We start from the raw sequence: 54,324 nt of genomic DNA, 5'->3' as shown, positions 1-54,324 counted from the left end.
ACAGCATGTTTTTGCTAGATGAAGGACACAAAGTTCGGCCTGTTGAATATTAAACCCAGCCCCTGTACAGGGCCAAGTTCTGCAGGGGGGTTACAACAGGGACACGCTTGGCCCATTCTGTTTATTCTGTGTCCTTGCCAATTTCATATGATGGGCTTGGTGCTCGGCGGGTGTAAGTCAGCGTCGCACCACTGAAGCTGAGGGAGCTGGGTTGATTCCCACTGGCTGAGGATCTGACCCGGAATTCTTTGTGGCGGGGGCTGGGGCTGGGGCTGGGGGAGCCGGTGAAAGGGGAGACCAGGCTCCTGCCCCGGGGTAAGTGGTTGCTAGTGCAAGCGAGGGCAGAGTCCGCCATGGACGCTCTTTGGAATTCCTGTGCCCAGTGGGCGCGGCTGAGGGAACGAGGCCAGGAATCCCCCACTCCCGTGACCTGGGAAAGCAAACAACTCAGGCCCAGGGCTTGGCAGATTGGTGCAAAGTCGCAGGCCTCACTCTAACCCCACTGCAGCCGAGGGGCAGAGTGCAGAGGTGAGGGGGCGCCTGGGGGGTGTCCGCATTCAGCCAGGTTCCCAGTAATCTCGAGAGCGGCGAAGGGCTGCTGGCAAGCGCTGGGAAGGAGGGTGGGGATATTCTCCTGGGTCCCCTGCACAACGCTCGCCAGCCGAGCTCCTCCTGCCCGGGGAAAGGCATGGGCAGGAGCAGGGCTCATTAGCACCACGTGGTTCTCTGGAAAGGGCTGCAAAGCCCAAGTGCTTCCCCATCGCTCCGGCCCTCGACTGCGCCTCAGGCAGGGAGCTAACCGAACCCGGGACTTTCCAAAGCGAAGGTGACACTGGGGCCTTCGCTCACCCAGCACCTGGCCAAGAGCAGTGGCTAGGTACGGCCCCCCCTCGGGCCGCAGCGCAGACCCCCAGCCATGTCCAGCCAAACCACCCTGTGCCTCGGCAAGGATCAAGCTCCGCCAGGGAAAAGGGGCTGAGCTCACCCACTTGTGCTGTGTGTCTTGCACGCTGCTTTGCCGTGTGCGTGCCCCAGAGGTGCAGCATGACCGATCCGTTTGCCGTTTCAGGGGCCATGCAGGGCTCGTTCGAGGTGAGTGTTTCACCAGAAGCTCCCTTGGTGGCGTACGGGGGGTCCGTCTGGATAAACTGCAGCACCACGTGCCAGGATACTGGTGCCAGGGGCAACCTGGAGACCTCGCTCACCAAAACCGATAGTAAAATGGACCTGGATGGGTGGCCTTTCGCCTCAAAATATCACGGAGTGGGTGTCGGCCCCTCAGTGCTACTTCAGCTGCAATGGACATGTGAAGGTGGCGTCTGCAAACATCTCCACTTACCGTAAGTGCCGCTGGCTCCCAGCTGCAGGGGGTCTGGGGCGGCTTTTGTGCCACTGAGACTTTCTGGGTGCAGTGTAGTGCTAGAGAAAGGGAAAACCCGTTGGCAGAAAATAAGGTACAAAGCCGTGATCTGGCCCTAGGGCAGGGGACTGGCTGTCTCGGGGGGCAGAGAATGGGACATGGGCCTTTCCCCTCTTGGGACACTGGCTCCAATCCATTAAGCCAGGCAGCACCAGCGTGTAGTTACCCTCTGGCAGCCGTTGGGCGGAATGAGTTGGTGGGTCTTAGTCCGGCTCCTTTCAGGGCAGGAATCTACATCCCAGCCCCCTGCCCCACTTAGAGCTCCTGCTGGCCGGTCAGCGAGACTGGGCTTGGCTCTTGCCGCCAGCAGGGTTCCCTCTGGGTCAGGGCCCTGCTTGTGGGGGAGCTGCCTTGCGGCTTAGCCGGCCTGGGGTGCAGGAATGCACCTTCCAGGATCTTCCCCCAGGCGATGGCTTTCAGCAGCACCCGGGTCTACAGGATCCAATTAACCAACCTTCGGGTCCTTCCCCCTCTGGCTCCAGGGGCACCGGAGCGGGTGGTGCTGGAGCGGCTCCCAGAGATGGAGCTGGGCCGGGCCTATAACCTGACGTGCCGGGTTCTGAACGTGGTGCCCGTCAGGCACCTCACCGTGATCCTCCGCCAGGGGGGACGGACCCTGCACACAGAGACTTTCCAGAACCACACCAGAACCGGACCTGACAATGTCACGGTGACTAAGGAGATCACCCCTCAGCGACTGGACCACGGGCAGGAGGTCACCTGCCACGCAGCCCTGGACCTGACACCGCACGAGCCGCACTTCGAAAACAGCTCCTCTGCGGTGGAGCTCAAGGTTTATGGTGAGTTCCCGCATGCACCGTGTGCCGTACACACCACTCCGTGCACCAGAGACAGTACTGTTCTGTGCACCAGAGACACCACTCCGTGCACTGGAGACACCGCTCTATCCTCCGTGCACCGGAGACACGCTTTGTGTGCCAGATACACCGCTCCAGGTGCTGGCAGTGCAGGGGACACATGGGCTTTGTCTGACTGCCCAGCTCCATGCACCCCCTGCCGACATTCACACCTCCACAAAGGGGCATCAAATGCTCCCTAGCCAGGATGGAGTCTGTGCTGTCCTGGCCCCGTTGATGCCGGTCCCAGGTTGGGGGCTGAGATCTGTTCTCCCAGGTGGCCGAGATTTCTGGGGCTACCCCTTTGGGAGCTCCCCTAACGCCGACTGATGCAGCTCCTGCTCTTTACACAACTAGAGCGTGAGGTCCCACTCACCCTGCTTGCGAGTTCCACCCAGCCCCGTCAGGCCCAGCTTACACAGCACCCTGCCGCTGGGGCTGGCTTCTGACACACCAAACACAGTGAGCCCCCGTGGAGGGTATCACAGCTATTTAAAGGGATGCCACCCATCTCCCATGCCCTACATCGAGGGGGACGTGTAGTCACATTGCCAAAGCGCTGGGAGTGGTGGCTAAGGGCTGAGAGTACTGTCTGAGCCCAGGGTGGGCACCCCACCCACCCATCAGAGGGAGGGTCCCTAGGGGGTGGGTTGGTCTCACCCCCCCGCAGCACGGAGTTCCCCACAACACCCAGTCGCTCGTGCGGCGTCAGGCTCCTGCTTCCCCTTGGGGTGATGGTTTCTTCCCCTTTTTCAACCTTCCCCTCCCGTGCCTCGTCCCCTTCGGGGCCTGGCCTGGCCGGAGCAGAGGAGGCAGAGCATGCTCAGGGCTGCTACGGGGCTTTGGTGACAGCAGGGTGTGGAACGGGCCGGAAGTTCAGAGATGGGTCCATTAGATGGGCGGGGTACAGGGATGGAAGAGGAAGTGTGTGTGCACAGGTTTGGGGCTGGATAGGAAGATAGAGGGGTGCAGTCTGGGCAGGGAATGGACAGACAGCTGGAGGGGGACAGTGAGGGGATAGGGAAGACGAGATGCGGCTAGAGGACTAGGCGGGGGGACAGCACAGGGCTAGATAAATAGGTTGGGTAGTAGAGCCGAAGCAACCTGCATCTCAGCTCCTGTTCTTCGCTGCGTCTCTGGATTTCTTCGCTGGGTCCCAAGTGGCTCCTTTGCTGATGTTTCCCTGATGCCCCGCAATGGTTTTTCTTCGCCCGCTGCAAGCTCTTCCAGAGAAGCCCCAGCTCCAAACCTCCCACTATATAGAGGTGAGCACCAAGGCGACCGCCCTCTGTGAAGTGACCAAGGTCTTCCCTGCCGCTGGAGAGGCCCGGTTTACCATGTCCTTTGGGGGGACAGAGCCTGAACTTCACCGTCACCACATCAGGCGACACAGCCACAGCCCCCGGGCGAGGTTTCAGTCCTTGTCCACAGGCGAGCACCAGCTGACCTGCACCGTGTCCGTGGGCCCATGTCCAGATCCCACAGGGCAGAGCATTCTCGTTTACAGTGAGTGTCTGGGGGTCTCCCGGCCACGCCCAGAGCGGGGCCTGCCCAGATTTCGGGGGCTCGGCGGGCGATGTCTGCACTGTGGGCCAGGCCGGCTCAGAGGCCGGGCAGATCTCTGTGGGTTCACCTCCCATGGAGGCTGGTTTAGTTCACGTCAGTTCCTCCCCCTAGACTTTCCACGTGAGTTTTCAGGTTGAAACTCGCCCCAAGCCCAGAGCGAAACTCAGCCCCCTGGCCCGATTTCCGACGGGCCCCCCCCGCCCCAGATCCCCTCCCTGCTCCCGCCCCCAGTCCTAGCCTGGCCTAGGAGTCGTCCCCCGACAGACCCTCAGAGGGGCTCTGACCTGGCTCCCCTTCCACACGGATGCTCCACTGAGCCGGGGAGGCTCTCATCAAACCATTCAGGTCATCGCGTCCAAGCAGCTGCGTAGTGCAGGCCAGGGAATTCCTCCCAGCGACTCCAGAGAGTCAGAGCTGCGCTGGGCTGGAAGGGAGTGGGCAAGGCCACCGAGCCCTCCCCCCCCGCCCCTTCCCCCACCATGTGGAGACTGGGGTCAGTCTGCCCCTGGCCTGGCCTGCCCTGCTAGGGAGAGGCAGGTTCGTACCCTGACGCACGGCATGAGGAGCAGGCGTTTCCAGAGAACGGAGCCCTCACCGGCCAGAGCTGGAGGGGAGAGGTGGAGGGAGCCATGGGGATTTAGGTACCAGTCCATGTGTGGAGCAACCTTCAGGAGGATTTGGGCCCAGTCCTCAAAGGTACTTAGGTGCCTAACTCCCATGGGATCTGGGCCTAACTCCGTTCGGGATCTGGGTATTAACTTGAATGGGCCAGGTGTGTCCAGTGCCCCAGCTGGCTTCGACCCTCTCACCCGTCCGATCTCGAGGGAAGCGTCCTGCCGGGGGCGCCAGCGGGCAGCCCCTCGGAGGGGGGATCAGCAGCCAAGGCCAAACTGCAGCTCTGTCCTGGTCCCTTGCAGGTCTCCCTGAGCCCATCCTAGAGGTAACTGAGTCCCAGACCGTCGTTAACAGCAACGTGACCGTTATATGCCATTCCCCGAAAGCCCATCCCCTGGATGTCATGCTCCAGCTCAGAGACGCCAAGCGAGTCCTGGTCCCCAGCACCCACGTCCCGCACCCAGTGCACTTCTCACTGACGGCTGGCGAGGAAGACGACGGGAGGGAGTTCACGTGTGAAGCAAGGCCTGTCTCAGACATCCCCGTCGTGAAACACACGTCTGCTAGGCTCACTGTCCTCTGTGAGTACAGGGGCTGTCTTAGGTGCTGCTCCAGCCCCTTCACCACGGCCCACGCTCTGCGCTCACCCCCCTGCAGTCAGGAAGCAATGCCCCCTTTTCATAGATGGCAGCTGAGCCCCACAGAGCCTCAGCGCCTCAGCCAAGGACTCAAACCCAGGGCTCCTGGCCCATCCTCCCACTCCGCCCCTACAAGCTTTTCTTCAGAGACACTCGGCTGCTCTCTTTGTGCCTGCGACCTGGGGCAGCCATTTGTATGCGGCCAGAGAAATGCTCTGGGTTCAGTCAGTTCTTAGCATTAGGGTATAAGGGCCCCGTCGCGCTGGGTGCTACCCAGACCCCAGCCAAGACTAGGGCCCCGTCGCACCAGGCACCGCCCAGACCCCGACCGAGACCAGGGCCCATTGTGCCAGGTGCTGCACAGACACAGTCCCTGCCTCAGGGAACGTTCCAGGCTAATGAGACAAGCCAGCCGCAGGAAGAATCCCTAGCCCCATTTTACAGATGGGGAACCTGAGGCCTTCTTGTGACTACTGGGCTTTGGCCCAGGCCCAGGGTCACACCGGACGGCCATGGCAGAGCTCAGACCCCTGAGCTCCCAAATCCAGGCTGTTGCCTTTCACGCGGGGCCCCTGTGCTGCCCCAGAGCAAGGCCTGCTGGAGCCAGGCAGAGCAGTGGGGAGAGCCCAGCGAGGAGGCTCCTGTGGCAGGGGAGAGACACCATCCTTGGCAGCAGCCCTGGGGGCAGTCAGGAGATGGGACTACACGGCACTGGGCAGCGTAACCAACTGCCCCCTCTCACTTCCAGACGGGCCCAGGATGAATGACTCCAGCTGCCCCAGGAAGTGGACCTGGAAGGAGGGGACAGAGCAAACCTTCTCCTGCCTAGCATGGGGGAACCCAGCACCAGCCGTGGTGTGCAGGAAGGACGGGGTATCCGTCAGCATCGGGGTGCAGCAGCAGGTCAGGAGAGAGGACGCCGGGACCTACCACTGTGAAGCATCCAACTTGCACGGCTCTGCCAGCCGGGATGTGACCATCCACGTGGAGTGTAAGTGGCCTTTGGTGGATCCTCCAGCAGGCGACCTGGAGGTGGGCTTGCAAAAGCCCCAAAGGGATTTAGGAACACAAGTGAATGGGTCTCTTAGGTAAAATCCCATTGGCTTTCCATGGGATTTAGGAGCCCAAATGCCCCCCAAAGCCATGGGGGCTCAGTATGGGTGTCACGGAGTCCCCGGGTGATGCTCTGGAACTTCTCCCTATGAAGCCAGGCAGGACTCTGGGGGAGTCTCCTTTCTGGGAGCAGCCTGTCTGCAGGACACACAGCTCCCCCGGCTTCCCCCTTCCTGGGTCTGACCTCGGAGCATCCAGCATCCTCTGCCCCTCCAGGCGCTTCCCACAGCGAGTCTGCCCAGGCGGGGTCTGGGCGGGGCCAGAGGGTCCTGCCCCCCCAACTCCGCAGTCAGACGGGACTCTCAGCCAGCCAGTAAAACAGAAGGTTTATTAGACGACAGGAACATGGTCTAAGACAGAGCTTGTAGGTACAGCGAACAGGACCCCTCAGCTGGGTCCATTTTGGGGGGCAGTGAGCCAGACAACCACGTCTGCACTTCACTCCATGTCCCCAGCCAGCCCCCAACTCACTCCACCTCCAGCCCCTCCTCCTCTGGATTTTGTCCCTTTCCCGGGCCAGGAGGGCACCTGATTCCTTTGTTCTCCAACCCTTTAGCTCTCACCTTGTAGGGGGGAAGGGCCCAGGCCATCAGTGGCCAGGAAACAGGGTGTCGGCCATTCTCTGTGTCCAGACCTCTGCACACACCTGCCCTCCAGGGCTCTGCCATGATCATACACCCTTATCCCACCCCCTAGATACTTAAGAACTGCCTAGGGGAAACTGAGGCACCTCTACTATTCAGAGGAAACATTAAGAACAGTCCCGCTTCGTCACAATGGGGTTCCGGGCTGCCATTCTCCAGCCTGGCATCCTGCTGGAGGTCAGACTGGCAGGCCCAGTGATCCCATCTGGCAGTTCCATCCGTGTGTCTTGTGCTCTGCAGGCTCGGCCAGGGCACAGCCCCCCACCCCCAGGCTCAGGGGGTGCGTCCTAGCATCACTCCCACCCCGAAGCAAGTGGGGATGGGCCCAGCATCCCGCAGCCTGGCAGTTTTCAGGTTCATCTCTGTCCCAACTCGTCCTCCTACTAATTATGTGTAATATGATGGAACACTGACCGAGACCAGGGCCCCGTCATGTCGGACGCTGCCCAGACCCTAATTGAGATCAGGGCCCCATCGCACCAGGCGCTGCCCAGACCCCGCCCGAGATCAGGGCCCCGTCGTGCCGGGCGCTGCCCAGACCCCGCCCGAGATCAGGGCCCCGTCGCGCCGGGTGCTGCCCAGACCCCAACCGAGATCTGGGCCCCGTCGCGCCGGGTGCTGCCCAGACCCCAACCGAGATCTGGGCCCCGTCGCGCCGGGTGCTGCCCAGACCCCAACCGAGATCTGGGCCCCATTGTGCCGGGCGCTGCCCAGACCCCGACCGAGATCAGGGCCCCCTTGTGCCAGGCTCTGGCCAGACCCCGACCAAGATCAGGGCCCTGTCGTGCCAGGCGCTGCCCAGACCCCAACTGAGATCAGGGCCCCCTTGTGCCAGGCGCTGCCCAGACCCCGACCAAGATCAGGGCCCCGTCCCGCCGTGCGCTGCCCAGACCCCGACCAAGATCAAGGCCCCATCATGCCGGGCGCTGCCCAGACCCCGACCGAGATCAGGGCCCCCTTGTGCCAGGCTCTGGCCAGACCCCGATCAAGATCAGGGCCCTGTCGTGCCAGGCGCTGCCCAGACCCCAACTGAGATCAGGGCCCCCTTGTGCCAGGCGCTGCCCAGACCCCGACCAAGATCAGGGCCCCGTCACGCTGGGCGCTGCCCAGACCCCGACCAAGATCAAAGCCCCATCATGCCGGGCACTGCCCAGACCCCGACCGAGATCAGGGCCCCATCGCGCCGGGCGCTGCCCAGACCCCAACCGAGATCAGGGCCCCCTTGTGCCAGGTGCTGCCCAGACACAGCGTGAGAGACAATCCCTGCCCCAGAGAGCTCACCATGTAAATAGACAAAGAGTGGAAGGGGAAACCGAGGCACTGAGTGCATGAGTGACTTGCCCAAGGCCAGTGGCTGAGGGGAGTAGAACCCAGGTGTCCTGAGTCCCACCCCACTGCCTGCTGCCCTACCCACTAGGCTGAACCAGCTCTTTAGTCCTCCTCAGCCTTGCTCCTTCTTTAACAGATCTCAACGTCGTGCTGTTGGTACTAGTGCTGCTAGCCGTGACTGCTGCTGTGACTGGACTAGGCGTGGGACCTGCCTGTACTACCGCTCCACGAAAATCCGCAAGTACCGGCTCAAGCAGGAGCAGGCCAAGCTGGGCAAGCTGGCCGAGCAGATGAGCCTGAATGGGGCCACACAGAACACACTGTGAACGGGAGGACAGCGTCTAGGCCGGGACTGCAGGACCCAGAGCCCTGGGCTCCTCACAGCTGCTTTACTCCTTCGCCCAAGGGGAGGCCCCCATTAGCCCTTGGGGTGCTGGGCAATGCCAAGGGACTGGGGTGCATGGCCTCTGCTCTGGCAGCACGGGGCCCTCCCTTGCACACACCCGCTGCTCTCGGAGAGCAATGATCAGAGGGAGGGAGGCGTCCGGAGCAGGACAGACACCCCCAGGATGTCCTGGCCTGGAATCTCCCATGTCCTTGGCTGGAGGGACGTCTGGCTGGAGCTGAGATCTGCCCCGCTGGGGAAGCAGGTGGCTGGAAGACCCCGGTCCCAGCGGGAAACGCCTGTAACAATGAAGTCGGAACAGTTGTGCGGGGCGGGGAACAGCGTTAACAGCCGCCTCTAACCACTTCTCCCAGCAATGGGGAAGGCGCCTCCGAGCCGCACACAAGCTCTGCCCCAGCTGTGGAGGCAACCACCCAGGTCATGATGCGGAGGGACCCATGGGATCACTGTGCAAACGGTTCGACACTAACGAGACAGGCTTTGGGATCGCCGGGTCTGTGCAACTGAGACGGGCCATGGGGTCCGTTACTCGGATCAGCTGAATCGCAAGACCCTCTGTCCTCGCGTATCCCTGGCAATGGAGTGGACTCAGGGACACCAGGTCTCCCTCTCCTGTGGGGGCTGAGCTGGGCACGGCATGGCAGGGACCCCAGTACAGGGGCAGGGAGGTCAATGACGTTAATAACTGTGGAAGCGAAAGCCCCAGTCAGTGTGAAGAGAGCGTAAGGGAAAGACTCTGGCAGGGGGAGAAGGGACCTGTTTGTATGTTCCAGGCAACCTCTGGTAAATTCCCCTGCGGGACTTTTCCCACCACACGGCTTGTTTGCTGTTGTCAAGGGGCTGGGGAGCAGCTGGCCCCGGAGCCGGCAGAGTTAAAGGGCCAGTGGCATTTGCAGAGTGTCTCGGGGCCGGGATTGCCAACAGAGCCCGGCGCGTTTGGGCGGCACGAAGGAGCTCTCGGGCCAACCCGGCTGTTCTCGGGGTACCTCGCTGGGGGCTGGCTCTGGGGACTCGAGCCCGGAGAGTGGGTGTTGAGCCCCTGGGACAGTCCAGCCTTTCAGCATGTCACCCCTGAGCTGAGCCCAGCAGGTCAGGCCCCGGGCAGAGAACAGAAGCGACCAGCTGTAGCTCATGAAAGCATATGCTCAAATAAATTTGTTAGTCTCTAAGGTGCCACAAGCACTCCTTTTCTTTTTTATGAATACAGATTAACAGGGCTGCTACTCTGAAATCAGCCTTGGAGGCTCTGCCATGCAGGGAATTGATCAGGGGCCCTGTGCTGGGGTGATCCGAGGACTGGGGGGTCCAGGCCCCATGCTGCTGAGGAAGGTGGAAAAGCCCCCAGGGTTCCCGCCACACTGACCTGGGGGAAAATTCCCGCTCTAGCCCCACTCTGACAGCTTTGAACTGTGAGTCAGACTCACCCGCCCAGCAGCTGGATGAAGGAGCAGCTCAGAGCACTGGCCCAGCCCCGCCGGCGCCCCGCCAGGTAAAGCCCATTTTGCACTGGGGTCAGTAACAGCACAAGGTGCAAGGCAGAGACCCAGCCCAGTGACGCCCTGGAGCAGGCCCCGGGCACCTGGCAGCTGCCGCACTACAAATGAGAAGCAGCACAGAGGCCTGGGGTGACAGGAGCTTTGCTGACTGGGGAGATTGCCCACATGGATTGAGCCAGGAGCTAAAATCACAGAGAACCGAGTGCGGGCCGGCTAACGAGAACGAGGCTGTAAAGCACCAACGGGGCTGGTCCTGCTAGTGCAAATAAAAGGTGTAAATATTGTCAGTGTGACCCGCCAGTATCCCCGATACTGTCACGGCTAACCTGGTGGCTGAACTTTGTGACTTTGTCCTGACCCATAACTATTTCACATTTGGTGACAATGTATACCTTCAAATCAGCGGCACTGCGATGGGTACCCGCATGGCCCCACAGTATGCCAACATTTTTATGGCTGACTTAGAACAACGCTTCCTCAGCTCTCGTCCCCTAATGCCCCTACTCTACTTGCGCTACATTGATGACATCTTCATCATCTGGACCCATGGAAAAGAAGCTCTTGAGGAATTCCACCATGATTTCAACAATTTCCATCCCACCATCAACCTCAGCCTGGACCAGTCCACACAAGAGATCCACTTCCTGGACACTACGGTGCTAATAAGCGATGGTCACATAAACACTACCCTATATCGGAAACCTACTGACCGCTATTCCTACCTACATGCCTCTAGCTTTCATCCAGATCATACCACACGATCCATTGTCTACAGCCAAGCTCTACAATATAACCGCATTTGCTCCAACCCCTCAGATAGAGACAAACACCTACAAGATCTCTATCATGCATTCCTACAACTACAATACCCACCTGCTGAAGTGAAGAAACAGATTGACAGAGCCAGAGAGTACCCAGAAGTCACCTACTCCAGGACAGGCCCAACAAAGAAAACAACAGAACGCCACCAGCCATCACCTTCAGCCCCCAACTAAAACCTCTCCAACGCATCATCAAGGATCTACAACCTATCCTGAAGGACGAGCCATCGCTCTCTCAGATCTTGGGAGACAGGCCGGTCCTTGCTTACAGACAGCCCCCCAATCTGAAGCAAATACTCACCAGCAACCACACACCACACAACAGAACCACTAACCCAGGAACCTATCCTTGCAACAAAGCCCGTTGCCAACTCTGTCCACATATCTATTCAGGGGATACCATCATAGGGCCTAATCACATCAGCCACACTATCAGAGGCTCGTTCACCTGCGCATCTACCAATGTGATATATGCCATCATGTGCCAGCAATGCCCCTCTGCCATGTACATTGGCCAAACTGGACAGTCTCTACGTAAAAGAATGAATGGACATAAATCAGACGTCAGGAATTATAACATTCAAAAACCAGTTGGAGAACACTTCAATCTCTCCGGTCACTCGATCACAGACCTAAGAGTGGCTATACTTCAACAAAAAAGCTTCAAAAACAGACTCCAACGAGAGACTGCTGAATTGGAATTAATTTGCAAACTGGATACAATTAACTTAGGCTTGAACAGAGACTGGGAATGGATGAGTCATTACACAAAGTAAAACTATTTCCCCATGGTATTTCTCCCTCCCACCCCACCCCCCACTGTTCCTCTGATATTCTTGTTAACTGCTGGAATTAGCCTACCTTGCTTGTCACCATGAAAGGTTTTCCTCCTTTCCCCCCCCTGCTGCTGGTGATGGCTTATCTTAAGTGATCACTCTCCTTACAGTGTGTATGATAAACCCATTGTTTCATGTTCTCTGTGTGTGTGTATATAAATCTCTCCTCTGTTTTTTCCACCAAATGCATCCGATGAAGTGAGCTGTAGCTCACGAAAGCTTATGCTCTAATAAATTTGTTAGTCTCTAAGGTGCCACCGGTACTCCTTTTCTTTTTGCGAATACAGACTAACACGGCTGCTACTCTGAAACCAGTGCAGTTACTGGGGCAGGTGGCCGGAGCTGATCAGAACAGTACTCCTGGCAACCGTGCAAGAGTGATCCTTAATTGTTCACATTACACAGAGCCCTCAGCCAAGACCAGGGCCCCGTCGTGCCAGGCGGTGCCCAGACCCCGACCGACACCAGGACCCCGTCACGCCGGGCGCTGCCCAGACCCCACCCATGATCAGGGCCTCGTCGTGCCGGGCGCTGCCCAGACCCTGGCTGATATTGAGGCTCTATCATGCCCAGTTCCTCACTGACTCCAACCAGGACCAGGGTCATATTGTGCTGGGCGCTGCAGAGACACACAGTGCGGGACAGTCCCTGCTTCACAGGACTCACAAGCTAACTGAGGAAGGGGCAGGAGGGGAAACTGAGGCACGGAGAGGCCCAAGGTCACGGGCAGAGCCCGGCATAGACCCCTCCTCTCCTGGCTCAGTCGGCTTTGCACCACCACACCACAAAGTCCGCACCAGCAGCCCCCCCCAGTGATGTCATGGGGAGCTGCACCCCCGTGCCTGAGAGATTGCAAAACTTAATAGCCCCCTTGTTTCAGAGCAGCCGCCATGTGAGTCTGTATCCACAGAAAGAACAGGAGTACTTGTGGCACCTTAGAGACTAACAAATTTATTTGAGCATAAGCTTTCGTGAGCTACAGCTCACTTCATCGGTTGCCCCTTGTGCTGATGCCCTGTCCGGAGCCCATTAGACAGAACGCACGGTGCCCATAGCTCACGGTACTGCTGCCCACAGCCCCACTCCATCCCTCCCGCGTTACCCGCGCTGCCCCTTCCTCCGGGGGGGGGGGGTTTGGCACCTGCCCTGGGAGTCTGGCGAGACCCCAGCATGACTAGTGCAGAAAGCAGTCGCTGCCCAGCAGGGGACAGGAGGGCTCACAACAGGCAGAGGGCTGCATCTGGCTACTGCAGCAGGAGTGGATTCACACCAGTGTGTTTCACTCCCTTCCTTGCACCATTGGGCAGCATCACCATGCTGCTTGCAAATAGCAGCCACATCCCAGCTCAGAGGTAGATGCATCTCAGTGGTGTGTGAAGTCACTCCACCCAGGAAGGGTTGTCTAGCAGAGTGACCTAGTGGTTAGAGCACTAGCCTGGGCCTCAGGACAGGTTCAGTTCCTGTCTCTGCCATAGCTTCCTGGGTGGTCTGGGCCAAGTCTCTGTGTGCTTCAGTCTCCGCATGGGCAGTAGCAGGATAACAGCCCTGCCCTGGCTCCCAGGGGTGCTCTGCAGAGAGGGAGGGGGAGCTGCCTGGATCCCAGGGCAATGGGGGCCAGAGCAGGGCGGGAGCTCCGAGCCCAAACTGAGCATCCAGGGGCATTGCCATGAAGGTGCTAAAAGTCAAGGCATTCAGTGGCTCGGGTGAGATCCAGAGCCACACGGAGCGTTTGCCGGCACACTCTCTCCCAGGCTAGCAGGGAGAGGGTCCCAGCACATGTGTGTGCACACACACATGCACACACAGACATGTGCACACACATGTGCAGCCATTGTGGGGGCGGAAGCAGCAGCTGGGGAAGAAATGAAAGTGAAAGGCGTGTTGCCTGCCTGCTCCACCAGCCGGAGCCCTGGGGGTGGACGAGCCAGGAAAGTGGGGGGGGTCTGGGCCATGAGACACCACTTGCCAGCACAGCCAGCCCTGAGCCTAGCAGAGCTAGGACATGCCTAGGACATCCGAGCCCTGGGGGGGGGGGGCAAAGGGGAGGGGAATGGGCTCTGGGCAGGGACAATTAGGAGCCAGGCCCCCCAGGGGGGAGCAGAAGGTTTAACCCCCACAGCTGAGCAGTTAAACCAGCCATCATCGCACCAGGAAAACATCGGGCGAGGGGTTTGCAGGAAAGCATGTGGCGCGCTGAGCGTGGGCGCCTGGCGCCCGTGCAGCCAAGCCGTGGGGATGGGTTTATGCCCTGGCGTGTACAGAAAACTGGGCTCAGACCCAGCCGCTCCCCCTCGCAGCCGGGTGCTGAGCAGTTACGTGGGGAGAGGCCCCTCCCGAGCCAGGCAGCCAGCGGCCGGGAGAAGGCAAGGCTGGCCCATTAGAGCCACTGGCTGACACCAAACGGCCCCAGCTGGCCCAGGCAGAGGGAGGGTGTGACGGGTTGGATCCCCCTTCTGGGATGTCACCTCACGTACTGGGGTTTCACTGAGCCCCTCCTGCTCCACCAGCCTTGGTTCCCTCTCCCTGCTTTGTGAACGAGGCTCTCTGGCCCCTTGCAGCACACACACAGGTAGGGCCATACCCTGCTGCAGACATAGACCGAAGTCCGCTCTGGGTGAGAGGATTCCCCCAGCACTCACGTTGTCAAGGCTGAATCCCCACTCTGTCACACTGAGTGCAGGAAGTGGCGCCCGCAAGGTTACAGCTTCTCTCCGACCTTGGCTTTGTAAGTGCTGCCACCAACCAAATGCAAAAAAAAAATCCCTTTGACCCCAGGAAGGAGCACTTGGGAATTCCTCCCTGTGGGGTACCCTCAAGCCCTTTCACCCCTGCCCCTCCGGTGAAGAGCTGAGAAAGAAAACAAAGGAAATCAGCTGTGGCTACCAACTAATCAAACAACATGCACAAACCTCGCAGGACACCAGAACCCCCAGTCCTGTTCTTAAAAAAAGTTAAATTTTATTAAAAACAAAAAGAAAGAAAATCCATCTGGAACTTAAGCTTTTGCTAGATTTTAAAGAGCAATTCCAAAAATCAAGCACCCAAACTAGCTCTCTTGGGGGTTCAGCTTAAAGGTTACAAGCAAACAAAAGCATCTGGGGTTAGCACAGAGAAGTCCACAAGCCAAAATAAGAAATAAACCTTATAGCGTCTAACTAAGCATTCCCTGTCCCAATTATTTCTTTTAGGTATGGAAAATACTTTTTCATACCTGGTTCAAACCTTACACAGCTTATAAGCTTCTGCTTATAGCATCGCTGCTCCGTGTCCCTGCAGCCCAGAGAACAACAGACAAAGGGAAGTTTTTTTCCCAATTTAAAAAGTTCTACCTTTCCATTGGCTGTTTTGGTCAGGGGCTCACTCCCTTTTCTTTTACCTGGGGGCTTGTTAACCCTTGACTGCTAAATCAAGCAGAGAACAGACTAAGCGGGATTTTCCAGCTAACTGGCTGGCTAGTATCCATAAGGGAGCTCACCCACCCTTCATTTATCACACACATGCACACCCCTTTTGGGAGACAAACCCAAAATAATACTGTCTTGTGCTGTATAGAAAAATTGGCACAACGCAAGTGTAACACCCACAGACCCCAGCCGTCAGGGTTGAACCTGGGACCTCTGGCGCTTAGTGCATGAGCTTCTACTGCATGAGCTAAAAGCCAGGTGCCTGTTAAGGAAATTCATAATCTTTCTCTCTAAGTGGTCTCGGTGCCACTAGCTGGGCCAGAACCCCACCCCCAGGAGGTGTGTGGGTTACACCATCTCATGAAAATCCATCCTCTTCCTCAATGTGACGAGAGATGTGCATGCCTTCTTGCCCCGCCAGATAGAAATTACATCAACTGGGTTTAACAATAAACAAAACAAATGTATTAACTACAAGAGGCAGATTTTAAGTGGTTCAAGGGATAGCAAACAGAACAAAGCAAATCACCAAGCAAGTGAAACAAAACACGCAAACTGAGCTTAACACACTCAATAGGTAGGGTACAAATTAGCAAATTCTCACCCTGAGTGATAAACAGGCTGGCAGAGTCTTAAGGCACAAGCTGCCTTGGCTTTCCCAGGTTTTCATACACAGGCTAAAGATCTTAGCCTGGGGCCAGCACTTCTCACAGTTCAGTCCTTGTTCCTCAGGTGTTTTCCCCAGGTGTGTTGTTGTCAGGAGAGTGAGGCCCTCACATGTTGTCATTGTCCCTCTTTTATATCTTCCCCCTACTTGCTTGAAAGCTCTTTTGCCATGATCTGGGTTAAACAGTCCCCCCTGTCTAGAGCTGTCTAGGAGAGGTTTCTATTGCACACAGTTCCTGGGTTAACCCTTGTGCTTGGTGCATTTCCTCACTCAGCCACCAGCATCCTTTGGCCTCATCCAATGTAGCACATTGGAAATACAGAGACATGGTCAATATTCCCAGCTCCACCTACAAAAATGCTCCATGCACACCCTGTGGATAAACACAGTCAGTAAATCGTAACCTTTCCCATGACATCTTACCAGACCCATCTTGCATAAAGTATCTCTTAGTTATGCCTTATTCATATCATAACCATATTTTGATGAAGAATACGGGGTGTAATGTCACAGACGGTTACAACTCTGCAGAGCCAGGAGCCAGCGTGCTCTGAGAACCAGCCTTTTACAAAGCCAATTGGAGCAAAGGCTGGTGGCCGAGAACCTGGGGGCCCAGCTGGCCATGAAGGCCGGAGCCCCCCACAGCAGGGGGCAGGCTGGGAGCTGCTCCAAGGCCATGGGTAACTTGTCTTAGAAATGCATCCGATGAAGTGAGCTGTAGCTCACGAAAGCTTATGCTCTAATAAATTTGTTAGTCTCTAAGGTGCCACAAGGCCTCCTTTTTTTTGTCTTAGAAAAGGGCTTTTATCCGCGCTAGAGGGGTACAGCTTGCAGGGTGGCGGGAGGGTTAGTCTCTGTCACTGGCCTGTATGGCTCCACCTTGCTGGTTCGGCTCTGGCTCTGGCTCAGCTAGTAACTGAGTTGGTTCTACCCTGGGCAGGGCTCTGGGGCACACATTGGGGGAGCTGGGGGGAGCTGGTAACAGGGGGCTGGTTTCACGCATTGGGGGGGATGATCCAGAGGGGTGACAGTCTGAGTGTCTGGTCAGTCAGAACTCGGGGGGGGGAAATGGAGTTGGGGAGACTCGATCTGGGGAGCTTCATGCTGTCGCATGGCCGCATAGTGCCAACCACTGGTGTGTTCCCCCTGCCCCCAGGCGTTTGCCCTGGCTGGGGCCTCAGCGCAACCGGTTGGTGGAAGCCCCCAGGGCACTCCCAAGGGCACTGCCCCATGATGTCTGCTGCAGCCAGAGGTGCCAGTGCTGCGTGGGCAGACGTCCCGGTGCGGGCTTTCACCGAGCCGGTGGCAGGGCAGCTGGGGCGGCTGCAAGGGATGGTGAGGTAGCACCACACCCAGGGCAGTCAGCTGACTGAGGGCTCCCTGAGATGTCCCTTATCTCACCCAGCAGACAGCTACACACACGCTTCCCCCGCGGTGGCTGCACCCTCATTCCTCCATTCCAGCCAGCACCACCATCGCTGGGGGTAAGGCTCCTGGGTTCTCTCCCCGGCTCTGGGAGTGGAGTGGGGTCTAGTGGTTAGAGCTGGGGGGTGGCGGCTGGGCTGATCTCTAACTAAGGGGATCAGGAGGGAACTGTCCCCACAGGGTTCCCATCACTTCCTCCTGCGGTCGGTCTCGCAGCTGGGGCTCGAGCAGCTGAGGCTGGGCTCTGTTGCAGACCAGACACTGGGCTAGATGGGCCCTGGGCTGAGCTGCCCTGGCAGTGCCTGTGCACCATCTCCGTATTGCCAGTTACAGCGACTCAGTCCCCACTGCACCTCCCCTCCTCAGAGCCCAGGGCCTAGGCGGGTGCCCCGGCAAGACTCCCCTTGACTTCAGTGGGCTTGGACCAAGCCCCACGGTGCCAATGGAAAACCCAAACCCAGCTCCCCCAGCTCCTGCTCTCTCTGTCCCTCTCTCCTCAGCTATGAGATCCCAGTGGCTCCAGCATCCCTCTCCCGGGGGCTCCCTGACGTGGCTGCTGTTTCTCCTGGTGCTGCCAGGTAAGTGCCCCCCACCTGCACCCCCCAGCTCAAGTTGTGTGTCCCCAGGGAAATGCTAGTGGGACCGGGCTGGGCTGGGAGCTCCCCATGGACAGAGCTGGTGACATTGATTTGTTTTACTCATTGTAAATGAAGGTGCCTTCTTATAGAATCACTAGGAGAGGAGTGGGGACTAGTGGATAGAACAGACAGAGGGGCTAGGAGCCAGGACTCCTGGGTTCTCTCCCTGGCTCTGGGAAGGGAGTGCCGTTTGATGTTCTGCTTTCTCGGTTCCACTGGCTGTATCCCCCTGAGGTGTAGCCACAGTGTGACAGACCCGCTTACCATTTCAGGGGCCGCACAGGGCTCGTTCGAGGTGAGTGTTTCGCCGGCAGCTCCTGTGGTGGAGTACGGAGGGTCCATCTGGATAAATTGCAGCACCACATGCCAGGATCCTGGTGCCAGAGGCAGCCTGGAGACCTCGCTCACCAAAACCGATAGTAAAAGTGGACCCGGGTGGGTGGCCTTTCGCCTCAAAAATATCACGGAGTGGGTGTCGGCCCCTCAGTGCCAGTTCACCTGCGGTGGACATGTGAAGGTGGCGTCTGCAAACATCTCCACTTACCGTAAGTGCCGCTGGCTCCCAGCTGCAGTGGGTCTGGGGCGGTTTTTGTGCCACTGAGACTCTCTGGGTGCAGTGTTGTGCTAGAGAAAGGGAAAACCCGTTGGCAGAAAATAAGGTACAAAGCTGTGATCTGGCCCTAGGGCAGGGGACTGGCTGTCTCGGGGGGCAGAGAATGGGACATGGGCCTTTCCCCTCTGGGGACACTGGCTCCGATTAATTAAGCCAGGCAGCACCAACGTGTAGTTACCCTCTGGCAGCCGTTGGGCAGAATGAGTTGGTGGGTCTTAGTCCGGCTCCTTTCAGGGCAGGAATCCACATCCCAGCCCCCTGCCCCACTTAGAGCTCCGGCTGGCCGGTCAGCGAGGCTGGGCTTGGTTTTCACCTTGTCAATATCCAGGAGTGGGCATCGGCCCCTCTATGCTACTTCACTTGCAAAGGGCAGCCGTGAATGTGTCAGTTTTTCGTAAGTGACTCACAGAACGAGGCTGCTGGCTGGGATCTGGGGGCAGCTTTCACGGGGTGCATCCCCTGCTCTGTAGGGAGTCCTGGGGTCTCTTATGGGAGAGGCCACCCTCTGACCCCCAGCGGTAGGTGAATCGCCCCTGCCAGGCCCTCCCCAGCTTGGGTCCAATGTGGCGACTGGTGCCCAGGGAAAGGTGCCGGTGACACAGGGCTCCAGCCACCTCCGAAAGAGGCAGGCGATGCCCGGAGGGGTGTGGTGGGAGTGGTCAGTCCCCCCCGGGGGCGTGGGCGGGAGGTTCTGCAAAGGCCTAGGGAACAAGCGGACCCAGGGACAAGCAGCGTTTGGCAGACGGATTTCGGCTGCCTCTTCCCTCGCAGCAGGGCAGGCACTGGCTGCACCCTCCGGGCCTGGGCTGCACCTCGTCATGCGACGGTCCCAGCTGCATGTGTCCGGGCGGTGCCGCTGTAGCGCCGTCAAAGGGGGCCCAGCGGATGGCAGCCCCGCAGGGGAGCTGGGCAGCTCCTGTCTGAAGGAGGGAGATAAGAGCTGCCTGAAGGGGAGAGCCCGGGGACAGTTTGAAATGCAGCCCAGCCAGAAGCAGCTACCGAAATAGGGAGGAGCCACAGCCCTAAGCCAGGGGGCGAGGGGGCTGGGAGCTGGGCTCTTGTCCCCCTGGGGACAGGGCAGGGACGGTCCCCGTGTTGGATTCCTGCCCTCAGGCTGCCCGTGACTCCATGTCTGTTGTTCCAGGGGCGCCGGAGCGGGTGGTGCTGGAGCAGCTCCCAGAGTTGGAACTGGGCCAGGCCTATAACTTATCGTGCCGGGTTCTGAGTGTGGCGCCCATCAGGCACCTCACCGTGACCCTCTGCCAGGGGGGACGGACCCTGCACACGGAGACCTTCCAGAGCCACACCAGAACCGGACCCGATGATGTCACGGTGACCCAGGAGATCACCCCTCGGCGATGGGACCACGGGCAGCAGGCCACCTGCCACGCAGCCCTGGACCTGAGACCATGTGGGCCACTCTTGCAAAGCAGCTCCTCCGCGGTGGAGCTCCAGGAGGCTGGTGAGTTCAAGCTCACGCCGGGCCAGGGGGACCAACCCGGTGCTGGCAGCTCAAGTCGCACATTTAACGGGATGTGGGTCAATTGCTCCTCTCCCCCCAACCTCATAACACTGAACTGAGGGAGGGAGCCAGGCAGGGAATCCCGTTCTAAAGCCAGGGACAGGCTGGTCTCATCTGGCACAGCCCCGGGTGGCCCCCGGGAGAAGGCTACGTAACCCATACTAGTGCCCTGCAGCAGTGTCCCCATCCAGTGGGTGCAGCACATACAGAAGTTTACAGGTCTGCTGCAGCTGGTTGCACAAAGCCAGGTGTTGTCACAGGAAATGTGGGAAAAATTCAGGGTTAGTTTGGTTTTATTTTCATCAAAATGTACATTTAAAAACAACGCAAATGGAAAAAGTTCCATCTCCAAGCGCGGGTTTTGGTTGAATGTGCCCGAGGCCCAGCCGCCTCTCTGCACTGTCTAACACTTGGCTTGTGGAAACACCAAACAGCCCCCCTTGTGCCGGGAGAAACCCCCTGCATGAAAGGAGGAAGGGTCAGGTTTTTAAAAGCATTTGGGCACCTAAAGATCCAGACAGGTGCCTAGTGGGATTTTGAAAATTGCCAGAACAGGTAGGCTCCTAACTCCCATTGGTTCTCTGGGAAGGTTGGGCATTGTGCACCTACTAGGTGCCTATCTGCATCTGTAGTTATGGAAATATCTTTACAATCCAGCCCTAAATCCATTGGATTGAGGCAGGCTGTTTGCTCAGAGTTGGATTGGCTGCTAGATGGGGACAAGCTCCACGTTGCCTTCACATGGCCCAGGATCTTCCCTAGCAGTCCAGTGGAAGTGAGACTCCTCCTGAATTCCTGGGGTGGGACCCCGGATGGTCTCGGCCCCGACTCGAGGGCCACAGTGAAAACACCGAGACCATATTTTAATTTTGTTTCTTTTACCAACATCGTTTACCGACCCCACTGGGGAAATTCAGGGGTGTTTTGTGGAGAGGGAATTTAACCCTTTTCTGTCTCCTTTTCCAGAGAGTCCCACGGCTAAAATCATCGCAATTGCTGCTATCGCCACCGTACTGGCCATGCTGCTGGGAATTCTGGCCTGGGGCCTGGCTTGGCGGGGCAGGACCCGGAGAAAGGCAGAGCCGGCACCCGGGGAAGCAGCGCCAAGCCGGACGGATTTCGAGATGGCCCAGGCCAGCGCAGAAGATGCCCCAGCCGAGGGAAGCAGCTTGAATTCTGCTGAGGACGCTTCCCCATAGAGCAGATGGCAGAGCTCAGCCAGGCAGTGGGCACTGTGTGGTGCCAAGCGACGTCGCTCACATGGGAGATGCACAGAGACTATGGGACGGGGGTCCATGTGCTGCGCAGGGCAGGTCGCGGTGCTTCTAATTAATGTTGCCAGGTGCTCTCCGGTTTCCCATGTGCCTACCTTTGCCAGACTTCAACCTTTCAGGCTGAAATGTCTCGGGCCGGGTCTGCTCCAGGCTGGGCTTTGTGTTGAAAGTCTCTGTAGAAATGTTTGAGAGGGAGACTAGGCAGAAATACATTGCTTGGGCTGTGCTAAAAAACCTTCTTGCAGCTATTCAATGGAGACGCGCTTGCCCTCGGGACGGACCTTGTGCTGTGGCTGTGAAAAACTACTCACGTCTGGCCTGGTTTGGAGCTGCTGCGCACACGCTCAGCAGGGTGCTGGGGGCTCATGCGGCTCCTGTCACAGCCCCAGAGGGCAGACCATGGGCGTTGGGGATCTAACGCCTGGTGAGGAGCTGCAGTGGCTCTGGGCAGTGGTATTGATTCAGGTGAATTTCCCATGACAGGGGAGTGGCTCCAGCTGGTTGAGCACGGGCGGCTGCTCTGGCAGAGGATGGCACCTGGCATGGCGCGTGGTGAGGAATGTCCTAGGGCACCGAGTCAGCATGTCACCCGCTCACCCGTTGTGGGGGAGAAAGGCTGGCGGACGCCTGGAACGGGCACTGGGGAGAGCTGGCATCACGGCGGCCCTGGAGCACCTGCCCTTCTGCCGGGACAGCTATGAGTAGAGGGCAGCATCCACCGGGGGACACTGGAGGGAACTCGGCTCGTTCCATGCCAGGGCCATAGCCAAGGCTCACATGGGGGCAGCATGGCCTAGTGGGTGCGGCGCTGGGCTGGGACTCGAGAGCCACGTCTTAGTCCTGGCTTGGCCCAGGCCTGCTGGGGGACCTCAGGCAAGACACGTCCCTGCCCACCCGTGAGCTGTTTAGCCTGGGAGCTCTTTGCGGCAGGGGCTGTCTCGTCTCACTCTGTGTCTGTAGAGGACCCTGGCACAGAGCAGGGCTGGCAGCGTATGCTCCCGTGTCAGGTGCTTTCCCGTGCCCCTTGGCTGTCTTCCCAGCTGATCCATTCAGTGAACTTCTTCCCTTGCCCCTCACTGTCCATAAGTCTGGGAAGAAACAGCCCAGCGCAGGCAGTTAAAGCAGAGCCCAGCCCTTCCCGTGGCTGATTAGAGGCTCAGGGCTGAAGCCAACTGCTCAGAGAGGGGGCACATTGTGGCTGAGCCTCTGGGGGGGGACGAGCGATGCAGCCATGTTGTCTGCAAACAACAAGAAGATGGAAACTCCAGGAACCTTCGCCGGGCTTGCCTGAGGGACAGCGCTCCTGGTCTCAGCCAGATGGGGTCTGGGGACCAAGGCACACGCCCAGTGGTGCCATGGACACTTCCCAGCTTAGGCTGCTCAGGGCCCGACTCCCAAGGGCCCAGCGCTGCGGCTGGCCAGAAACAAGAATTCCATTTCACGAAAACTGTCACAGTTTCCAAATTGTGCTTCCGACTGCACTGGCACGGCAAGGAGCCTGCACAAAAGCTGCATGAACCAACACGAGAGAGAATCAGACAGAGAATTGTGTAGGGGGTGGACAGACAGATAGAGGGGTGCATAGGGGGATAGGCAGACAGACAGGTGTGTAAGAGGAAGGACGGATAGACAGGTGTGTAGGTAGATGGATGGACAGTTGTGCAGAGGGACACACAGAGGGGGGCATAGGGGGATGGACAGACAGTCCAGTGCATAGGGGGATGGGTGGACAGAGGGGAGTATAGGGGGACAGACAGACAGGTGCATGGGGGACGGAGGGACAGAGTGGGGCATAGGGGGATGGATAGACAGAGAGTTCTTTGAGGGGGTCAATAAACATGTGGACAAGGGGGATCCAGTGGACATAGTGTACTTAGATTTCCAGAAAGCCTTTGACAAGGTCCCTCGCCAAAGGCTCTTAGGTAAATTAAGTTGTCATGGGATAAGAGAGAAGATCCTGTCATGATTTGAAAACTGGTTAAAAGACAGGGAACAAAGGGTAGAAATAAATGTTAAATTTTCAGAATGGAGAGGGGTTACTAGTGGTGTTCCCCCAAGCATCAGTCCGAGGACCAATCCTATTCAACCTATTCATAAATGATCTGGAGAAAGGCGTAAACAGTGAGGTGGCAAAGTTTGCAGATGATACTAAACTGCTCAAGATAGTTAAGACCAAAGCAGACTGTGAAGAACTTCAAAAAGATCTCACCAAACTAAGTGACTGAGCAACAAGATGGCAAATTAAATTTCATGTGGATAAATGTAAAGTAATGTACATTGGAAAAAATAACCCCAACTATGCATACAATATGATGGGGGCTAATTTAGCTACAACTAATCAGGAGAAGGATCTTGGAGTCATCGTGGATAGTTCTCTGAAGATGTCCACGCAGTGTGCAGCAGCAGTCAAAGAAACAAACAGGATGTTAGGAATCATTAAAAAAGGGATAGAGAATAAGACGGAGAATATCCTATTGCCCTTATATAAATCCATGGTACACCCACATCTTGAATACTGCATACAGATGTGGTCCCCTCATCTCAAAAAAGATATATTGGCATTAGAAAAGGGCAACTAAAATGATTCAGGGGTTGGAACGGGTCCCATATGAGGAGAGATTAAAGAGGCTAGGACTTTTCAGTTTGGATAAATCCCTCTATGTATGTATGATAGAGATCTATAAAATCATGAGTGGGGTGGAGAAAGTGAATAAGGAAAAAAAGTTATTTACTTGTTCCCATAATATAAGAACCAGGGGTCACCAAATGGAATTAATGGCTAGCAGGTTTAAAGTTCTTCTTCACTCAGCACACAGTCAACCTGTGGAACTCCTTGCCTGAGGAGGTTGTGAAGGTTAGGACTATAACAGGGTTTAAAAGAGAACTGGATATAAATTCATGGAGGTTAAGTCCATGAATGGCCATTAGCCAGGATGGGTAAGGAATGGTGTCCCCAGCCTCTGTTTGTCAGAGGGTGGAGCTGGATGGCAGGAGAGAGATCACTTGATCATTACCTGTTAGGTTCACTCCCTCTGGGGCACCTGGCATTGGTCACTGTCGGTAGACAGGACACTGGGCTGGATGGACCTTTGGTCTGACCCAGTTTGGCCATTCTTATGTTCTTAGGGGCATAGGGGGATGGACGGACGGCCAGAGGGAGGGTGTAGGGGGATGGACAGATGGACAAATGGGTGTAGGGGGACAGACAGGGCCATCGGGGGACCAAGGGGGGTGTCAGGGTGGCTAGGTTGGGCTGTACAAGGACTGACCTATTAGCTTAGCTCTGAGTGCTGCACACCCCACCCTGCCCTCTTCCACTTCCCTCCCTGCCCATCGCCCACAGAAACCTGCACCCCAGAGTGACTCCCCCTGCCAGCTGGGGATGGGAGTGGCAGTGCCTGGCAGGAGCTTTCCCATCCCAGCGCCCTCCTGCCCATGCTGGAGGAGGGTGCCTGGTGCCAGAGCAGCCAGGAGCCTCCATCGAGCAGGGCTCTGGGAACACCCGGCCCAGCTTTCCCTGAGCATCCTTATGCTGGAGTCAGAGCTGGTGCCTTGTGGAGGGGCTGGGCTTCCCGTAGGACTGGCCCGGGGAGCCCCATTTGCTGATGGGCTCCGCGCTAGGGTCAGGGACCAGCACTTGGCCAGGACTGGTCCTAGGGCAGCGGTTCTCAGAGTTTGGTCCTGGTGAACCTTTCACACAGCAAGCCCCTGAGTGCGACCCCCCTTGTACATGAAAAACACTTTTTTATATTTAACACCATCATAAATGCTGGAGGCGAAGCGGGGATTGGGGTGCAGGTTGATCGCTTGTGACCCCCCCATGTAATAACCTCATGACCCCCTGAGGGGTCCTGACCCCCAGCTTGAGAATCCCTGTCCTAGGAGCTCAGCCGGGGGCAGGCAATGTTGAGACAGTCCCCGTTCCATCCTTTGCAAGCAGTTGTCGGCTCCCAACAACCCAAATGGGAGCTGCCCCCTTGGGCGACCCAGCCGGCCCCTGTTCCACTTACTCCCAGGAGAGCCCTGGGATGGGCTGGGGCGAGGAGAGCCAGCATGACAGGACCCTGGTCACGGTCGGGTCTGGGCAGCGCCGGGCAGGGCGGGGGCCCTGGTCACGGTCGGGTCTGGGCAGCGCCGGGCAGGGCGGGGGCCCTGGTCACGGTCGGGTCTGGGCAGCGCCGGGCAGGGCGGGGACCCTGGTCACGGTCGGGTCTGGGCAGCGCCGGGCAGGGCGGGGGCCCTGGTCACGGTCGGGTCTGGGCAGCGCCGGGCAGGGCGGGGGCCCGGTGTCTCTTGGAGCCCAGGGCCCTGACCCCGAGGTGCCCAGCTCTAATCAGGCGCGTTCCGCCGGCTGGCGGCTGCAGGAACCGGAGAAACCCGGACTCCGGCGCCGGCCGGTTCTCGGGAACTCAGGGGCGGGCGCCCGGGCTCCTGCGCCGCGCCGCGCCGCGCCGCGCTCCCTCCTCCGCCCCGAGACCAAGCCCAGCGCCGCCAATCCCGAGCCCGGCGCGGCGCGTCCTCAGCCATGCGGCCCCGGCAGCTCGGGCCCCCGGCTCCCGGGCGCTGCCTGCCCCTGCTGCTGCTCCTGGCGCTCGCAGGTACGTCCCCGGATCGGGGCCCGGCGCGATGCCAGCGGGGAGGGGTTGCGAGCGCCGGGCAGGGTCGGGACCGGCCCACGTGCGGGGCTCCCCGCCACGGCCTCTTCCCCCGCGCGCCGTCCGTGCCTGGCCGGTGGGGGCCCCGAGAGGGAACCAGTCAGGCCGCCGGGGAGGATCGACGGGGGGGCTGCTTTGGCGTGTGGCTTGTTAAGAAAAGGCTTCTCCCGATAGGTTGTGTGGGAGGTGGTGGGCATTAGTGGTTAGAGGGGGCGGGATCTGGGAGCCAGGACTCCTGGGTTCTCTCCCCAGCTCGGGAAGGGAAGTGGGGTCTAGTAGTTGGGGGGGGCTCCTGGGTTGTAGCTCCGGGTCTGGGAGGCAGGTGGGGGTTAGTGATGGGGTCACTGGGAGTCAGGACTCTGAGCTACCCTAGAACTTCAGGCAAGTCCCTTCACTTCTCCATGCCTCAGTTTCCCTGCTGGTGAAATGGGAACAATAATGTTTGCAAAGTGCTTTGGGATCTTCGGGTGGAGGATGTTGGACACCCACAGCGCCGCTACTGTCAAGGGCTGAGCCCCTGCCCTGGGCATGGATTCTAAACGCCAGGAGACGCTGCCCTGACCCCGGTGTCCTCCGGCACCCAGGAGCCTCTGCCCCTTCCTCCGAGGCTCAGCACGACGGGCGCGTTTGCCATTTCAGGGTCTGCAGAACAACCCTTTAATGTGAGCATTCGACCGGAAGACTCTGTGGTGGAGCATGGCAGCTCCATCTGGTTAAACTGCAGCACCACGTGCCGGGATCCTGATGCCAGGGGCGGCCTGGAGACCTCGCTCACCAAAGCCCGAGAAAAACGAGGTCCCAGATGGGAGGCCAGAGAGCTGGTTAATATCTGGGAGTGGGTGTCAGCCCCTCAGTGCTATTTCTTCTGCTACGGAAAAGTAACTTGGGCATCTGCCCACATCACCACTTACTGTAAGTGACTCACGAAAGGAAGCTGCTGGAGGCTGGTAACAGGGGCTCTGTGGGGTTGACCGATTCCTGTGTGGGGAATCCCAGGTTGTTTCCTGAGGAGGCAGGAGATGAGCCATCAGATTAGAGACCCCCCCACCCCGGAGCAGATGGGATCATTGTGTAGTTTCATAGATTCATAGATACTAAGGTCAGAAGGGACCATCCCGATCATCTAGTCTGACCTCCTGCACAGCGCAGGCCACAGAATCTCACCCACCCACTCCCATGAAAAACCTCACCCATGTCTGAGCTATTGAAGTCCCCAAATCAAAGACTTCAAGGAGCAGAGAAGCCTCCCTCAAGTCAACCATGCCCCATACTACAGAGGAAGGCGAAAAACCTTCAGGGCCCCTCCAATCTGCCCTGGAGGAAAATTCCTTCCCGACCCCAAATATGGCAATCAGCTAAACCCTGAGCATATGGGCAAGATTCACCAGCCAGATACCCAGGAAAGAATTTTCTATAGTAACTCAGATCCCATCCATCTAATATCCCATCTCAGGGGATTTGGCCTATTTACCCTGAATATTTAAAGATCAATTACTTACCAAAATCCCATTATCCCATCATACCATCTCCTCCATAAACTTATCGAGTAGAATCTTAAAACCAGATAGATCTTTTGCCCCCACTGCTTCCCTTGGAAGGTTATTCCAAAACTTCACTCCTCTGATGGTTAAAAACCTTCGTCTGATTTCAAGTCTAAACTTCCTGGTGGCCAGTTTATACCCATTTGTTCTTGTGTCCACATTGGTGCTGAGCTTAAATAATTCCTCTCCCTCTCCTATATTTATCCCTCTGATATATTTATAGAGAGCAATCATATCTCCCCTCAACCTTCTTTTAGTTAGGCTAAACAAGCCCAGCTCCTTAAGTCTCCTTTCATAAGACAAGTTTTCCATTCCTCAGATCATCCTAGTAGCCCTTCTCTGTACCTGCTCCAGTTTGAATTCATCCTTTTTAAACATGGGAGACCAGAACTGCACACAGTATTCTAGGTGAGGTCTCACCAGTGCCTTGTATAACGGTACTAAAACCTCCTTATCCCTACTGGAAATGCCTCTCCTGATGCATCCCAAAACCGCATTAGCTTTTTTCACAGCCATATCACATTGGCAGCTCATAGTCATCCTATGATCAACCAATACTCCAAGGTCCTTCTCCTCTTCCGTTACTTCTAATTGATGCATCCCCAACTTATAACTAAAATTCTTGTTATTAATCCCTAAATGCATAACCTTACACTTCTCACTATTAAATTTCATCCTATTACTATTAGTCCAGTTTACAAGGTAATCCAGATCCTTCTGTATAATATCCCGATCCTTCTCCGAATTGGCAATACCTCCCAGCTTTGTATCATCTGCAAACTTTATTAGCACACTCCCACTTTTTGTGCCAAGGTCAGTAATAAAAAGATTAAATAAGATTGGTCCCAAAACCGATCCCTGAGGAACTCCACTGGTAACCTCCCTCCAACCTGACAGTTCGCCTTTCAGTAGGACCCGTTGTAGTCTCCTCTTTAACCAATTCCTTATCCACCTTTTGATGTTCATATTGATCCCCATCTTCTCCAATTTAACTAATAATTCCCCATGTGGCACGGTATCAAATGCCTTACTGAAATCTAGGTAAATTAGATCCACTGCATTTCCTTTATCTAAAAAATCTGTTACTTTTTCAAAAAAGGAGATTAGGTTGGTTTGGCACGATCTACCTTTTGTAAAACCATGTTGTATTTTGTCCCATTTACCATTGACTTCAATGTCCTTTAATGTCCTTAGTTCTGGGGAAAGAAGCTGGATCGGCTTCTCCAGAGAGTCCTGTCTCAGTTTAGCCTCATAGCAGCACAAACTTCCCCTGAGTCCACAAACACCATCCCTACCCAGGGGCTTGCCCTGCACTGATGGGACCCCCCACCAGGGTTGGTCTCAGAGGCTCATGCTGCTCTCAGCCTTTCTGTAGAGGTTGCCGATGAGATGCCTGCATTGTGCCTGGCATGAAGATGTTGTTTTGCGATGTGGGGACCCATTCTGTTGGGAACCCACACGGTCCCACCTTTCCCCTGCTACTGGAGTGACCTATGGGCCAGCACAAAGATCCTATGTCCATCAGCTGGCGTGGGGGTGTGATCAGGGCAGGGGGATGCAGCCAGCTGCAGGTGCTGTCTCTTGAACAGTGCGGACAATGCAGTGGGACAGGCTGCAGAATTCGGCCATGCCCTGGAGGATACCGGTGCAGCCACCATGTTGGATTCCTGTCCACTCGCAGCTCCCTGGTGAAAGGCTGCGTGTGTCTTTGTGTCACTCCAGGGGCACCGGAGCGGGTGGTGCTGGAGCAGCTCCCGGAGCTGGAGCTGGGCCGGGCCTATAACCTGACGTGCCGGGTTTTGAACGTGGCGCCCGTCAGGCACCTCACCGTGACCCTCCACCAGGGTGGACGGACCCTGCACACGGAGACCTTCCAGAACCACACCAGGGCCGTGGCCGACAACGTCACGGTGACCCATGAGATCATCCCTCAGCTACAGGACCACGGGCAGGAGGTCACCTGCCACTCAGCCCTGGACCTGAGACCACTCGGGCAGCTCTTCCAAAACTCCTCTCCTGCGGTGGAGCTCAGGGTTTTTGGTGAGTGCCGATTCACTAGCCCCCGGCCTCTCGGGCAGGCCCTTCCACGGGTGCAGAGCGGGTGCCCAGTGCCGATGCTCTGATCAGGAATGGGGCCCAAACCACAGGGAAACAAGAACCAGACCCTTGGCTTGCCTGCGTCTCGTCTGAGCCACCCGTTCACGCTCCGACAGCTGCCAGGTCTGCGGGAATTATAATCCTGTTAGCGGGAGTCTATTAATAATTCTGTGACGAATCCCCCAGCCGGCTCCCTGCCTTTGTCTCCAAGCTCCGGGCTCTGCTGAAGCTGCGGTGGCTGCTTGACTCGCCGCTTTTCTCCTGCTGCTGGGGCGAGTGATCTGTGAGCTCACCTGGGTGTTTTCAATCTGCTACAAACCCTCCTCTCAGGGGAGAGAGGAAATGCCAGTGCCAGCCCTTGGGCAGGACAAGGCCGTCACAGGAGGTGTCATTAACCACCCTCTGCCCTGCTCAGGGGTGCAGTGCTGACAAGAACGGCCACGCTGGGTCAGAGGAATGGTCCATCCAGCCCTGGGTCCTGTCTCTGACAGTGGACGGTGCCATGTGCTTCAGAGGGAATGAAGAGACCAGGCAATTATCAAGTATCCCTCCCCTGTCATCCAGTCCCAGCTTCTGGCAGCTGGAGATTTAGGGACAGCCAGAGCATGGAGTTGCATCCCCGCCCATCCTGGCTAACAGTCACTGTTGGACCCATCCCCCAGGAATTACCTAATTTTGTTTTGAATCCAGTTATTCTTTTGGCCTTCACAACATCCCCTGGCAGTGAGTTCCACAGATTGTCCATGTGCTGTGTGAAGTGGAACTTCCCTATGTTTGTTTTTAATCCTGCTGCCTAGTAATGTCATTGGGTGGCCCCCGACTCGTGTGTTATGTGACGGGCTGGGAGCTCTCGAGACAGCCAGCTTTAGAGAAGGGATCAGGTTTTCTCAATGGGACGATGCTGAAATTGGAAGCTCTCGGGCCTCGGTCTCGATCCCACTGCAGATCCAAGGGCAGATCCTCAGCTGTTCTGTGACTGTCAGGCCCCTGGGTGGCCTCCCAAAATCACTAGTGGTGTTTGAAAAGCTTGGCCTTAATGTGAAAGTGAGGCATTGGTGGCGGGGTGGGAGGGGGGCATCTGGGAGCCAGGACTCCTGGGTTCTATCCCTGGCTCTGGGAGGGCAGTGGGGTTAGAGTGGGGGGAGCTGGGAGCCAGGACTCCTGGGTTCTATCCCTGGCTCTGGGAGGGCAGTGGGGTTAGAGTGGGGGAAGCTGGGAGCCAGGACTCCTGGGTTCTCTCTAGGAGGTGAGTGGAGGTTAGAGGTTAAAGCAGGCCAGGAACTGGATATCGGGACTCCTGGGTTCAGTTCTCTGCTCTGCAACTTGCTGACTGTGTGACCTGGGGGAGGTCATTTCCCCTCTCTGCACCTCCCATTTCTGGGCCCACCTCCAGGTGCAGGGGCGAGGTGAGAATGTCAGAAGGTTTGCAAAACATGGTGAGGCCCTTGTCATTGTGTCCAGATTCGGAACTGGAGCCTGGGAGGAAGTGAGAAGCTCTCCCAACAGATATTGGCTGCATTACTACTGGGTGTATTACGGTAGTGCCTGGAGACCCCGACCATAATCGGGGCCCCCACGGGAGTGGGCGCGGTCCAGACCTTCACCAAGATCGGGTCCCCCACGGGGGCAGGTGCTGCCCAGACCTGGAGAACCCTTACCCCAAGGATTTCACAGTCTAACTAGACAGAAGGTGGCAGGGGAAACAGAGACAGAGAAAAGGGAAGGATTTGCCCAAGGCCAGTGGCCAAGCTGGGAATAGAACCCAGGTGTCCTGAGTCCCAGGCTGCTGGTCTGTCTACTCGGCTACATGCCTCTGAATGTTTCCCTGATTCCCCGCGATGTTTTTTCTCTCCCGCTGCAGCTCTCCCAGAGGAGCCCCAGCTCCAAATCTCCCACTATATAGAGGTGGGCACCAAGGTGACCGCCCGCTGTGGCGTGGCCGGGGTCTTCCCTGCTGGAGAGGCCCGGTTCATGCTGTCCTTTGGGGGACAGAACCTGAACTTCACCATCACCACATTGAATGACACGGCCACAGCCCAGGGCGAGGTTCGGTCCCTGTCTGCAGGCGAGCGCCAGCTGACCTGCACCGTGTCTGTGGGGCCCGTGTCCAGATCCGCATGGCAGAGCGTTCTCATTTACAGTGAGTCTCTGGATTATTCCCCCGGGGTGTGGGCAGTGCTGGGGCTGATCCTGCAAAGAGCTGCGTGCTGGGCGGCCCTGGCCCTCCTCTGTCCCCTCTCTGCAGACGAGCCGTGACATCTGCCTCGTGTCCAGTTCCAAGGAAGGACCAGAGCTGAGCTGCACCAAGCCAGGGCTCTGTTCTGGAGAGGGAAGCAGTCGCTCTCCTTGCCCGCCATGCGTGGGACTTTTCCCTGCGCGTGTTCCCTGGTTAATAATAATTGCATTGATTGCTAATTGATTCCGATGAATGAGCTGAGGGTAGCAGGGCTCTAGTCCCAGAACCAGCAGGCTCCATCTCTTGTAGGGACCCGCGCGATACCCGGCATGCACACTCACACCGAGGGCAAAGCCAAGCCTTGGTGATTTTTATTAGAACCACTGATAATGCCCGGAAAGCTCCAACCCACACAACCAGCTGGGGATCGCCCAGCCCTGGCGGTAATACTGCCCCCCTTCCTGGAGGACCTGGTGGCGAGAGACGAAGGCCCAGCCCCACCTCTGGCAAGCTGAATGAGTCCAAAGGGCCAGGTTCCCAGCTCCCCTGCTAGACCCTACTCTCTCTCCTGGCGTTGGCGAGAGAACCCAGGAGTCTGGGTTTCCAGCCCCTGCTCACACCACACCAGCCTGGCACTATAACCCAGGGCTCCCCAGACTAGTGGAAATGGGGTTTCTTTGCAGCGGTGACATCAGTCACATGTTAAAAATCACCCTGATTATTTCACAGCAGCTCTGCCTCGGTCCCCTGCAGGTTTCCCTCAGCCTGTCCTGGAGATCGACCAGCCACGGGCCCTTGTGAACAGGAACGTGAGCCTCACATGCTGTTCCCCTGCCTCCCAGCCCCCCGGCACTACGCTGCAGCTCAGAGACTCCGAGCAAACCCTGGCATCCGGGCACCAGCCCTGCCTGCAGCTCACATTGACGACCCGCAAGGGAGACAACGGGAGGCAGTTCACGTGCAAAGGGAACCTCGCCCTGGGCAGCCATTCCTTTGTAAAGAACATGTCCGCCCAGCTCATCATCCTCTGTGAGTCGGGAGCGGTGCCGGTTTGCGCACAGACCCCCACCTCTTCTTCACCACGGGGGCTGGAGTGCCCGTGTTCCTGCCCCTGCACGTTCCGTGGTTACTGACACCAGGGCAAAGCCTGAGCGGGTGGCATCTTACGCCCTCCTGCTGGGGCCCCTGGGACGGTAACACTGGAGCATCTCAAAACCTTCAGTGGCTTTATCCTCATGCAGACCTCTGAGGCAAGGCCGTGCCATTATCCCCATGGGGTAGGTGGGGAAACTGAGCCACGGGAAGCCTGGTAGAGGAGGGAGTTGGGTCCCTAACCATTGTGCCATCCAGCTGCCTGGTTGTCTGCCCATCTCTGCTCTGTCTGACTGGCAGCCTCAGCAGCAGAACCCACATTGCTGTCGCACCACCTGGGCTTCCTTACAAACCCTCGTTAACAGAAATTAATAGGAACACAGAGAGAGATGCTGCCAGACAAACCCATTTGCACTCCCCATCGGCCAGTGGGGAGGGAGAGGCTGCACAAGTGTCTGATGATACAGAATGGAATTGAGAGCGAGCCGAAGGAGGGGAGTCTATTGGTTGGAATAAGAAAAGGAGTACTTGTGGCACCTTAGAGACTAAGAAATTTATTAGAGCATAAGCTTTTGTGAGCTACAGCTCACTTCATCGGATGCATTTTGGTTGGAATGTGTGTGTGGGGTGGGGTGGGGCTGGGAGTCAGGACTCCTGGGTTCTATGCCTAGTTCTAGGAGAGGATTGGGGTCTGGTGTGTTAGAGGAAGGAGGCTGGGAGCCAGGATTCCTAGCCTATGTTCCCAGCTCTGCTACAGACACACTGCTGGCCTTGAGCATGTCTCTTCCCCTTTCTGTGCCTCAGTTTCCCTGTGTTGACTGCAATCATTGAGCAGGCTTGTGCTTGGCACCTCATGCAGAAAACCCCTGGCTGAAAGGTGGGAGCTGTGGCATGAGGACTCGCAGCTGGGTTATTATTAGCCACAACCCAGTAGCCTTGCAGTGTGCGAGGTCTTTGTCTCTGCAAAGCACTTAAGGACGTGCCTAAAGCTTTAGCATGTGAGCAGGTCCCATGGCCCAGGGCAGGTGCCGAGATGGGTGGACGCTGACATCTGTCCCTGTTTGGCACGGCACTTGAGCCCGTGCTTCACTTTCTCAACACACGCCGGCGGGACTGACGTGCTCAATGCAGCACATGCTCCGGGGCTGAGCTGTGTGGGGGCTGCAGTCCCAGTCCCGGAGCTCCCACCAAGAGACCTCTCGCCCCTCCACCCACCCACTGCCCTGCTGCTGGGGCCCTCGGGGCACAAACAGTCCAGTGACCCAGGTCATTGATCCTCCTGCCACCCCGGGAGAGAGCAGAGCGTGATGGGCAACGACTCGAGTTCTGTCTCTGCACTTTTGGATGAGCCCGAAATGGATGAGTCTGGTGCCCGAGTCCCCAGACGTGGCTTGAGGGGACGCTGCAAACCCTGGTCTGCAGGGCCGGTGGGAGCCCAGCCCGAGCTGTGGTGTGCGAATGGGACATGGGGCCTTTCCCTTGCAGGGGACGCCGGCCCCGTGTCGAGAGAGGAGTGGACAGATCAGAGCGTTCAGACGGAGCAAAGGTGTCATGTTCATGAATCCTTCCCATGCCAGCCTTACTCTTCTCTCCCTTCCAGACAAGCCTACGCTGGACGAGTCCGGCTGCCCAAGTCACCAGACGTGGCTCGAGGGGACCCAGCAGCACCTGGCCTGTGAAGCTGACGGAAACCCGAAGCCGGAGGTTTCCTGCAGCAAGGACAGCCAGGTGTACGATGCTGGCAGCGTGCAGAACGTCGCGAGAGGCCACGCGGGGGTCTATCGCTGCAGTGCCACCAATGCGCACGGGATGGCCGGCAGGAACGTGACAATCCATGTCGAATGTAAGGGCAGGGATCGCAGCCTATGGGGGCCCCGGGGAGCTGATGGCCCCACACAGCTGGGCTCCCCAATGTCGGGTGCTCGCGGCTTCCAGTGCCTGGCTGGAAGTAACGCAGCCCCAGCAAACGCAAGATGGGTCAGATGAAGGGGGAGTGTGTGATTGCCAAGATTCCCCTTTGCTTGGGGGACTGGCTGGCTTGGGGTATGGGGGAGTGGAGGATCCCCTGGAGGGGAAAGGCCCCAACCCACCCCAGGACATGGCTCAGGACAGGGAATGGGACACGGGGCCTTTCCCCCCACAGGGGACCTATCTCCGATCTGGCCCCAGGTGGAGGGGGACTGAGTGGGGTATTCTGATGGAGAGGCGGAGTTCTCCTCCTCTATCGTCCCCAGACTGATAGCGACTGAAGAGTTTCCCCCTCTGACAGTTTCTCCCTGGGCCCTGCATGAGATGAGTTTGCCCCCCACACACACTCCCAGGCAGTATCCTTGTCAGTGGGGCCAAGTTCTGAATGGGCCCCCGAGTCCCAGCCCCTCCTCTGGAGCGGGGCAGGGCCAAAGCACGTGGCAGGGGAACCAGCCCTGCTCTCGTGCCGTAGCTTCCCCTTTAAAAACGGGTCCTGGTTCCGTCTCTTCCAGATGGGCCTGAAATGGACGATGCCGGCTGTGCCAGGACCCAGACCTGGGTGGAGGAGACGGAGCAAACCTTGGCCTGCCTGGCGTGGGGGAACCCGGCCCCGGCGGTGGAGTGCACAAAGGACGCGGCACCCTACGATATGGGGGTGCAGCGTTGGGTGGCGAGAGAGCATGCTGGGACTTATAGATTCATAGATTCATAGATACTAAGGTCAGAAGGGACCACTCTGATCATCTAGTCCGACCTCCTGCACAGCGCAGGCCACAGAATGTCACCCACCACTCCTATGAAAAACCTCACCCATGTCTGAGCTATTGAAGTCCTCAAATCATGGTTCAAAACTTCAAGGAGCAGAGAAGCCTCCCTCCAGTCAACCATGCCCCATGCTACAGAGGAAGGCAAAAAAACCTCCAGGGCCTCTCCAATCTGCCCTGGAGGAAAACTCCCTCCCGACCCCAAACATGGCAATCAGCCAAACCCTGAGCACATGGGCAAGATTCACCAGCCAGATACCCAGGAAAGAGTTTTCTATAGTAAATCAGATCCCATCCATCTAATATCCCATCTCAGGGGATTTGGCCTATTTACCCTGAATATTTAAAGATCAATTACTTACCAAAATCCCATTATCCCATCATACCATCTCCTCCATAAACTTATCGAGTAGAATCTTAAAACCAGATAGATCTTTTGCCCCCACTGCTTCCCTTGGAAGGTTATTCCAAAACTTCACTCCTCTGATGGTTAAAAACCTTCGTCTGATTTCAAGTCTAAACTTCCTGGTGGCCAGTTTATACCCATTTGTTCTTGTGTCCACATTGGTGCTGAGCTGAAATAATTCCTCTCCCTCTCCTATATTTACCCCTCTGATATATTTATAGAGAGCAATCATATCTCCCCTCAACCTTCTTTTAGTTAGGCTAAACAAGCCAAGCTCCTTAAGTCTCCTTTCATAAGACAAGTTTTCCATTCCTCGGATCATCCTAGTAGCCCTTCTCTGTACCTGCTCCAGTTTGAATTCATCCTTTTTAAACATGGGAGACCAGAACTGCACACAGTATTCTAGGTGAGGTCTCACCAGTGCCTTGTATAACGGTACTAAAACCTCCTTATCCCTACTGGAAATGCCTCTCCTGATGCATCCCAAAACCGCATTAGCTTTTTTCACAGCCATATCACATTGGCAGCTCATAGTCATCCTATGATCAACCAATACTCCAAGGTCCTTCTCCTCTTCCGTTACTTCTAATTGATGCATCCCCAACTTATAACTAAAATTCTTGTTATTAATCCCTAAATGCATAACCTTACACTTCTCACTATTAAATTTCATCCTATTACTATTACTCCAGTTTACAAGGTCATCCAGATCCTCCTGTATAATATCCCGATCCTTCTCCGAATTGGCAATACCTCCCAGCTTTGTATCATCTGCAAACTTTATTAGCACACTCCCACTCTTTGTGCCAAGGTCAGTAACAAAAAGATTAAATAAGATTGGTCCCAAAACCGATCCCTGAGGAACTCCACTGGTAACCTCCCTCCAACCTGACAGTTCGCCTTTCAGTAGGACCCGTTGCAGTCTCCCCTTTAACCAATTCCTTATCCACCTTCCGATGTTCATATTGATCCCCATCTTCTCCAATTTAACTAATAATTCCCCATGTGGCACGGTATCAAATGCCTTACTGAAATCTAGGTAAATTAGATCCACTGCATTTCCTTTATCTAAAAAATCTGTTACCTTTTCAAAAAAGGAGATTAGGTTGGTTTGGCACGATCTACCTTTTGTAAAACCATGTTGTATTTTGTCCCATTTACCATTGACTTCAATGTCCTTAACTAATTTCTCCTTCAAAATTTTTTCCAGGACCTTGCATACTACAGATGTCAAACTAACTGGCCTGTAGTTACCCGGATCACTTTTTTTTCCTTTCTTAAAAATAGGAACTATATTAGCAATTCTCCAATCATTCGGTACTATTCCTGAGTTTACAGATTCATTAAAAATTCTTGCTAATGGGCTTGCAATTTCAGGTGCCAATTCCTTTAATATTCTTGGATGAAGATTATCTGGGCCCCCCGATTTAGTCCCATTAAGCTGTTTCAGTTTCGCTTCTACCTCTGATATGGTAATATCTACCTCTATATCCTCCTTCCCATTTGTCATGCTACCATTATCCCCAAGATCCTCTTTAGCCTTATTAAAGACTGAGGCAAAGTATTTGTTTAGATATTGGGCCATGCCTAGATTATCTTTAACCTCCGCTCCATCCTCAGTGTTAAGCGGCCCCACTTCTTCCTTCTTAGTTTTCTTCTTATTTATATGGCTATAGAACCTTTTACTATTGGTTTTAATTCCCTTTGCAAGGTCCAACTCTACTCGACTTTTAGCCTCTCTGACTTTATCCCTACATCTTCTGACCTCAATTAGGTAGCTTTCCTTGCTCATCCCTCCCATCTTCCACTCCCTGTATGCTTTCTGCTTCTTCATAATCACCTCTCTAAGATGCTTGCTCATCCAGCTTGGTCTACAACTCCTTCCTATGAATTTTTTCCCCTTTCTTGGGATACAGGCTTCCGATAGCTTCTGCAGTTTTGATTTAAAGTAATCCCAGGCCTCAACTACCTTTAGATCCATAAATTCTTCAGTCCAATCCACTTCCCTAACTAATTTCCTTAATTTTTGAAAGTCAGCCCTTTTGAAATCAAAAACCCTAGTTGCAGATTTATTTTTGTTAATCCTTCCATTTAGTTTGAACTGAATTAGCTCATGATCACTTGAGCCAAGATTGTCCCCTACAACCATTTCTTCTATGAGGTCCTCGCTACTCACCAAAATTAAATCTAAAATGGCATCCCCTCTAGTCGGTTCAGCAACTACTTGATGAAGGAATCCATCAGCTATCGCATCTAGGAAAATCTGAGCCCTATTATTATTACTAGCACTGGTCCTCCAGTCTATATCTGGGAAGTTAAAGACTTACCACTGCACTGCCACCAATGCCCATGGCTCAGCCCGCCGGGAGGTGACCATCCGGGTGGAATGTAAGTCAGCAAAGACTGGATCCCTGCAGAGCCCGGGAGGGCCCCAGCTATGCACGAGTTCGTCACTTGCCCTAGACCCCCCTGCCCTTGCCGTGGGTGGAGCAGTCGGCTGAGTTAAATGGACGCCCTGCAGCTGGTCTCACATTGGTTGGTTGGTTGGAAGCTCCTGATAAGATCAGGGCCCTGTTGTGCTGGGAGCTGCCCAGACCCAGACCGAGATCTGATGGGGATCAGGAGGGAACTGTCCCTGGGGAAGGTTAACCGTTCGCTGCCTCCTCAGGGTGTCTTGCACTTCCCTTGAAGCAGCTGGGGCTGGGCCCTGTTGCAGACAGGATACCGGGTTAGATGGGCCCCTGGGATGAGCCAGTCTGGCAGCGCCTCTGTTGGGTGGAGCTGAGAACCAGACTCCTGTCGTCCTCCAGGCCCATGCTAAGAAGGGAGAAGTACAAGGGCGCAAAATGCATGAGGAAAGAGACGGTGACCTTTGACCCAGCACCCGACTAGGGGCCCTGAGCAGCAGCTGAAGTAGCCAGCCGGGAGGACGTATAAACACCGCACGTCCGTGGCAAATACCTCGTCAGCAGCGGAGGCTAATTAGGCAGCTAAGGAATGTCTGGGAATGTGCTGAAAACCCAGCTCAGCTGGAGTCAGAAAAAGGGACTGATTGAGCTGGGGGAGAGGTGGATACGCTGGAGGGGAGAGATGGGGTCCAGAGGGACCCAGGGAAATTAGGGGATTGGGCCAAAAGAAATCGGATGAGGTTCAACAAGGACAAGTGCAGAGTCCTGCACTTAGGACGGAAGAACCCCATGCACCGCTAGAGACTAGGGACCGAATGGCTCGGCAGCAGTTCTGCAGAAAAGGACCCAGGGCTTACAGTGGACGAGAAGCTGGATATGAGTCAACAGTGTGCCCTTGTTGCCAAGAAGGCCAATGGCATTTTGGGCTGTATAAGTAGGGGCATTGCCAGTAGATCAAGGGACGTGATCGTTCCTCTCTATTCGGCACTGGTCAGGCCTCATCTGGAGTACTGTGTCCAGTTTGGGCCCCCCCGGCTACAGAAGGGATGTGAACAACGAAAATGATTAGGGGACTGGAACACGTGACTTATGAGGAGAGGCTGAGGGAACTGGGATTGTTTAGTCTGTGGAAGAGAAGAATGAGGGGGGATTTGATAGCTGCTTTCAACTACCTGAAAGGGGGTTCCAAAGAGGATGGATCTAGACTGTTCTCAGTGGTAGCAGATGACAGAACAAGAAGCAATGGTCTCAAGTTGCAGTGGGGGAGGTTTAGGTTGGATATTAGGAAAAACTTTTTCACTAGGAGGGTAGTGAAGCACTGGAATGCGTTACCTAGGGAGGTGGTGGAATCTCCTTCCTTTGAGGTTTTTAAGGTCAGGCGCGACAAAGCCCTGGCTGGGATGATTTAGTTGGGGATTGGCCCTGCCATGAGCAGGGGGTTGGACTAGATACCTCCTGAGGGTCCCTTCCAACCCTGATATTCTATGATTCTATGACTAGGGACCGGCGCTGCAGATGCCCTCAGGAAGTAGGGGTCTGAGTGTGAGATGCTGTAAATGGGCAAGCACGGAAACCGGCTGGTCACACTTTTCGTAGGCTGTCAGGGTCGGTTCTTGCACACTCGTAACATCTGTGCCTTTCTGCTGTGCACCACGCTCCTAATTAATTTGTCAATCCCAGTCCAGCTTGGGGCTCGGAGGTTTCTCTCCATGACTCCAGACACCGACCCTGTACTGGTGCCGGTCTCTAACCTGCGGCCCATCTGCCTTCCAGATAAGCCATCAATGGACGAGCTCAGCTGCCCGAGTGCCTGGACCTGGGTCAAGGGGATGTCGCAGACATTCTCCTGTGACGCCGATGGCATCCCAGCCCCAGAGGTTGTGTGCACAAAGGACGGGGTCTCGTACCACCTGGGCCAGGGGCTGGGCCTCGCAGACCCCATGGGCACCTACCAGTGCAACGCCACGAATCCTCATGGCTCGGCTACGAAGACGGTCACCATCACCCTTGAATGTGAGTTTACAGCCTGGCAGGTAGAACAGCCCTCGCGGGCCAGGCTGGTGCCTGCATCATCCCCCATCCCTGGGCCAGTTCCACCGCTGCCCCCCAACCTCCACCCAGGGCTGTTGGCACCCTCCCTGGCTGGTCTCTGGGTTACTGTACCGGGGCCCTGCCCACGGGCTCCGGGGCGGTTTGCGAGGAGTTTCTCTTTCCACTTTCCCAGCACATACACAACAGTGCAGCCCGTGCACGCAGTGAGTTCGAGCTCTGCCCCAGCCCTCCCAGCAGCCATGTACAATTGTCCACTTGCCTCATCCAGCAGGTGCTTGTGTCACGGACTCCCAGGACTGGGAGGAACCCCTTCGGTGTGACTGCCCTTCTCGGGGGCCACCTCTCTCGGGGTTAAGCCACAGGCCTCTCTGCCTCCTGGAACCGCACCTCTCGGAGCCTTAGCCAGCCTGTCTCTGCTGTGGGCCCCCTCAGGGAGTCCCCTCGCTCTGGACCCCCCGGGGCCTCCATCCCCAGAGCGAATAATACCCCCACCCCCCTGATCTCTAGACGGGAGCAACTTTCAGCCAGTGTAACACAGGCAGGTTTATTGAGCGTCTGAACCCAGCACAGGAAACTCTCCGGGCCTCAGGCCTGGCCCCCCTCAGCCCAGCACATCCCAGTCTCCCCTACATCCAGGGGGGCTCTGTCTGCTCCCTCTCTCCAGCCCAGAGCCCCCCTGCTTCCCAGCTGGGCATCTGATGTAACCAGCTCCAAGCCCCCCCCCGTCCATTGTCTTCTCTCCAGGTAAACAGGCCCCCTCTCCCCTCTTCTGTCCTCTGGCCCCTCTGGCTGGGACCAGCTGGTCAGGTCCCCGGGGTCCTCTCCGCAGCCCATTGTCCCCCCACTGGCCAGACCCGGCTGGGACTCCCAAGCTGAGCCTCCCGGTCACCTGTCACTGGAGTCTCCATTCTCCAGGCCAGTCGCTGGCCCTGTGTCCCCATAAACCCTCTCTCCCACCACCTCGTAGAACCAGTAACCCCCAGGGATACTGAGTCCCACCCCCTCTGCCTGCAAACCATTGAAAACAACGAGAAACCCCCCCGCTCCCTCACAGCTCGTCTGCCGCCCTGAGAGTGGAGGGGCCCGGGGCCCCTCTGTTACAACAGCCGTTGTGTCGGGGAGCTCGGCTGTGAGGGCGCGGCGCTGCCCCCAGCGACAGTGTCTCTTTCGGCTGCAGCGTGGCCACTCCCCGGTTACCCTGCCCCTGCCTGGACTAGGAACCTGGCGGTCGGAAAGGTGGCCCAGCAGGAGCGCTCGGCTGGGGTTCACCTAACAGAAGACGGATCCATGGGTTGGGGGAGCCGCAGGGCTGCTTTGTGGTACTGAATAGTGGGCCCTTATTCTCTACCTTCCAGATAAGCCCACCATGGACGAGTCCAGCTGCCCCAGTGCCCAGGCGTGGCTGGAGGGGACTCTGCACACCCTGGCCTGTGAGGCAGACGGGATCCCCGTCCCCCACGTCCCATGCGCCAAGGAGGGAGCAGCTGACGAGTTTGGCGGTGAGCGGAATGTGAGCCGGAATGACTCTGGCACCTACTGGTGCACGGCCATCAACCGCCACGGGTCAGCGAGGAGGGCGGTCACCGTGCGGGTGGAATGTGAGTCCCGATTGTGCGCCAGCATGGCACAAGACTGCCTGGGCCTGGCTCACCCTACGTGTGACCCTCAGGCTGCGCGGTCAGCATAGGGGGTGGGAATGGTTCCCTGAGAATCCCCCTCCTGGACACGTGCTGAACTGCTCCCAACCCCCGGCATATGGCATTGGGGCAGGTTTCTGGCCTGTGCTCCGCAGGAGGTCAGACTAGGTGATCCCGTCTGGCCTTGGAATCTGTGAATCTGGTGCGTGGCTGGAGCACACGGCCGTATGGTATCTGCTGCTCCCCAGGGGCCACAGGGTGCAGAGTGTAAGTTAGAGCAGCCCCGAGGCTGCTCTGATTCACCCTGTGGGCTGGGCGAGAGCCCTGCATGACCCCAGAAGACAGGCAGCACAAATGGCTCCTGTTGTTATTGCTACACTATTACGGCAGAGTCTACTGGCCCCAGCCATGGAGCAGGACCTCTGTGTGCGGGGAGCTGTACGTTATTTGTTAGGTGAATTACGGCAGTGCCCTGGGCCCCATGGCGCTAGGGGCTGCACAGACACAGAATGGAGTAAGAGCCCCTGCCCCAGCGAGTTCACAGTCTCAGCCAGTCCCTGCCAGAAGCTGGGAACGGAGCAGCTGGGACTCCGGCCCAGCGCGTGTAAAATGCAGCTGATCTGATTTTGCGCTGGTCCAAGCACAGCAGGGGGGAAGCTGACCCTGAACATTCCTAAACGAGCCCAGCCTCCGCACCCTGCCCCGTGTTACTAATTGCACCGGAAATTACTGACCGCGAAAGAAAGTTCAGAGTCTCATGTACTTGCCACTGCTGGCTCTGTTTACTGGCTCCCTAGTCTGCTCCCCATCTGATTCCCCTGTGCCGGGCCTGGCTTGCAAACACTAACCGGGGGGTCCCCCAGGTGTCGGGCCACTAAGTGTCTGGCTGCAAAATGCTGAGCTCCTCGCTGCCTGGGGCAAGGCAGGAGGGCGAGCGCCACCGGGATGCTCCCAAGACGGCGCGATTGTGTCCGATTCCCCTCCCGCTTGCCCGGCGTCCGTCACACCAGCTCCGCCCGATACGCTTCACAAAGAGAGAGCTAAAACCAATCGCAGCCAGAGGGAGAACCCAACGGGCCGGGGAGACGCAAGCTGGGGTCTGGGGTGGAGGAGCTGGGGGGGACGCTGGGTTATCAGTCGCCGCGCCAGCGCTGTACAAATGGCCAGAGGGCCCCGGAGCTGGTGTCTGAAGTCTGCTCCCCACTGCAGCTCTCGGAGCTCCAGCCGGAGCTGCAGTGTATACACAGCCATTTCTGGGGCTGCAGCGCAAGCCCGTCCCTGGCCGCGTAGACGTTCCCTGGGCCCCGGCACTGGGCACTGCACGCGGCCAGAGACAATTTCACCTGCCAGCCAGTGGGGCTTGTTCTGCCTCCCTCAGCGAGGTGACGGGACCCGTCCCCGGGATTTCCGCCCCAGACGGCACCTGGCAGCTGGGACTGGCTCCCCTCGCAGGGTTCTGTCTGAGCAGCGAAGCACGTAATACTCCTTGCTGCCGGTCAGGCGTTTCCTCCCCCCTCGAACCCATGCGGCTCTCACCTGCGCTGGCACCGCTCTTCCCACTTCCCTCACCAAGCCAGAACCGGCCACAGTGTTCCCGGCTCGGTCTCGCCGGGGTAAAATCGCCTCCCTGCGCCTGTTTGCACAGCCGAGGTGCCATCAGCCCCGACCATCACAGCATCACACTGGGCGCTCCTGGCCAGCTGCTCAGCCAGTGTTAGCCCCATTTTATGACTGGGGAAATTGAGGCCCAGACAAATGGGGTGATGGGCCCAAGGTCACGCGGGGCGTCTGTGGCAGAGCCAGGGTTTGACCCCCAGGGGTCTGCCCTGCTGCTGAACACAGGGAGACTTTACCAGAGCTCAGAGGAGAAAGCTCCTGCTCACAGATTGAGAAATGGCAGTGAAGGGGGGGTCCAGGGCTGGCTGAGCAAAAGGAGCCGAGAGAGAGGTAGGATGGCACAGTGGTTAGTGCACTAACCTGGGACTCGGGAGACCTCAGTGCCATCCTTGCACAGCCTAGGGCATCTCTCGGTGCCCCGCTGTAGAATGGGGGGGTGCTGCTCCTCCACAGCATGGGGCAGTATATGGGCGAGCGGGGGCCACAGAGGGACCTGGGGCCACATGGCTGCTCAGTATGTGACCTTTCTCTCTCCAGACAGGCCCGTCATCTTGCTCCTGGCCGTCGGCCCTTCCGCCACCGTCCCACGCGGCGCCAACTTCAACATCAGCTGCCGTGCTGAGGGCTCCCCGGCGCCCGCCTACCACTGGACCGTGCCCCCTGCCCCCAACGTCCACTGCTCAGCCGATAACAGCACCGTGAGCGTGGCCGGCGCTGACAGGCAGAACCGCGGCATGTACATCTGCAGAGTCTCCAATGCCCATGGGCAGCACCTGGGCCGGGTCCAAATCCAGGTGACAGGTACGGACCGGAGGGCGAGGACGCCAGGGAAGGGCAAAGTGGGGGGGGCAGGGGGAGGGACAGACCCCCTCTGGGGTTCCTCAGCGTTCTGCAGTAGCCCTGGGGGGCCGAGTTCCCTGCCGCGCAGTGGGCGAGGAGGCAGGACGTGAGCCCAGCCTGATTCAGTGGCACCATGCGCCTGGGGCAAGTCTGCTGGCTTCGTAACAGAAGCTGCCTGGCGGCGGGGGGGCTGGGGCTCTGTGCTGGGACCCAGCCGACCTGCCATCTATTCCCAGATCCACTACTGGCCTGCTGAGTGACCCCGGGCAAGCTGCAGCCCCACTCTGTGCCTCGATTTCCCTTCCCCACCTCTGCCCTGCTGTGTGACCTTGGGCATGTCCCTTCCCCCTTGATGCCTCTGTCTAGCCTGGAAGCTCTTTGGGGCAGGGACTGTCTTTCCTCCTGGAGCCTAAGCTACGTGTCCCTCCCCCCCCCGCTAGATAACAGATTCATTGTTGCCGCCCTGATCGCGGGGGTGGCCGTGCTGCTGCTGGGTGGGACGGCCGGGCTCGTCTATTACCTCAAATCCACCGCCTGCAAGAAGGGTGAGTACAACGTGCAGGACGCCGAGAGCTCCTCCAAAGCCACCTGCCTCGGCCGCGATGGTGCCGTCTACGGGATACAGCTCACCCAGACCTGAGCCAGCCGGCGGACGGAGCCACGAGCGCAGGGGCTGGAGGGGAACCCGACGGTGCGTCCCTGCGGCCGGGGCGCTGGCCAGGCTGGCTGGTTTGTTTGTTTATTGTTGCATCCGTCCTCGGACCACTTCAGAAGCTCCTGCCAAATTGTGTTCTCTGGCCAGCCCTGGCCTGTCTCCATACAGCCACTTCCACGTGCAGCTCCTGTCCCTGGGCTTCCTGGCTCGGATCTGCTCCTGCCTTTTTCCCTTCCCCAGCTCCGCCCTGTCGCCCTGGTGGAACTTCCGGTTTGTCTCCGATCCAGAAAGCTGGTGTCTTGCCTTAAATATCAATTCTCTGGCTTTGGGAAATGGGCTGACCCATTATGAGCTGGCCCCGACCAGGCAATGATTGCACTGAAGCACGTGGGCTCGGGGGTGTTGCCTAACCCAGTGCCTGGCTGGACAGCGCATGCAGGGGAGAATGGGTACGTGGCCCACTTGGATCTGAACGTCTAGGTCCCAGATTCCCACCCGGGGGAGGCAGGAGCCACGAAACACAATCGGGCCTGCGGGGAAACGAATGTGCTGGGTCTCCGTCCCCCAGCTAGCAGGAACGGGCCAGTCTGTCCTCAGATATAAGAATGGCCAGACTCGGTCAGAGCAATGGTCCATCCAGCCCAGTGTCCTGTCTGCTGACAGTGGCCAGTGCCAGGGGCCCCCAGAGGGAATGAACAGAACAGGGAATCGCCCAGTGATCCATCCCCTGTCGCCCATCCCCAGCTTCTGGCAAACAGAGGCTAGGGACACCATCCCTGCCCATCCTGGCTAATAGTCATTGATGGACCTGTCCTCCAGGAACTTCTCTAGCTCTTTTTGGAACAGACAGAACAGCTGGGGACCGGCATGGTTCGTGTGTCTTGCTAGGAACTGCTCTGAGACCCAGCAAACTCGTTTCATCACAGGCCACTAAGTTTATTGTCTGAGCACCCCGTTACCCCTGTCAGTCAGCGTTTGGGTGCGGCTCACCAGGCTGCTCCTGCTCCGGGGTAACTACAGCCACGGACTGTTAAACTTCCCTTCCTGTTGTCATGGAGTCCCCGGGCGATGCTCTGGAAATGAAGCCAGGCAGGACTCTGGGGAAGCCTCCTCTCTGGGCGCAGCCTGTCTGCAGGACACACAGCTCACCCGGCTCCCCCCTTCCTGGGTCTGACCTCGGAGCATTCACCATCCTCTGCCCCTCCGTGCGCTTCCCACAGCGAGTCCGCCCAGGCGGGGTCCTGGGGGGCCAGAGGGTCCTGCCCCCCAACTCCGCAGTCAGACGTGACTCTCAGCCAGCCAGTAAAACAGAAGGTTTATTAGACGACAGGAACATGGTCTAACACAGAGCTTGTAGGTGCAGAGAACAGGACCCCTCAGCTGGGTCCATTTTGGGGGGCAGTGAGCCAGACAACGCCATCTGCACTTCACTCCTCGTCCCCAGCCAGCCCCATACTGACTCCCCCTCCAGCCCCCCCTCCTCTTGGCTTTGTCCCTTTCCCGGGCCAGGAGGTCACCTGATTCCTTTGTTCTCCAACCCTTTAGCTCTCACCTTGCAGGGGGGAAGGGCCCAGGCCATCAGCTGCCAGGAAACAGGGTGTCGGCCATTCTCGGTGTCCAGACCCCTGCCCACACCTGCCCTCTAGGGCTCTGCAACAATCATATCCCCTTATCCCACCACCTAGATATTTAAGAACTGCATAGGGGAAACTGAGGCACCCCCACACTATTCAGAGGAAACATTAAGAACAGTCCCGCTTCATCACACCTGTCTCAGAGACAGCCAGGAGACCCCCCGCCCTCCTGACATCTGCCCCCAGCTCGTAGAGGTTAGTGAATTCTAGCACTTGGTTGGCTTGCTGTTTATGGGCCCTCAGATGGTGGAAATCAGCCATAGCTTCACTGGAGCCAACGAGACTAGAGCCCCAGCTAGTGTAAATCAGCATCGCTCCATTGACCCAAGCGCTGACTCCAGCATGAGTCGAGTTTGCATGGTGGCGCTGTCACTCAGGCCAATGTCCTGGGCCAGTCGAGCTGTCCTTTAGAGGCAAAGTAATACCCCAGCGTGTTTTGTATGATTGTTGTGGGGCAGAATTAAAACAGCAATACCCCACCCCTCCGGCCACCCATATCTCCCACTTCCAAGGGCAGAATGCCAAAGGAAACATGTAATGGCCAGAAAAAAAGCCTCCATCTGCAGGCTTTGCGCAAGATTGTACCAGAACAGCCGCTGTGGATGTCTGTCTTGTTGTGCTTCTCTCCAGGCAGTGTTAATTACCAGCACAGACTTTGTTCTCTAGCAACTGACAAATTTAGCACATCGGTGACAGCCCCATGGCTGAGCTGCTGAGAAAAACAGCTCCTCCTCAGTACACGCCTGGCAGAAAATACGCGAAGCAGGTGGGAAAAGCAGCTTGTAGGGTAGCGGGCTGCAGGATGCCACGCTGCCAGCCTTGGGGGCTGTGGGACTTAATGTTGCTGCATGCTCAGCAAAGACGTGTGGTGGTCTAGCCAATCAGCTGGGTACTGCAACCTGACAAGCACGGGCCAGACCTACCGCTGGCGCCAATCAGTATCACGAATGGGTTATGGTGGGATCCCGAGTCATGGCCCAAGGCCCTATTGTGCAAGGCGCTGTACGCTATTTATTAGGTGTAGTGTGATACCGCCACTCCTGTGCCAGGACACCTTGCACTAAGTGCTGTACAGACACGGACCTGCCACGTTAAATCTTGGAACCACGCCGCTTTACACCAGCGGACAATCTGGCCCGTAATCGTAACCAGCCTCTCAGCCCTTCAAATGCTTGTGATTGTCTTTCACTTTCATGGCAGGTTTTATAAGTTTTTCAAGATACCTGGGGCTTGTTTTTCACCCTGTTACATGAGCAGAATGTTTGAGTTTATTTTTTGGACTGTCCAGAGCAGCTCAGATAGGGGGGTCCATCCAGCCTGTCCTGGCTCAGCCACCCAGGGCGTGGGATTCCCAGGAGGGGCTAGCGATGGGCTATTCTGCTACCGGCGAATTCTCTCCCTGCCTGCCCTGGGTTCGAGGAACCCCAGCTTCCCTGCTGAGGACGTTTCCGCTAGAGCATTCAGTGGGGCCGGCTCCCCGCCAAGCCTGGCGTTAGAGTTGCAGACAGCCAGGCTGGTCTTGTCACCATCTGGGCTCCTAGGCTAAGGATCCTACCAGCGTGGTGCTGACCTGAGCTGGAGCTAACCCACCGTGTTCACCAGGGAACCGCTTCCGGGGACATTTCCAGCAGCAGGTGGCCGGAGATGCAGCAGCAGATCTGCCTCTGGTTCAAACCCACGTTGCACCTGCCAAGCATGTGAAGCAGCGAGGGGAAGGCGAATGCAGGGAGCTTGAAGCCACCTTTGCACTCCCTGTTTTCCACCACCCTGCCCCTTGGTGTAAGTGATGCTCTGCTTCCCATGCCCACCTGGCACGCTGAGAATTGCTGTAGGGCCCATGCTGCTACGGCCATATGCTCCATCTGTCCCCGCCACCAGGGGCAGGCATGGGGTCGAGCCCTTTTGCCATCTCTGCACCTGCCGGGCCCCCTGCCCCACAGGTGATTGCTAAAGGGCTGCTTCCACCCACCGTAAGGCCCCTTTGTGTGGTGGCCTGAGCATCACAGAGAATCAGGCTGTGTGTCGTCTGAGTTTCCCCTCCCACAGGTGGCCCTTTGCAGAGGGTTTACACAGGCCTAAAGATCCCTGTTCAAACGCAAGCGACAACTGGAATGTAAATAATGAAGGGGCTCATTTGGGGTGAGTTTCAGTAATGAAAATGGGCCCTTCTCTGAGTGCAGCTGACCCAGCTGCAAACTTTTCAAGGGGCTCATTGCATTGGTGAAGAAGCTGGCACTTCGCACAGCCAGCTCCGCTGGGTAAAAGGGCTATTTTCAAGTCGAGGTTTTAACTGCTTTTGTATGTTTTGTCTAGCTCCCCCACAGCACTGGCTTCAAGAACGTGCCTGTGTCATTGCAAGCCAGCAGCCTAGCTGCACTATAATTAATGTTCAGTAAGGACTTTGTGTCCCCCGCCCCTGAATGTGCAATATGAAATGAGAGTTTTCCTTCCTGCACAGAACAACAGCCCACCACGCACTCTCTGCTGTGCTGGCCTCAGCTTGGGAGTGGTTTTAAAACATGCTTCCCAGAGAGATAAGAAAGGACAAGTCTGTACAGTTGGATTTAAAAAAAAAGGGCAAAAAAAGCACTGATGATAATTCCATAGTGCCCCCCCCCGCACACCCTGCTGTGCCCAAGTGCTCACAGCGTTGCAGAAATGACTCATTCTGCACTCCTCCACTGTGTATCAAAAGCCACAATGAAATCCCCTCGTGACACTACGCGGTGGCTGTCATACCTGAGGGTTATATAGACTTTGCTACAAGGTAAATATCAATATCCACGTGCTCAGATATTTATTCTGTTAGATAAGGTTGCAGCGTGTTTAATTTTATTCACTAAAATGGCACATAAACTGCAGGAAAAGAGGAGCTCAGTGGGCGTCACAACAATGGGGCAAGAGTGACAGTGAGCAACACTAGTTTCTATTTGAGAGGTTGGATGTGGACTTACCCTTGTCTTCACTAGACTCCTCTGCACGTGTGAGTGTGGGTTTTGCAGCAGCGTTAAGAAGCCGTCGAGGGCCGGTGCTCTCCCTGGGGCAAGTTTCCATGCCAGTTTTCGAGCAGCTGGAACATTTGCCTCTTCCCCCTGGCCCCAGCCACCATGCTGATGTCAGGGTTTTATTGCTGAGGGCATGGCCAGCAAGTCGTCCTGCCTCTCCAGAATTGGCAGCTGGGTAACGGGTGAAATTTTGGAGCATGAGACTTGCCCAAGCACCTAAGGCTGTCTCTCACCCCGAGGGCAGCTGGGCTGGTGTAGATGCAGCCTATACCATCGAAAGGGGTTTGGCCCCCAGCACAGGAACACCCCCTCCCCAAGCATGGGTAGCTAGACTGCCGGAAGCCTTCGTCCACCCCCAGAGTTCTGTCTACACCAAGCATCAGGTTGGCAGAGCTCCATGGCTTTTTTCACACCCCAACCGCCATAGTTCTGGGCAAGTCTCCGCTTGTGGGGCACAGCTCTGGGGCTGCAGCTGTTATGCCATAGCATGGACGTTTCCTACCTCCCCGGAGAGCACTGTAGTTAATCCACCTCACTGAGGGGCTGGAGCTGGGTCGAGGGAACAATTCTTCCATCGCCCCTGCTGCAGTTACAAGGTGTGTGCATGCGTGTGGGTGGGTGGTGTGTGTTTGGGGGGGGGGGTTAGTTGGTCACAAAACACAACATTTTTTGAAGCCCTCGGCCATGCAGTGAGGTCGAGGTCAGTGTCAACCCCCAGGCGCTGTCACACTTTAACAGTACCTGTCTCATTAAAGCAGCCCCCGCCGCCCGTCCTGTGGAGTCGGTTACACCAGCGTAAAGGCATTTATACCAGGATAGCTCTGCCGATGACGGGGACTAAGCCCGACTGGTAGAACAGGGCCGTACTCACCGATAGAACTAATGTTGGCCAAAAATCACCCCCCACCCCAGCTGACACAGTTCTGTTGCTATGGAAACTGCGCGGAGCAGCCCGTAGTAGCACATGTCTCGTCGCCTTTCACGTCAGCTTGTGCCCCTAGGGCCCCAGAACGAGTCCAGCTCCACCTGCGGGGAGAGCTGGACCCAGGCAATGACCCACAAAGCATGTGCTTAAATTTTCAGTATGTAGTCAAAGGGACGTGCATACAAAAGGGCAGCAGCATTGCCTAATGGATGGAGCAGGGGCCTGGGTGTCCGGGTTCCTGGGCTCTGACACTGGCCTGCAGGGTGCCCTTGCTGTGCTTCGGTTTCCCCACCTGGAAATGAGGCTAGTGCCATTGCCCTCCTGTGCAAAGTGCTCTGTGGAGGAGATGTGCTAATTGCGCTTTGCTGCATCACCGGCACAAGTGGCATCTGTCGGCCTCCTCGTGTGCTGACTGTTAAGTACGGGGGGCAGGGGAGGGTCGGCATGGGGGGTGGAAGCTCCCTGCAAATAGGAGGGGGAGCTACTGAGACTGGCCAGGGGGCCGGCAGCCCCGGGCTGGGAAGGAGCTTTCCAGTTGTTCCTACAGCTGCTCCTGTGTCCGTTCCTCTATGGGTGGTGCCTAGAGCCCTGCACTCCCCCCACTGACAGTAGCAGGTGCCCTGGGCACTGCTGACCCCCCATCCCATCCTGATGGTGGACACCGGCTCCTGCCCCTCCCTCACTGGACAGTGGGCCAGAGAGTCCCACCTGCTCCCCCATGGCTTGATCCATCTCAGGGGCTGCTCGAGCCTGTCCGCTACATCCCCTCTTCCAGCCCCAGCATCTGGCCCCCCACCTCCAGTTGCTCCCACTCGCCTTGAAGCTCGCAGTGTCCTGCTTCCGGGACCATGTGATCCTTCTGACTGTTTGCCCAGGAATCATTCCTGTGTTTTGCTCTGGGGAGAGCCAAATAAAAAGCGGTTGCATTTTAACAAGTGCCAGCTCCCGTCCTGGCATGGCCTGTACCCAAGCCAGCACATGCACCAAATTGATTCCCCACAGCCTGGGCTAGAAAGCTGGAATGACCTGACTCCAATACCCCGTCTCCCGCCCCACCATCTCCAAGCACTGCAGCCTTTACTGTGTTTAACCTCACAATGCCCCAAGAAATGTAAACCCCACTGTAGAGATGGTGGCCAAGGCGAAGCGCTCTGTGTCAGCACCAAAGTTGGGCCAATGCAAGATGTTCCCTCCCCTACCTTGTCCCTCTGACTTGGCCCAGGTCATGGCCCAACAGGGAATTGAACCCAGGTCAGCAACCCAACGGCTGCACTGGGAGTTTGGTTCCACGGCTAATCGGGCCGTTTGCGTTCATCCTTTTGCAGGCTGATTCTCTTTTAAAGGCCTGAGCTGACATCATCTCCTCTTTCGAAACCAGCTCCCCTGGCTGTCAGGGCCAGAGTCTCAGCTGGGGTAAGGAGATGTCCCTCCATCAAAGTCAGCAGCGCAAGACCAATTGCCACCAGTGGATCCTAAATGTTAACAGCCTCCCAGCCTCCAATCCCTGCCTTGCACAGAGACTCAATGCAACGCCTAGGCACCGCTCACCAGCTCTGGAACACGGCCATTGACCAGCCCCTCGACCTGGGCTGTGCTCAGCCCCAACTGCACAGACCTTGGAGGTCAGGTCTAAGGAGCTAAAATCTCCGCTGCAGAAAGAACAGCCCTAGTGCAGATTCAGGGAGTCATTATGAAGTGATCTCTCAGGGTTCCCAGCCGGGGATAGGAAAACACCAAAGACCCACCCTTGGGTTCAAAACTAGCCTGGGGGGTGACAAAAAGCCACTCCCATCCAGCAGCTGTTCAGGGTCACAGGCTGTGGGAAGGGACAGTGGAAAAATTTCCATCAAATAGTTGCAGTGGGGGAGGTGTGGGAGGCAAACAGCTGTTTGACAAAAATGCAAATCTTCATAGGACACTGTTCTCGGTCAAAATTTCCAGGGTTTCAGTGAAAAATGGAAAACCAAAAACGTTCCAATTTTCTGATTTTTAAACAAAAAAAAATCAATTGTTTCAATTTTGCATGGGGGGGCAGGGGGAGTATGACCTCCCAGCCCACTCTTGGCTCAAGATAGATGCCAGTGGGCAAGAGTCACCGCCGCTACCGCAGCCTCAGCAGAGGGGACAGCTGGATTCTGGCCCAGAGTAAATAAATGTTGCTCCATCAAAATCAACAGTGCAACCCCCGTTTACACCCTGAGAACCTGTCTCTTAAGTGTGAATCACGTTCTTTTCGACATTGTCTCCTATAAAAGTGCACAGGGCCCATGGGGACTTTTCCCTCTGGCACCAAGACCTCTATATGAGGCGTTTGATGTAGAGTTTCTTTAATTTTACTATCTTTGCCAGTCTTTGCAGCCCTCTCATTTCGTTCCACTTTGCAACACTTCTTGTAAGAATGCCCAGGACTGCACCACTCTGGTAAGCTCCCCCTCAACCCTAGCATAGTTCTGGGCTTGCCAGTCAGGGTTTGACCTAGCTGGGTCTAGCATGCACCCTTGTCCTTCCCTCCCCTGGGCTCAACTAGCAAAAGAGCATTACTAGCACATGCATGTGGGCGGAGGACTTGCTGGGAAATGTACAATGTAGACAGACTGGACCAAATTCTCTGAAGAGCTCGGAGCCTTATTTCCAAGTCCATCTGTGGCCAGATTTTCCAGAGTTCTACTCCCATGTGCTGAGTACTTTTGTACACCTAACCCCTTGTTTTGGTGCCGAAACAGGAGACAAGTTCTCTTGAAAATTCTGGAAGGGACTTCAAGAGCATCTTGTCCAGTCCCCTGCACTCATGGCAGGACTAAGTATTATCTAGCCCATCCCTGACAGGTGTTTGTCCAACCTGCTCTTAAAAATCCCCAATGACGGAGGTTCCACAACCTCCCTGCGCAATTTATTCCAGAGCTTCACCGATAATGGTGGGTGCTGGGCCCTTGTCAATCTGGTCCTGATCTCTGCAAACTTTGGTCCTCAAGCACAGACTAGCCAAGCTCCCAGGAAGCACCAGCGATGTCGGTGCAAGGGAGAAACATGGGAAAAACCACCGTGCACACATACCCACACATGGATGGATCCAAAGCACAAGGCTGCGGAACAGATGCCAAAGGCATCTTTGCTAACAGAATCGTGGGGATTAGAACCAGGGAAAGATTTGTGAGGTTCATGGTTATTCTGATACTCCACAATCCAAACAGGATTATTATTATTTACTAGTTGGCTGCTAACAAAGCGTGCTCCCATACCATGACGACTGTGCCCTACAATATGGTAACAGAAAGGCCAACCCACCGGGCACTGACCCAGGGACCTGCAGGACCAAAAGCATCAGCTACTAGAGCTTGACCTAAGGAATCAGGGCTCCCCTATCCCCTGCGGCTTGGGAGCAAGGGGGCCTGACCTGTGACACGCATTTGCCCGGGAGTTACATTGCATTTATTATACAACATCATAAATCATCCCATAATAAATCCTGAAACCCCGGACTCTGAATCCCGCATTGGCCTCGTGCACTGCCCGTCAGAAGCTTTTCAGTCAATTCAGCCCAGCACTTAGGCATTCATTCGCTTTTAAT

The 54,324-nt window shown here is 56.8% G+C and overlaps 1 protein-coding gene across 1 annotated transcript; it reads left to right on the top strand.

Annotated features, from left to right (window-relative positions):
• The first annotated feature begins 1,212 nt into the window (after window positions 1–1,212).
• On the top strand, window positions 1,213–47,995 carry LOC119845838 (intercellular adhesion molecule 5-like). The gene is made up of 17 exons (XM_043506975.1): window positions 1,213–1,340; window positions 1,903–2,220; window positions 3,499–3,783; window positions 4,761–5,039; window positions 5,845–6,087; window positions 18,148–18,420; window positions 29,203–29,588; window positions 31,120–31,207; window positions 31,439–31,717; window positions 32,483–32,782; window positions 34,446–34,688; window positions 35,326–35,500; window positions 38,304–38,371; window positions 40,165–40,404; window positions 41,799–42,041; window positions 44,235–44,498; window positions 44,978–47,995. Exons 1-17 carry the CDS (start codon window positions 1,232–1,234, stop codon window positions 45,175–45,177), a joined length of 3,993 nt encoding a protein of 1,330 aa, XP_043362910.1. The 5' UTR covers window positions 1,213–1,231; the 3' UTR covers window positions 45,178–47,995.
• Window positions 47,996–54,324: the final 6,329 nt, after the last annotated feature.

Source organism: Dermochelys coriacea, chromosome 20 (assembly GCF_009764565.3).
Source record: "Dermochelys coriacea isolate rDerCor1 chromosome 20, rDerCor1.pri.v4, whole genome shotgun sequence".
Taxonomy (NCBI): Eukaryota; Metazoa; Chordata; order Testudines; family Dermochelyidae; genus Dermochelys; species Dermochelys coriacea.
Note: the sequence above shows the minus strand (reverse complement) of the source record. Positions and strands in the feature narration are given on the sequence as shown.

What these genes read in the sequence shown, in the direction of transcription:
- LOC119845838 (XM_043506975.1), top strand. Translation starts at nt 1,232, where the DNA reads ATGGGTGGCCTTTCGCCTCAAAATATCACGGAGTGGGTGTCGGCCCCT. An exon ending in GTGGCGAGAGAGCATGCTGG is followed by an intron (nt 35,501 to 38,303) that starts GACTTATAGATT and finishes TGGGAAGTTAAA; the next exon opens with GACTTACCACTGCACTGCCA. An exon ending in GGTCACCATCACCCTTGAAT is followed by an intron (nt 40,405 to 41,798) that starts GTGAGTTTACAG and finishes TCTACCTTCCAG; the next exon opens with ATAAGCCCACCATGGACGAG.